Source organism: Rana temporaria, chromosome 4, assembly GCF_905171775.1.
Source record: "Rana temporaria chromosome 4, aRanTem1.1, whole genome shotgun sequence".
NCBI classification, from domain to species: domain Eukaryota; kingdom Metazoa; phylum Chordata; class Amphibia; order Anura; family Ranidae; genus Rana; species Rana temporaria.
In genome coordinates, this window is record NC_053492.1 from 240,764,208 (window position 1) to 240,836,296 (window position 72,089).

At 44.5% G+C, this 72,089-nt stretch overlaps 1 protein-coding gene across 2 annotated transcripts; it reads right to left on the reverse strand.

The window, feature by feature from the left end:
• Window positions 1–9,904: 9,904 nt before the first annotated feature.
• GJB7 (gap junction protein beta 7) lies at window positions 9,905–20,274 on the reverse strand. Of its 2 annotated transcripts, XM_040350072.1 has the most exons (3): window positions 20,059–20,274; window positions 18,175–18,275; window positions 9,905–11,046 (listed from the first exon to the last, which is right to left on the reverse strand). In XM_040350072.1, exon 3 carries the CDS (start codon window positions 11,025–11,027, stop codon window positions 10,278–10,280), a length of 750 nt encoding a protein of 249 aa, XP_040206006.1. In that variant the 5' UTR covers window positions 11,028–11,046; window positions 18,175–18,275; window positions 20,059–20,274; the 3' UTR covers window positions 9,905–10,277. The 2 variants fall into 2 exon arrangements, with proteins under 2 accessions (XP_040206006.1, XP_040206005.1); XM_040350071.1 differs by lacking the exon at window positions 18,175–18,275 and having other exon boundaries at window positions 20,059–20,273.
• Between the last annotated feature and the right edge of the window lie 51,815 nt (window positions 20,275–72,089).

The window sequence follows — 72,089 nt, forward strand, 5'->3', positions numbered from 1 at the left end:
AAAACCGGTCGTGTGTAGGAGGCATTCCTGTCTTTTCATGTCTTCGCTTTTTTTCTCCACTGTATCCATGGGGGCAGCCTTGTTTTCATGCAGGCTGGACTTTAAACATTTCTGCCTGTTGTTTATCTCCAATAAATGGTTACATAATTACATAGTTAAGGTTGGAAAAAAAAGAGGTCCATCCAGTTCAACCTATTTGTGGATGTGTGTGTGTGATTTGTATTCTCTAATAATTCCTTTAGCCACGTACAGTATATTCTGCTTTCTGAGCAAGATATCTAAACATTTTTTTGAGATTGTCAACACTCTCAGCTAGTACCACTTACTGGGAGGGAGTTCTACATTTTTACTGCTTTAACAGTGAAAAATTCTTTCCTCAATCTAAGGTCAACCACTTCAGCCCCGGAAGAATTTACCCCCTTCCTGACTAGAGCACTTTTTGAGATTCGGCACTGCGTTGCTTTAACTGACAATTGTCGTGCAATGTTGCAGCTGAACAAAATTTACGTCCTTTTTTTCCCCACAAATAGAGCTTTCTTAGGTGGTACTTGATCACCTCTGTGGTTTTTATTTTTTGCGCTATAAACAAAAAAAGAGCAACAATTTTGAAAAAAAAAACACTATCTTTTTTACTTTTTGCTATAATAAATATCCAACATTTTTTTTCCTCAGTTTAGACCGATATGTATTCTTATGCCGCGTACACACGATAATTTTTCGGCATGAAAAAAACGTTGTTTTTAAAAAATGTCATTTAAAATGATCGTGTGTGGGCATCACATAATTTTTCGGGTTCTGAAAAACGACAACATTTTTTTTTTCGAACATGCTGCATTTTTTAACAACGTTTTAAACTATGTTGTTTTTCAGGTTGTAAAAAATGATCGTGTGTGGTCTAAAACGACGTTAAAAACCCACGCATGCTCAGGAGCAAGTTATGGGACATGAGCGCTCGTTCTGGTAAAACTACCGTTCATAATGGAGTAAGCACATTCATCACGTTGTAATGGACAGAAAAGCGTGAACCGTCTTTTACAAACAATCAGCTAAAAGCAGCCCCAAGGGTGGCGTCATCCGCATGGAACTTCCCCTTTATAGTGCCGTCGTACGTGTTGTACGTCATCACGCTTTGCTAGAATTTAAAAAAAAAACTATGGTGTGTGAGCAACGTCGTTTTAATGATGAAGTTGGAAAAACCTAGTTTTTTTCTACTTGCCGAAAAACATATTTTTTTGGTAAAAAAAAAAACGCAATACGCGTATATTGATTGGTTTGCACAAAAGTTATAGCATATACAAAATAGGGGATAGTTTTATAGCATTTTTAGAGTTTTCTTTTTACTAGTAATGGCAGCGATCTGCGATTTATATTGGGATTGAATCCGTGTTCTGTAAAGGGGTAGAATTATTAATTTATCTCTTAAACGTATGCACTTAACTCATGACAGTATTTTGCTAGATGTGTTAACTGCTGCTTGACATTGCATACTTTTGTTAAGCCTGTGATCTACAATAACCTTCATGTAGCACACCCCCAAAGAAGCCCCTGGCTTTGATGATCCATTTTTCCCCTAGATTCAGTAGAACACACAGCCAGGCACACATAATTTTCTTAACTCTCACTTCTCTTCTCACAATCCTGGCAGAGAACTTTCACAAAGTCACTACTTGCTAAGCAAATGCTTAGGATTTACTTCCTTGTAAAACTGAGAACTGCGCACAGTTGCTAGGGCACAGGTCGGTACTCACAATGCCACAGGATCATCGGCTACCACCTTCTGATATCCGCCATGCACCTCTCGGTGAGTGAAACCCAGACTTGCGATACCACAAACCATTGGGCTCTTTTATCTCCAGCCTCCATTGGAAATGCTCCAGACAGTAAAAGAGAAATCCCAAACTTTAGGGAATAGCCCCCAATCTAGGCTATAACTGGGACCTTGATGATCTCCAAGCAGCGTCTCCAGCAAACTGCCCAAAGGGGCAAAGCCTCTCAGACAGGAGACTTTTCTGGCAAGGCTAAGCCCAGGATCCAAGAACCCCCCCCCCCCCCATCTAGGCTTCAGACCATTTATAGGCTCTCCAGCCACCTTCTGAACACACCTCTCCAGGGATTGGCTGGATCCCCATAAATATTTAAGCTGCTCTCCCCATTCTTCCCCCCACTGTAACTCTAGAATCTTCTAAAATGTAGGGTAAAGAAATCAGACCAGAAGCCTTTGAAACACTGAGCAAACTAGATTAGAACTGATTATAGAGAAGCAAAACTAAATTTACTTAATGTAGCACGGCCCCCTTGGGGACTGCTGAGGATTACCTGCACGCCCATGACCAAGTGAACCTTCCAACCCTCCTAACACTCTGGTCCCATACACACTATCAGTTTTCCTGCAGGTTTTTCTCTTCAGGTTTACCAAAACCATCTAATATGAGGTCAAACCTTAAGGCCTCGTACACACGCAGGCCCTTGTACTGCATGTTTTTGGTAAACCTGAAGAGAAAAACCTGCAGGAAAACTGATAGTGTGTATGGGGCTTCTGGGTTCAGACATCCTGTTAATACTATAAAGCAAGAATCGGGCAACTCAGTAGTATAAGGTTCTGAAATGTTTTACTTTAACCAAATTGGAAAAGTTATTTCACAAAAAGAGGCCAACTCAGCAAACAGACTCCTCCCGAAGACACAACAATTAATAATTCTATATACACACAAGGATGCACTACATTCAGATCCGAAGTCCCCTCCTAGTGGATGTTTCAGTTAACTACATGAGTGGCCACACGAGATAGATGTAATCTAGACAGCCTATGCTATTTTAATGGAAGAGCTAATCTCCTGCTGATTTTATATATATATATATATATATATATATATATATATATATATATATAGTATATATGCATATATATATATATATATATATACATACATACATACTTCCTATGAGTAATGGCAGTAGAGTTCCATGTGGCAGATCTGTTGTTCTTCGCTAGCTAGTTGGAGCCTGTTAACTGTAATCTGTTTGGTTGCAGATGAAACAATAGATTCCAAGTGGTGAAGGCCTAAGGCATCTGAGTACAGTGTTCCAGCAATGCAGTAAAGTGTTCTTGTGTAGAGATGTGTGCGCACTGTGTTCTGTAATGGTGGTAGTGAATAGATAAAGATTGAGCAGCTTTCTCGCTCACCAACAACCCAAATCGATCTGCAGTCTTCTAGACAGGAACACGGACGGCAGCACTCCAGCAGTGAATCCTCTGCCTCAGCCTTCTGTAGTGACTTTTCCACACATCCACGTCGATGGGTAGGCACTGTAAATGATGCTTGCATCAGACCCAGGAGGAAGAGAGCGTGTGCGGGCTTCTAAGCTCCTTTTACCATCCCTCCCAGCAACCTTCAGGCCACTGCAAGGGTCCCTGGGATTTGTAGTCTTAGGGTACATGGATGCATAGCAGCAGATTCAAAGAGGACAATATGCCCCATAACTCCCCCCTGTTGGAACACAGGTATGAAGTCACTGGCTGCAAGAATAATTATGGGGACAAACAATGTTTAGAACACTGGAAGGTACAAATCTTTCTGATAACAGTCCATATCGCTACATCAACAACGTACACTAACTAATCAGGGCCATATGTGACCACAGGAGGCATACAAGGGTAAAAAATGTGTACTACCAAAAGGAGCCATGTAGGCTGGATCATGCTGCAGACTGAACGGTTTTCAGCCTAGTGACATTGTACCCTTCTATGAGTATCCTATGCCCCCATGTGGCTGCTTTTGGTAGTACATATTTTAAACCATTGTATGCCTCCTGTGGTCACATATGGTGCTGATTTGGCTGACGGCTTTGGGAACACCTTTTGAATAGCTCAGATTAGATATTCTAGTCACATGGTAGAAAGTATGGGTGCCAACCAGGATTCCTTTACTTTGGAGGGATTTCCTCTCATGTCCTCTTTTAGCTATGGGACAGGAAGTTGAGGGAAATCTCCCCAATGAGTCACAGATGCCAAAAAAAACAAAAACAAAAAAAAAAAAGACTGCTCTGTATTTGTCCAAACATGTACATGAACATTTACAACATGTCATATGTGTTGTACTTTTACTTTCTTTAAAAATAGTTTTTTAATTAATCTAAGGAGCAGGCGTTTTAGCAGCTAAGGAGCAGGCATTTTAGCTAATCTAAGGAGCAGGCGTTTTAGCAGCTGGGTACCCAGCATGCACCTCTTGATCTTGCGCCTTGCGCAATAATGCCTCTGCGCGGCTCTTCTTCCTGACAGTTTGCCAGCGCGAGATTTCGGCAGTAGGCAATTTGCAAGAGCTCCTGGGATACATGATGCCGCTATATCCCAGGAACCCTTGCCAATCGCCTAGACGGGGAATGCAGGAAGTGAAGGAGAAAAAAATATTCTAAAATGTTTTTACATTTAGAAGAAAAAAAAGGATTTGCATTGGTAAAAGGATGCGCAAGGGGGATTCCATAAAGAGAAAGTCCATTAATTTGGTGGAATTCTGCTTTATTAAAAGAGCTAAAGCATTTAAAAAATACAGTTAACATAAGATACACCTTTGAAACAATATAAACTTGAATTGACAAAATAGTACAAAAACAACACATAAAAAGAACATTCAAAAAACAGATTTTATCATTACATTTAAAAACATGAATTTTTCCGAGGGCAAATCTCCAAATCCTGGGACTGCATTTGCAAATTAGGAACAGTGCCACTAATAAGTTCCAATTGGCAAGCAGTATGTTGTTCTATAGTGATGCATTTAATGTGGCAACTAGAAGTACAGGTAGGCTTTCATTGCTTCCCATTCTTCATGGCTTTCTTTGTACTTTCTCCCAGCTATTCAAGGAGTTTTGGCCAGAATAGAAGGAGGGACAGTGTCTTCAGGATGACTAACTTAGTATTGGTCTGTCAGAAATGAAAGCAACAAAACCATCTGGTAGATGATATGCAGATGTGAAAAGGGCTAACTTTAGGCTTTAGATATTAGACAACATCAAATTAAATATGTATGTATACATGCAACAGTCAGTAAACAGTCAGTAAAATATATATTTTCTATTTACTTACATATTCTCTGTCTTTAAAATAACACAGTTAGTTCTGATCTTCTTTAAGGTGAAACTCCAGCCAAAACCTTTTAAACAAACCATGGCAGGGTTAGAATCTCTGTCATGTTTTTGTTGTTGGCTGAGTTGCCATAGGAAGATTTTATTTCACTTCCTCCTGCAGTCACTGTGGTAAAAAGTGAACACAATTTCCCAAATGTGTCATGGTTTCTGTCATGTTTTTTTTATTTCCGTCACTTGTGTCAATGATGGAGAGATTTTTCCTCTCTTGCTGATTCATGGGGAACAGACAGCATTCAAAACCACAGAGAGGTTCTAATCATTCCCTATTCTATCCAAATCTAACCAAAACATTAACAAAAAGTCGTGGCTGGAGTTCCAGTTTAATAAGATAACATTTACTAAATAAATATCTAATTTTAATAGTATATTTATATATTTACAAGTAAAACAAATCCCATGTAAGGCCTAGGGCAGTTTTTAATTGGCCCTCTCCCAGTGATGTGATCACGTCCTGTATGAATCACTCGATGTGAAGGACAAAATAATGTCTGCAAATAGTAGCTGTATGGGCAAAGTGCCCGTGTGATTCCTACTACAAATCTCGGTATACTTCTTAACTAGCAGGGATCGCTAAATGTATCTACAGCTGTGATGTTCAGACAATAAAGGCTCCTGTATGACAGTGTAAACAAGAACTAAATCAGGGGTGCCCAACCAGTGGCATGGGGGTCACAAGTGGCTCGCGGAGCCCTCTGATGTGGCCTGCGACCTCCTGCTCTGGAATGGTGGGTTGGCAAGCCCAGATTGTCGACCCGCCTTCCCAGAGCATCAGTGTTGTTAATGAAGCCGGTGATAAAGAAAGCAAGCAGCTACAGAGCCGCATAAGCCGATGCTTTCTGTATAGCACCGCCTCCTGTCACAGGCAGAATGATACCAAATGCACTCTGCCTGGGACAGCAACAGCCGGCGATACCTGAATGGAAGACTGTTACTAAAGGTACGTTTATTGCTAAAATCACAGTGTATATATGGGCATATATGTTCTGCAGTGATTACTGGGCTGCTTTCAAACTGATCCGCAGGTGCAGCGCAGAAGACCTGCGAGTTACCTGCACTGAGCCATAGACATCTGTTATTACCTGCAAGTGTGGTGAGCTTTCAGAAAGTGCACCACACCTACAGGATATAATAGAAGTCTAATGCCACGTACACACGAACATTTTTCGGCATGAAAAAAACATAGTTTTTCAAAAACGTAATTTAAAATGATCGTGTGTGGGCTTCACATAATTTTTCGGGTTCTGAAAAACGACAACATTTTTGTTCGAACATGCTGCATTTTTTAACAACGTTTTAAACTATGTAGTTTTTCAGGTTGTAAAAAATGATCGTGTGTGGGCTAAAATGACGTTAAAAACCCGCGCATGCTCAGGAGCAAGTTATGAGATGGGAGCGCTCGTTCTGGTAAAACTACCATTCATAATGGAGTAAGCACATTCATCACCTTGTAATGGTTCTGAAAAACGACAAAAAAAAATTCGAACATGCTGCATTTTTTAACTTCGTTTTAAACAATGTCGTTTTTCAAGTTGTAAAAAATTATCGTGTGTGGGCTAAAACGACAAAAAAAAACCTGTGCATGCTCAGAAGCAAGTTATGAGATGGGAGCGCTCGTTCTGGTAAAACTACCATTCATAATGGAGTAAGCACATTCATCACCTTGTAATGGTTCTGAAAAACGACAAAAAAAAAATTCGAACATGCTGCATTTTTTTAACTTCGTTTTAAACAATGTCGTTTTTCAAGTTGTAAAAAATGATTGTGTGTGGGCTAAAACGACAAAAAAAACCTGTGCATGCTCAGAAGCAAGTTATGAGACGGGAGCGCTCGTTCTGGTAAAACTACCGTTCATAATGGAGTAAGCACATTCATCACGCTGTAACAGACAAAATAGCGTGAATCGTCTTTTACTAACACGGAATCAGCTAAAGCTGATTCGAATGGAACTTCCCCTTTAAAGTGCCTTTGTACGTGTTTTACGTCACCGCGCTTTGCTAGATCATTTTTTCAAAACGATGGTGTGTAGGCAACATCATTTTAATGATGAAGTTGGGAAAACGTAGTTTTTTAGACATGCTGAAAAACTATGTTTTTTTTTCATGCTGAAAAATGATTGTGTGTACGCGGCATCAGGCTAGATTCACACCTATGCAGTTATAGTGCATTTTGCAGATTTGCACTACAGTCCATTTTACATGGTTTCCTATGGAACACAGTCTGTAGTGCAAATCTGCAAAATGCAAAAAGCAGCAAAAATGCATAGGTGTGAATCCAGCCTTAGGCAAAGTGCAGCTAACCCACAGGAAAGCCACAAGTGTACTGCGCTGCACCTTCAGTGCAGGTAAACCACAACACGTCAGTGTGAATGCAGCCTTAGGCCCCTTTGGCATGATCGGTCTGACCTAATCTGACCCTCCGTTCACCTCTATTGAGCAACAGATGTAAATGGACTTGTGGCCGTATACACCCACCTACCTCCAATCCGATCCACAAAAAAAAAAGGGGGGGGGGATCTGTCCTATTCCATCTGGGCCCATAGAGTAGAGTGAGCCATGTCTGTGTCTGCTCTGCATATGCAGGTTGGACATGGACCTGTCATTCGCCCGCTCCACTCATTGTGGTCAGCAACTGGTTACTAAGTCGCTTAAGTGGCCCTCGCTCTTTAAAAGGCACCCCTGTACTAAATCTAATTACTATGAAATACAAAGTCTTGTCAAGTAAACAAAAACCTTCCTTTAACATCCCTTAGTGAGCCAAATCTTCCTTCATTAGAGTGGAAGTAAACCCTTTTTTTTTATCTTGTACCTACAGGTAAGCCTATGGTAAGGCACCAGCGCATGTACTCTGAAGGGATGGCACCCATGCCATCCCTTTAGACGGCTGGAGGATGCGAACCAGGAGAGAAGACCGGGTGAAGATGGAAGCCTCTTCAGCAGTGACAGCACGCCACTGGAGGACTTTTTTCTAAGGTAAATTTTTCATTGCAATGCATACAAGCACATTATGCCATTGTCTTACAGAGTTAAAAAAAAATGCATTTTACTACCACTTTAATGTCTTAGACACACCCCTTCCCAGACACTGCTGCTCACAGTGGGAGAATGTTAGCAACAGAGTCAGTGCTGTCAATACAGAAAACAGCAGGCAGGAGTAGGACAGGTCAGGTTCTGATTAACAAACTGCTGGCTTGTCAATAAGCAGTAACATTGTCTAAAGCCACGCCCCCTGCAACATGTATCCATCCCACTATAGTGCAAGCCGGAACTGCCTACATGTGAGTGGCAGCTCTGCCCTGAACGCAGGAGCAGTTCAGCATTGTTTTCACGTCATCACAGGAAGCTGCATTAGGTGGACTTCACTGGAAGGCTCAACAGGTATTTGTGGGAATGACTAAAGCTGTGTACACACTGCAAGATTTTTTTTGTTCAACCCAGCGGGTTAAACTATAAAAAAAACTGACAACTCGCTGTACCAACACAAGCAATGTTGGTGCTGCAATTTCCCCCAGTGTGCTAATGTATTCTGACAAGAGGACCCCCCCCCCACCAGAATACACTGATCAGCTCTTGCAGCCATTAGCTACAAGCACTGACCAGATGCTGGCGTTTCCTGCATGTCCATGTGACAAAAGACGGTCGCTAGATTGGCCAGATAGACTGCTATACACACTAACCGAAATGGTGTACCCAGCTTTAGAGAAAACTATAAGTGTAGGTGCACATAAAGTTAGGTGTTCTACATTAATTGCCTTCATTGCGGAGTCTCCTTCCAGCCCTTTGAGCTTTATTGCAACTTACCAACCCCCCCCCCCCCAAGATCTGCCCATCTATTTTCCATTGTTCTATTGAAATGTACATATACTGGAAAAAAATTCAGCTCTTCTCTGGATGTATAAGTGCTACAATAAAAAATTGCATACATTTTATTAAAACTAACTTGTGGCAAAAAATTTATTAGGACATTAGCTATAGCTAGGTATCTGTAATGATGTGTGGCTGCTGCTTATTTCCTGCAAATTTTTACTTTTGGTGGTGATGTAGCCACTGAAGTTCTGGAGGTGAAATTGACAGCTGGAGCATAGTGATCAAAGCAGGTCACTCGCCTTGTATTCTTTTAAAAGAATACAAAGGGGTAGATTCAGGAAGCTATTACGGCGGCGTATCTCCAGATACGCCGCCGTAATTTCAAATCTGCGTCGGCGTATCGTTACGCAGATTCTCAAAGGCAGATACGCTCCAAAAATAGGCTTCCTCCGCTGACGTAACTTGAATGCGGCGGCGTAGAATTGTGTGCAATATTACGTTGGCCACTAGGGGGCGCTTCCGTTGTTTTCGGCGTAGAATATGCAAATTACATAGTTATGTCGATTCACAAACGTACGTGCGCCCGGCGGTAGTTTTTTACGTCGTTTGCGTAAGGCGTTTTTGGCGTAACATTGCTCCTGCTATTAGGTGGCGCAGCCAATGTTAAGTATAGACGTAGTTCCCGCTTCGAAATTTGAATTGTTCGCGAATAGGGCTGGACGTAATTTACGTTCACGTTGAAACCAATACGTCGTTGCGGCGTACTTGGGAGCAATGCACACTGGGATATGTACACGGATGGCGCATGCGCCGTTCGTAAAACACGTCAATCACGTCATGTCATCACACATTAGCATAAAACACGCTTACGCCGGCCCCATTTACGCTACGCCGCCGCAACTTACGGAGCAAGTGCTTTGTGAATACTGCACTTGCTCCTGTAAGTTGCGGCTGTGTAGCGTAAATACGATACACTGCGCCGCCGTAACATCAAGCGCAGCTACCTGAATCTAGCCCAAAGCGTTTTGTGATAGGTCAATGTGAGATTGTTCATGCTCCCCTTGTCCGATCATAGAAAGCCTTGTATCCTTTGCAAAGAATACAAGATGTTATCTGAATGGAGGAGCTGCACAGTAAGCAAACCGTGTGATCGCTGTGCTCAAGCCCTGACTGTCAGTTTCAGTGCCAGAACTTGATAACGTTTTTGCCTACGCTTCAGTTTTAAGCTTGTTCCTAATAAAACAAGTTATGTTTGAAAAAGCTTGTAGAAATTCTGAGTGACCTTGGTATAGTCTATATCGGCTTACATATATTTAATGTGATTGTAGGCTATTGCTCAGAATCATTAGATGTTGGCTGTAAGTGAGATGTACTTTCCTGATCATTTATATGGTGATGATTCTTACAGTCACACTGTGACGTAGTCAGTCTTTGCGCATATTTTTTCAAACAGCATTTTGAAAAATATTTAAAGATGAGGTACATCAGCTCGCTGATATTAAGTATAATACAGAGTCCTGAAGTAACTACTACAAAATAGAGGAAAATCTTTTTCTCTGTAGGTTTGGAGATGTAACAGTCAACGAGATTAGGGCAAGGTTCCATATCACACTTCACCATCCGTGGAACACTAAACCCCCCATATAACATGTAGAAAAGTATCAGGAAACCAAACTCAAACACTGTTTTAAATAGAAGACTGATGACATATGTACACCATAAGCCACCATCCATGCTTCCTGGGTTCACATAGAGCTTTTTGTTGTGCCTCTTCTCTCTACTTTCCCGATATGCCACATGGAGAACCACAAGAAGTGAGGGTGTAGACACCATTATTAGCTGAAGAGCCCACAGTCTGACTTGTGAAATGGGGTAGAAGTAATCAAAGCAGACATTTTCACACCCTGGCTGTCGGATGTTGCATTCAAACTCTTTTTGCTCATCTTTCCAAACATTTTCTGCAGCAACCACATACACCAGAAGTCGAAATATGAAGACAACTGACAGCCAGACCCTTCCAATACTAGTTGAGTATTTGTTGACGCCGCTTAAAATGTCTCTTAAAAAAGTCCAGCTCATGTCTTTGCACGGACGATGTCTGTGAAATTAAAGAGAAATATGCTTAACAGAAATTCTCAAAATGTAGCTTTCTTTATTCTGAGTTTTTTTTTTAAAGGATAGTTGTACTTTTAGCATAGTTATCATTTAAATTACCTTTCTTCCCATTAACCCCTCAGAATGTAATACTTACCTCCAAGATCATTGGTGATCCATTGGGTGCAGTCCAGTCACTGCATTTGTTCCAATCCAAGAAGTCCTCAACTTGGAGAAGACTCTCCATTTATACCTATAAACAGGCCATCTACCAATGGAATATATGATAGACACCCTCTCCATAGGAATGAATAGAGATTCTCAAAAAAAAACAGACTTCTGCAGTAGGATCTCAATGAGCCTCACAGTGAAGATCTTTGAGTAGTGTGAATACAGCGGGTAAAGTAAGTATTGAACACGGCCCCCTTTTTCTAGGTAAATATATTTCTAAAGGTGCTATTGACATAAAATTTTCACCACATGTCGGTAACAACTTATGCAATCCAAACATACAAAGAAACAAATAGATAAGATGACACTGCACATCACCCTAAAAACACCATGCCAAGAGTGAAGTTTGGAGGTCGGAATATCATGGTGTGGGGTTATTTTTCAGCATACGGTACTGGCAAACTTCATGCAATTGAAGGATAAAGGATAAAAATTAAACAATGGTGGAAATTTCAGCAAGACAATGATTCCAAACACAAAACCGAGGAAACTCTCAATTGGTTTCAAAGAAAACAAAGGTGCTAGAATGGCAGAAATCACCTGACTTTAAGCCAATAGAAAATCTATGGAAAGAACCGAACATCAGAGTTCATAGAAGATTTGAAGGCTGTTTGTGTGGAAAATGGACCAAAATCACACCTGAGCAATGCATGTGACTAGCTTCTCTATACAGGTGGCATCTTGAAGCTGTCATTACCCACAAAGGATTTTGTACAAAGTATTTTTTTTTTAACAGTAAACATTTTATCAAAGGTGTATCAAGGTAAATACAACAAGTAATTTTATTAAAAAAATCAAGTATTACATCTATAACAGCATATATACTAATGACACTTCACATATTCTTTACAGGGTTAGTCCAACTAAGTCCTTTGATCACTATTCATAAGCATTCCACCATGATAGGTACAGAACATCTATAGTGTTAACCTACAGTTTAAGGGAAGGATAAGTCAAGGAGTACAGACCCAGGGTGGGGATGAGGGGAAGAAAAGAAAAGAAAAAGGGGATGAGGGGTGGAGGTGAGAGGATGACGATACAGAGACATAAGACACCTTGATCATAATACCCTGAGCTTACTCACTTCTTTTAATCATGAGAACCATATGCATCTATCCGGGTTGACCACACCTTATCAAATTTGGGTGGACAGTTCCTGCTCTCGTAAGTTAATAAAGAGAAAGTACTGAGTTAATGGTTGTTATCCAAGCATCTAGCGTAGGGGAGGAGGGCAGGAGATTTCCACCTCAGTAGTATCTCTCTTCTGGCATAAAAGAGGGAAAACGTGAGGAAGAGTTTAGTGTACCTATCTGCCTCTATATCCTCCAGATGACTTGATAAATTAAAACTGCTGCCGGTTGAATTGGGATATTACACAGCTGACTCAGGGCCCTGGTCACCAACTCCCAGAAAATCTCAATTTGAGGGCAGGACCATACTATATGTATAAAGGTACCGGAGGGTACTCCATATCTCGTACACTTCATTTACGCCTGTGTTTATATATTGGCTAATCGCTGTGGGGTGTAGTAGACCCTATGCAGGAACTTTATCTGAATAAACCGGTCTTTTGCCAATATCACAGAGGAGATATATGTGGACACACATTCCTCCCAGCTCTCCTCCGTCAGCTCTGGTATTTCCATTCTCCAAAACTGATATAGGCGGTTAGACCTTGTTTCATAAGCTATGGATAGATGGTGATGGGTTAGCCGCTGTCTTCCCTCTAATTCTCTCGAGGTGAGGAGTTCAATCGTGTCAGACTCCAATATGACAGGTTCGGGAAACTGCTCTATATATGCTTCTAGCCCGTATACACACTAGCAGGGGTACCCTCGTTGGTCCTGTTGTCGAAGCTGTTTGCTCAGAGCAGCATAAGATCCCAAAAGCGCTGCCTCCAGGATAAACCTCCCCGCGACATTGGCAGCTGTACAGTGAATCTGGCCAGTCGGGGGGTCCGACCAGCCCAAATGAAGGACACCACCAGCCCCTCCAGTCTCCAAAAGAATGACTCCGGAATAGCTAGGGGAGTGTTCCAAAACAATAAAAATAACTTCAGGCAGGAACACCATTTTTAGTAAATTCACCCGACCCACCAGTGTCAACGTAAGGGACCTCCAGGCCCCCTATTCGCAAACAGTGCAAGAAGGGGCGTGCTATTACACTCCAAGTACATATCATTAGTGGTACCTATACGCGCACACCCCCAAAAAGTGGCTGAAACGGTCAATGATCTCAAGAGCTGCCTAGAGTGACGATGTGGCATCCGCCAAAAAAAAGGAGAGCGTCGTCTGCGTACAGGGAGATTTTTTTCGACTATAGGTCCCACTGAGATTCCTCGAACTCCCCAGGTCTGCACTAAGGAGAATAGCCAGGGGTTCTATCGCCAAAGCGAACAACCCCGGGGACAAAGGGCATCCCTGATGCGTCCCCCTACCAAAGGGGAATGAGTCGGACAGAGTGGTATTCGTTCTGACCCTGGTCTTGGGATGTGCATAGACTAGTTGGATCCAGGTTATAAAACGAGGGCCAAAGCTAGTCAGAACCTTGCAGAGAGAGACCCGCTCAACCGAGTTGAAGACCTTCTCTGTATCGAGAGCGGCCACCACCCCAGTGCGATCCCGACCAGCCAGGACCATGTGTGTGTGTGTGTGTGTGTAATCGGCTGATGTTAATGTCCATGCCCCTGCCAGGCATAAACGCGGACTGATCCGGGTGCACCAATGCCGTAATTATTTACATTATTTAACCGATTGGCCAAATTCTTTGCTAAAAGTTTTGCATCTGTGTTCAATAATGAGATAGGGCGAAAGGAGGAACACAGATTAGGGTCATTACCCGGTTTCAGTATCACAATGATCACCGCAACACCCATAGAATCGGCAAGTGGGACTGCCTCATCCACCTCTAGAAACAAATTCTGCAAGCTTGGAAGAAGTTCTTCAGCATAAGACTTATAAAATTCCACGGGGATCCCGGCAGGACCTGGAGTCTTACCCGACTGAAGGGTGTTTAGAATCTTTTTTCCCTCTATCAGGGTGATAAGCGAGTCCAGGCCCTGATGGTAGACTGAGGTTAGAACCAGGAAATCTATGTCAGCAAGGTACCTGTGCAGATGATCAGTATAATAAGTCACTCGGGATGGGTAGAGAGTTCGGTAGTATGCTGCAAAGCACTCATTAATCTGTTGACGGTCAGTTAGGACAGTGCCCTGAGGGTCGCAGATCTGAGGAATACTAACAGTAGCCATCTGTTCCCTGGCTAACCATGTCAGCAGTCTCCCATTCTTTTCCCTTGCTCAAAAATCCTCTGTGTCTGGTGGAGAAGTCTCTTTTTAGTCAAGGTTGTACGAATCAATAGTACAGATCTAGTAAGGCACTGCAGCTCCTGATAGTCTCTGGATATCTGGTCTGTATGTACTGACACGCCTATTCCGCAGTGGCAGCCTCAGCCCATACTAACTCCTCCCGCCTATTCCCTCTGGTCTTACGTATGAGCAAGGTGTGGTCGCCTTAAAGAAGTCCCATACAATGGGACCCGGTGCAGTTCCAGGATTAGAGGTCCAGAAGTCTGCCAGGTGTCCCCTATACTCGGCATCAATAGCAGTGTCAGATATCCAAAACCTGCATATACCAAGTGAGAAACGCCCCGACACCCAGAGCTGCACCAACAGGGGGCATAATCAGAACTTCCCCTTGGTAGGATAGAGAACTCCCTGATCCTGGATAGTCAGGACAGTCCCCCTGCATAGGCCAGATCAAAAGCAAAAGCGTCTTATAGGTTGCCGAGTGGCAGGTGTAGGCTCGAACACCCGGGTGCCTCCAGCTACACACATCGGTCAGCCCATACGTCTCTGCCCATGACCTTAATTCCATGGATAAGTGGCCCCCGGGAGACCATATTAAGGTCTCCCAGAATAATGATATTATCATTTGCAAAGTCGGCCACTTGTGCCACAATTTTATGTAACAGCCTGACAGATGCTGGTAGAGGTAGGTAAACCCCCACTAAAGTAACATTAAGACATTAAATTAGAGCATGTACGATAACATAACGTGCATCTGGGTCCAATACAAGGTGCCGCAGTCTAAATGGCAGGGACTTTTTAACCAAGATACTAACTCCCCTAGCAAAGTTGGAGTACGTGGAGTGGTAGTGATGTCCCACCCACTGCTTTTTTTAGGGTCAGGGTCATGCTGCTAATCCGATTGGTTTCCTGTAGAATACAGACATGCGGAGCCTGAACGTTCAAAAACTGGAACACTAGTGAGCGTTTAATTGGGGAATTAATACCCCTCATATTCCACGAGACTATATTATAGTGGGTCATAGTCAACTGCATTGCATAGATTGAGGAGGATTCTAACCTAATAGTGCCGCCCCATCAGACCGGATAGAACTTTGTAAAGTACCATAGATACGAGATAGACCCAAAACTTAACTTTTCTAATAGGAAAGACGACATGTAATTGACACACCTTAAAGCATCCTTATATAAACATTGCTGTATCAAAAAATAGGCCCCCAATGCTCCCTGGGCCGCCGGCATGCGATGTGCCGTCTTCACCAAGAAGTGTATTGTAAGCTTGGCCTGTGGCAGAAGTGAGCGCAGCAGGGTTTCAGTGAAGACGGTCATATCAGACCCCTTGGATCCCTCAGGGAGGCCAATAACTCGCAGATTATTGCACCGGTTACGGTTTTCAGCGTCTTCCGCTCTGGTCTCAAGATATTTTACCTTTACCTTCAAGGTGTGTAAATCAGCATTGTGTTCCCTCTGTCCACCCTCTAGGGAAGACACCCGGTGCTCAGCCTCCGTGACCTGCTCCCGGCAACGATCCATGTCTTTACGAATTAGACCTATCTCGGTCTGCACAATTTTTGACATTACTGATGTCCAGGAGTCAGTAATTGCCTGTGTGAGAGAGTCCAGCTTGTTAGGCGGCCTGATCTGTCTGGGTCGCCATGTGGCAGGCTGGCAATGCTAACTGGGCCTCCGAAGCTGCTGTTCTCACAGTGTCGATCGAGCGGTGCTTAGACTTGGCGTTCCCACCCTTGGTCATCACCCATTGGGTCAGCAAAAGTTAGGGAGATAGGATCACGCTTGTCCAGGCAGTCTGCACCAGGATATTAGGCAGGATTATGGTCGAAATCGAGGGCACAGGAATCACACGTCTGCTTTTGACACCATCTTGGATACGCCCCCTTGTATGAAGTTTTAAATCAATTTCAGTTAGCGTATTCAATACTTTTTTCCCTGTGTTATTCCATTTTATTACACACAACCTTATTTCTGAACTTATTTGTTTTGGGTTCTTTGTATGTATAAATTGCATGGATTGTTATCAACATGTGGTGAAAATTTCATGTCAATAGCATCTTCAGAAATATATTTACCTAGAAAAGTGTAGGTAACCTATAGCAGCCAATTAAATGTCAGTTTGCTGGAGTATGATCAGCTAAAATGTCTTTGATTTCTGGTTTCTATGAGTTACTACATTATGTACATTTACCAATATGTGATGAAAAAAAACGAAATTTTTAAAAACTTCATTTAAAATGACCGTGTGTGGGGAAAATTTTGTTTTATGTCTTCTGAAAAACGACAAAAAAAAAAATTCGAGCATGCTTCAATTTTTTATGTCGTTTTTCTAAACGTCGTTTTTTTTCATGAGAAAAAATTACGTTTTTATTCATCACAAAAAACGACCGTGTGTACGCGGCATTATCTTTACTAGAGGCAGACGTCTGGAAGGCTTATATCGCTAACTGGGATTGTGAGCCTGATATTTCTTTATTTAAAGCGTTTGTTACCCCAACACATCATATTTCTGATATGTACCCACTGTACCATGTACTTCTATGAAAAAGTATCCTGTTCTATTTGTATTGCTTCCTTTATGTTAAATCCCTGGTGTTCCTGTCAGTCCTCTTGCTTTCGTAATAAATACTGACCACACCAAGCAGGAGAGCACAATGTGGTCAGTTTTCTAGGTATGCTGGGAGCTCAGCCTTCTCTTCTCCAATGACCAAACTTGTCCTGACAAGCCCCCGCTGCACAGCCATTCACTGGCAAGCTCAGTATGCTGCTGCTGCTTCTCCTCCCCCCAGCTCTTATGCAGCTGAGAACCGGGTGAATGTGATCACTTATAAAAAGGGAAAAAAGGGATTTATAATCTTTTTTTTTTTTTATATCTATACAAAAATGTTTTGCCTTTCATTTCTATTTTAAACTGAATGGGTTGTTTTACAAGGTTATTGTTTACAATCACGTTAAGGGACCTTAAAGTTTACAATCACTTTATGGGAGTGCAGTGGTGTATGCAGGGGCACAACTGAGTTGCAATAGGCTTACTAGGGAAACTACTACTGAGTTAAGAATGGGTGATATCTTCAGATTTAAGGTCCTGTTAAACATGCATTTGCAAAGGCACTAAATAAGGGATGGAGATCCGGACATTCCCAGGAAAAAGGACATATTTTAAATGTTGTGGTGCTTAAGATTACAAGTATAGGATATATATTCTATATTATCTATTTCAGAACTATGTTTCCGTAATTAACTTTTTGCTAAAACAGCATAAAAATTTTGATTTTTAGTTTTGCCAGTTTGGAGAAATGCTTTGGAGTCAATAAGGAAGGTGACATTTCAGTGAGTTTTCAAATTAAAGAACAAAAAAATGAATATAAAAAAAAAAAACTATCCACACCTGCTGAATAAATTTAAATAAAATAAAAAAAGGGTAGATTTTTTTTTTCAAGCAAATATCAGAGCTTCTTTAAAATTTTGCAGATGGTGGAATCTGTCGTTTTTTTTTTTTGCGAAATCTGTTTCTCCCATATCTGCTAACAGCTGCTAACAGTAAAATACAAAAGAATAAGGCTCAAACATTTATTTAGTTACCTTCCGTCTCTGCAGTTTTTAAATATTTCTCTTTCTGTGTTATCAGGTCAGGAAAATCAGCTATTTTGTACTACTTCAGAAGCTACATTTAAAAATATGAGCTGTTAAAGAGAAACTGAAAATGACTGGAAAGAATTGATTAAATTACTCAGACTTTTCTTTTGCAATATTTCTTTGGCAATAATGCATTCCTTAGCACATACGGTAAATATAACAGGAAACTGATCTGCAGATTATTATAGAGTTTGCTGACCTACTGCTGGTATTTTACGTTCGGGATTCACATGGCTGATATCTTTACTGTTCCATAGTTGCCCCTACCCACTCCGCATGGAATGTAGATTAACATTTTTTTTACACTGTCATGTATGTAAAGGTTAGGTTCACATTATTGCAACTTGTGTTGTGCATATAGGCAGCCTATTCATTTTAATGGGCAATATGCAATATAAGCCCTACCCCGAAAATAAGCCCTAGTTTAGAATGCTTGTAAAATCCTATTATTCACTCTATTACAGTAGTATATAATGTACAGTGTGTGTCTTTCTGTAATATAATTGTGGGTAAGAGAGCTCCAGTGGGTCACAGAAGCGCAGAGCGGCCCTATAACAAAGGTATTTGGCACAATTATATTACAGAAACACACACATTGTACATTATATACTACTGTAATAGGGTGGATTATAGGATTTTACAAGCATTTTAACTCAGTTCACACTGGGGATTCCTGTCTGGCGGGCAGAGAAGAGAGCACCACTCCATGGTAAGACCTACCCCGAAAATAAGCCCTACTGTGTCTTTTGTTGCCAAAATTAATATAAGACCCGAGCTAATTTTTGGGGGAAACACGGTATGAGTCTCTGCATTTGCCTTTTGAAATTACCTCATAAGTAACCAGTGCATACATAAACATGAATATATTTAATAATAGTCCGTACACAAGATCTGAAAACGGACGAAAAATACTGCTTTCGAAGCGATCATACGATAAGCAGATTGTTAGTACACAGCTTTCAAGAGCTGATTACGACAGTTCACCCGATATTATTCGATCAGACAAACACGAAAATCTTTCTTGTATAATACCAGTTAGTACAATTTTCATTTAATCAGTACAGTTGTCGTCCGAAAATACAATAGAAATACACTACAACACGTGACATCACTTCCATTTTTTTATTTTGTTGTACGAGAATTTTCGTCACTTTAGTAACCTCTCTATTTTACATATGTGACTACCATGCAAAAGATCCGTCAACCGATTTTCGGATCGTGTGAACAGGGGGGGACAATGTAAAATGAGCAAATATAAGTCATCTGATTAGAATTCATCTTTTACTGATCATCTTTGCTCTTCCTGCTACTTCTGTATAACCCCAGTAATACTTCAACACTGTCAGGCTTCATTTGGATGTACACTGAGGAACCCAGAGGCAATAAAAATGTATACTTAATGCTCAAATTGCTGGAAAAAAAAACATAGTGTCATTTAAGAACGTACAGCAAATGAAAAGACTCACAATACAAAAACTGATTCTGATGGTCTGGAAATTGTTATCCAGTTTTCAACTTTGATAAGGTATAGATAGAAAAAATCCAGCGCTACTCATTCATCTAAGTGAATAAGCCTGATAATGCCACACTATAATGACTCATCCGTAAAAAAAATAAAAAATTGCTCATCATTCCTCATTCCTTATTCAGTAAAATCTGGATAATGCAAGTAATATACAACGGCATCACTTACAGAAAAAATGAACATGCCAGTGGGTATGGCTCACTGCATGGAGACCTACATATTTATGTACATTCTGTATCCTATCATATTCAGCTACATAAAAAATGTCTACAAAAAGCCAATTTAGGCTCAGTAATTGCACCTACCTGTAGTGCGACTGAAGACGTAAAGCCTAGAGCATCTAGATGCTGCATTAAATATTCATTCTGATGCCAGTTCCTCTGCGCAGCTTTCCTTGTGTGTGTTACAGAGCAACCAGTATCTAAGGCGAGTTGAACAAGTGTAACCTGATCATTTGTTTTGTGTATTAGTCAGAGAGAGAAACACCTCTGTTTAGTATGAAAGCATAGAAGAAAGGAGGCTGGATCATCATCAACAATATCCTAGCTTGCATGTGTATTGTATAAATAAGAGCTCTGCACACAATAAACTTAGTTCATGTGTATAGCAATATACACATACACTCACCTGCCACTTTATTAGGTACACCTGTTCAATTGCTTGGTAACATAATTTGCTAAATTAGCCAATCACATGGCAGCAACTCAGTGCATTTAGGCATCTAAACGTGGTGAAGATGACATGCTGAAGTTCAAACTGAGCATCAAAATGGGGAAGAAAGGGGATATAAGTGACTTTAAACGTGGCATGGTTAATGGTGCCAAACGGGCTGGTCTGAGTATTTCAAAAACTGCTGATCTACTGGCATTTTTATGCACAACCATCTCCAGCCGATTGCCGCCCGCCCACCATCAATTGACAGAGGGACAGTGCAGCTCTCTTTCTGGGAGGATGTCATATGAAGGCACCCCAAAACAGCTGCTATCGCTTGGGGGCGCGCAGTGTGACGATTGTGGCAGTGCCGTGTTGCTAGGACATGGTGCGACCCCAATCAGAGCTGTCACAGCCGGTCACGTGTAAATACAGAAGTGCCGTGAATCGGCTCTCCTCACCTCACACTGACAGTGTGTGGCAAGGAGTGCCGATCAGCGGCATCTCCTGGTAGAGGAGACCTGGGCAGGTAATCAGGGCATTGATCGTCAGTGCACTGATTACAGGAAAGCCCCAGCAGTGCCCATCATGCCACCAATCAGTGCCCATAAGTGATGCCAGTCAGTGCTGCCCATCAGTGCTGCCTATCCATGCCGCCTATCAGTGCCCACCAGTGCTGCTCATCAGTGCCGCCTATCAGTGCCCACCACTGCCACCTATCAGTGCGGTCTGATGAGTCTCGATTACAGCTGTGACATTAAGATGGTAGGGTCAGAATTTGGCATAAACAACATGAAAGCATGGATCCAGTCTGTCTTGTATTAGCGGTTCAGACTGGTGGTGATGTAATGGTGTGGGGGATATTTTCTTGGCACATTTTGGGCCCTTTAGTACCAATTGAGCATCGTTTAAATGCTACAGCCTACCTGAGTATTGTTGCTGACCATGTCCATCCATTTATGACTACAGTGTACCCATCCTCTGATGGCTACTTCCAGCAGGATAATGCACCATGTCACAAAGCTCAAATCACCTCACTACTGGTTTCCTGAACATGGCAATGAGTTCACTGTACTCTAATGGTCTCCACAGTCATCAGATCTCAATCCAATAGAGCACCTTTGGGATGTGGTGTAATGGGAAATTTGCAAGGTGTACCTAATAAAGTGGCCGGTGAGTGTGTGTGTGGATATATACTGTATTTATTGGCATATAACACTCACTTTTTTACCCTGAAAATAGAGGGTAAACTGTGCCTGCGTGTTATACGCAGGGGGCTATGGAAAGTTTTTCTCCTGAAACTTCCCTCTTAAAGTTAGGGTGCGTGTTATACGCCGATAAATACGGTGTATATATATATTCATATATATATATATCATCAACATTCGCAAAACATACTGGCCTAGATTCACGTAGGGCGGCTTTACGTTGTGCGGGCGTCGCTACTTAGAGAGGCAAGTGCTGTATTCACAAAGCACTTGCGTCCTAAGTTACGGCGGCGTAGCGTAAATCGGCCGGCGTAAGCGCGCGTAATTCAAAGTAGGCAGGTCGTGGGCGTGTTGTATTTAAATTAAGCGTGACCCCGTGTAGATGCATGGCCGAACAAACGGCGCATGAGCGCGCATGCTCAGTATGACGTCGTATTTATGCCCAAAGATACGCCGGCTCAATGCCTTTGACGTGGACGTAATCTACATACAGCCCCATTCACGTACGACTTACGTAAACGACGTAAAAAGATACGCTTGTTCCGACGTCCATACCTTGCATGGGCTGCGCCACCTAGAGACCAGCTTTATCTTTACGCCGGCGTATGTCTTACGTAAACGGCATAACTAATTGTGAGGGGCGTACGTACGTTCGTGAATCGGCGTATCTTGCTCATTTACATATTCAACGCGGAAATCAACGGAAGCGCCACCTAGCAGCCAGCGTAAATATGCGACCCAAGATACGACGGCGTAGGAGACTTACGCCGCTCGTATCTTGGCCAAATCTATGCGTAACTGATTCTATGAATCAGGCGCATAGATACGACGGCGGCCATTCGGACTTACGATGGCGTATCTGGAGATACGCCGTCGTAAGTCTTTGAGAATCTGGGCCACTGATTATATCAAAGGCTGAGTGTGATTTAAACACCTTAGGAGGTAGGTCATTTACTTTAAAGTAAGAATAATCGCAATTTGTTTTGTTTTTTTAAATTTGGAGGGAATGGAGAGAAATTAGAACCCCTGTGTGTTTCTCATTGTTGTCTGTGTCCCAGTTAGGGAGATTCACCCTCTCTATTTGTCTTGGTGACCAACGTTTTGAGTTGTGACCAGAACAGAAATAGAGGGTGAATCTTCCAATAGGGACACTAGTTCCCTTAGGAGGGATTTACTCTCATTTCATGTTGTGACTATGGGGTGGGAAGAGAAGAAAATTCTCCAAGATGGGATACGGACGGCAAAAAAAAAAAACAAAAAAAAACTGACAGGGGTTAATATCCTTCCTTACTCTAAAATTACAGATAAAAAATGTTTTATCCCTAGTTCTACTTTAAGCCATGTAGTAGTTGCAATTTACTCAGAAACTGAAATCCCCAAGTGTGTACAATGTCTAAGAAGCCATCTGGTGATTCGTTTTCCCTCATTACCGAAAGATCACTCTGCAGGCTGAACCTGTTTAAACATAAATGATATAAAATAGTCTAAAACAAAAGCTGTGGAGTTCTGTTATATATTTATAGTCATAGGCGTGCACACAGGGTGTGCCGGGTTTGCCTGGGCACACTTTAATCACCCCCTGCCAACCAGCACTCTTTTCTGGTGAAACTGCCTGCTCCACCAATGGACACTCACTGGCAGTGACAAAGCTACAAGTGGGACTATTTTGGTAATTGTATTACAATTTTTTAAAATATAGATTGACCTATGAGAAGGACTTTTCCGATGCTGCCTCTATTGTTCCCCTTACTATAGGCTCGGAGTGATACAGCTGCACTCCGCCTGCCTCTTCTGCTTTTACCGGTGCCGAGGTCAGCGGCACCTAACGGGGAGTAAGGCAAAATCTAGGAGGGAGAATTTTACATGTGCCCCTTCTGGCAACCTCCCTCCTGCAGGGTTTGCCAACCATCCATATCTGGAGAAGCTAGAGCTGCTGTCTGCACCTGTGTCAAAGCATCTAAAACAGTGCAGAGCAATCAAAATGCCCCTTCTTCCCTTCCACGAACAGAAGAGGAGAAAGGGCTCGATCCGGTCCGCCCCCTCCCACCCCTATCCCTAGTGTCTATCCCGCCCACACTGCAATTCTAGTGTGCAGACTTTACCTGAGAAAAGGGATGTGTGTGTGGGGGGGGGGGATTTAAGGTGCAACAGATGGAAGATCTGTGGTGGCTGCAAGATACCAGCCTCTGGTAAGTAAGCAGTCCCCCATCTCCCTCCCCCTCTCCCTCATCTGTCCCCTTCTATCCCTCTTCCAGGAGATGCCCAGTTGATTTCCTGTCCAGCTAGCACTTAGGGACAACTTGGCTTCTGGTGAAAGTGGGGACTCTGCCAGGGCTTCTGGTGTAAGGTTGGGACTCTGCCAGGGCTTCTGGTGTAAGGGGGGACTCTGCCATGGCATCTGGTGTAAGGGGGGACTCCGCCAGGGCTTCCGGTGTAAGGGGGGACTCCGCCAGGGCTTCTGGTGTAATGAATCCTGCTGATTTCGTTCAACCTTTTTTTGCCCATACACAATTGCGCGATCATGCAACTCTGTAAACAAATTATATTTATATAAATAGATCTTTCTTTTGGTGGAATTTGATCACCTCTGTTTTTTTTTTTATAAAATAAATATGATATGAAATATTTTATAAAATATGAAAAAAGACCAAAACATTTGAAAAAAAAATCCCATAAATTTCTTCATAGACTTTGACAAACTGCATTTTGCTACATGTCTTTGGTAAAACAAATCCTGATAGGTATATTTTTAATTGGTTTGTGTGAAATGTATAGTATCTACAAACTGTGGTATATATATATATATATTGGAATGTATGCAGCTATGACACTATACTGGTAATGGCAGTGACCTGTGAATTATAATGGGACTGTGTTAGGGTAGCAGCCAATTTGGTGCTGACACTGAATGGGAGGGTCATGAACTGACACTGACACCATTAGTGACACCAATACAGTGAATGGTGATAATACTGTACACCATACTAATGACACTGGCTGGAAAAAGGTTTAGAGACCATTCACACAGGGTCAACACGACTTCCAGCACGACTTTGGGAGGCAACTTGGACACAACTTGAGTATGAATCATCAGGCAACTTACAAGGCAACTTCAAGTCGCCTCCAGGACAGGAGGCTTTCCAGTGGCCAATCAAACAACAATCAGCTCTGTGGGAGGGAGGGGGAGGGAGAGGTTTGCCTCTCCCCCCCCCCCCCCTCCCTGTACTGTTGCTTCAGTTAAGACAGTGATCCGACTTCTGAGGGGCGACTTCCATTGAAATCAATGGGTACAAGTTGCCTAGAAGTCGGATTGAAGTAGTAAAGGAACCTTTTCTGAAGTCGGAGCGACTTCAGTAGTGTACATTAAGACGGCTCCCATTCACTTCCATTCATTTTCTCTACCGCGTGACTTGGGGCGACTTAAAGTCGGATCCCAGGTCGCCCCAGTGTGAACCGGCTCTAACTGTTTGCCTAACAATGTGTAATGTGTGCTGCTTTTACTTACTACTCTGGCTATTTTTTATAGATTTTCAGGGAGAAGAGCCAGATCACTGTTCCTATCTTCACAAAGCTCTGTGTGTGTGTTTGTGTGTATGTATATGTATATATATATATATATATATATATATATATATATATATATATACAGCCCTCAAAATTTCCACTCGCCTACTAGCATTTGGCGAGTGGATTTAAGCTGGGGGCGAGTGATGACAGGGCTACATGACCAATCTCCCTCCAATCTGTGCCTACACTTAGAGTCCCGATGAGATTGGCGGCCGAAGAGGAAAGGTGCATGCTCGGGAAAAGTAGTCTGGTGAGCCGCGCACAGGCAGAGCAGTACACAGGTGCTCTCCTTAGAATTCTCATTAAGCCATGGGACCTGACAGTATGACCTCTCTGAGCCTGCCCCCCCTCCCCCGAATAATGTAGCTGGAGAGGAGAAAGTAATGAGTGAGGTGGAGGATTGCGAAAATTACCACTCCGGTGCAGCGCTCACTGAAAGTTGCCCTGACATGAGAGCGGCAGCCTTCCAGTTTGTACAGTTTTCTTCTCCTTGTGCTCTATGTAAGTGTCCAGCAGTTCAGCCTGAGCACTGAACAGACTGGTCTCAATGCATGTTGTGCGCTGTCAGTGTGCGCTGTGCTATGGTGTCAATGGCTGTGCAGTTGTGTGGATCTCAGCGCTGGATTGTACTCCCTCCCGCTGTGCTGCACCTCCTCTCCTCACTGCCAGCCTGAATAAAAGGGGAAGTGGGGACATGCAAGTGTGGAGCCGCACACACAGGCTCCTGATGAGGAGATGAATGGGAGAGAGAGAGGATGGATGGGAGTTGCAGAGGAGACAGCAAGAGAATGGGGAAGAGACCCAGTTCTAGTGCCCTGTCCCTCTGGCATGTCCCTCTGGTCTGCCCCCAGTGCCCTGTCCCTCTGGTCTGACCCCAGTGCCTTGTCCCTCTGGTCTGACCCCAGTGCCCTGTCCCATTTTGTTAAAGTTGTTGTTGGTAATATTTAATTTTGTAACTTGATTCTGCATAAAACATTTAACAGTGTCATTCCATGAGATAATCTACGAGGGCGTGTTTATGGGTGCAATTAGGCGCAGGGCAGTGTATGAATTAGGTGGGGCAACTGGTGACGAGTAACTCTTGAGGCCTGGCTAGTAGCTCAGGACTTGAAATTTTGAGCCCTGTGTATATATATATATATATATATATATATATATATATATATATATATAATATATATACATACATGAGGTTCTGTTTGGGGTGCACACCCTAATGCAATAGGCTGCGCACACCTATGTTTTTATTTTTAGTGCATGCTGTAGTTTACAGTATGACAGAATCAGATCACAGTGTTAGTATCGGAATAATATTACCTATATAGATTATAGGTGCTAAGCCTTTGTATGTTTTGGCCCCAAGTATCCCCCACCATTTAATTTTTTTTGGGAACTCCAAATTGTAATTGTCAATACAACCCTAATAAAGTCTATGTAAACCCAAAATCCAGGCCTCACTTTATATAGTTTTCTTACAAAACATATTTTTAATCTGCTGCTAATTTTTTTACCTGGAGATCCTGATGACATCCTTTCAACGAAGTGCGTTGAGCCGAGCTACCAGTTTTATAATATCCAGTTGGTGGAATGCAGGAGCGTTCCAGGGAGTGTACATGCCTGACTGCTTTTATTTTACAAGCCTATATATTGTGTAAGTGGAATTTTAAAGCTTTTTAAAGAACACAATAAATGATATTACACTAGCTTCTGCTGCCTTCTCAGTTTTCTTGCATATGTGACAGTGAGGAGAAGTTACTGCGTCCGCTACACTGCTGATCAGGTTTATATTATCTGCACACCCATGAAGTCATCGCTGGATTCCTGGGACTTACAAGTTACCGTCGGGCACCATACAGCTTGCAGCAGACATTGAAGAACCTGTGTAAGGACATCCTGTTTCATTGGACCAATGTATCGGCCCAATTGGTGAACAGGCAGAAGCCCATCTAATCTCTGACACTTTACCTAAAGATACTGCATGCAGATACCGTTACACCTGACCAGTTAGAGGGTCTTTTCTGGGGAAAGTACAACATCTATCACATTCAGCCTCGATGGGTTGCTACTACACAGTAACATCTCTGGGCCCCATCATAGCTAGTTTAGGATCAAGGATACCCATACTTCAAGGACCTCATTTCATCAAAGAGACTCTGCTCATGAACCTGTGGCAGATTACAACCACCTTATAGATATATGACCATTTATTAAAGGGAAACTCCTACACAAACCCTGAAAATTGTTTACTTCATACTTCCTGTTGCATCAGGGCCCAGAGGGAGTGAACTGACTAAGGGCCATATCCACAAAAGAGATACTCCGGCGTAAGCCGTCGTATCTCTGGTTCTAACTTTGGAACTGATCCTCAGAAGCAGTTTTCCTAAGTTAGGCAGAAGATCCGACATCTGTAAGGGACTTACACTGCCGGATCTTAGGATGCAGTACCGCATCCGCCACTGGGGACATTTCGAGTCGAAATGCCTCTTCTGGTATGCAAATTCTCAAAGCTTTTGTGCTTAGTTTTTTCGCCGTAAGTGTTAGTTTGCCTGGTGTAAAACTAGGGCTGCTTTTACAAAGTGTAAAGTTAGTCACACCTTGTAAAGGCCCATTCAAGCGACGGCATTTGGTATGCATTCCCGAGGGAGAACTCCACGGCAATTTTTAAAATCAAAACCGGCATGGGTTCCCCCCCAGGAGCATACCAGGCCCTTAGGTCTGGTATGGGTTGTAAGGAGACCCCCCCACGCCGAAAAATCGACGTAGGGGGTCCCCCTACAATCCATACCAGACCCGTATCCAAAGCACGCTACCCGGCCGGTCAGGAAGGGAGTGGGGACGAGCGAGCGCCCCCCCTCCTGAGCCGTGCCAGGCCGCATGCCCTCAACATGGGGGGGGTTGGTTGCTCTGGGGCAGGGGGGCGCACTGCGGGCCCCCCCACCCCAGAGCACCCTGTCCCCATGTTGATGAGGACAGGACCTCTTCCCGACAACCCTTGCCGTTGGTTGTCGGGGTATGCGGGCTGGGGGCTTATCGGAATCTGGGAGTCCCCTTTAATAAGGGGGTCCCCAGATACTGGCCCCCCACCCTAAGTGAATGGATATGGGGTACATCGTACCCCTATCCATTCAACTGTAGGCAAAAAGTAAAAGTTATAAAACACACAACACAAGGGTTTTTAAAATAATTTATTATTCTGCTCCGGAGGCCCCCCCTGTCTTCTTTATTAGCTCTATTACCAGGGGGGGCTTCTTCTTCCACTCTCCGGGGGTCTTCTTCCACTCTCCGGGGGTCTTCTCCGCTCTCCGGGGGGGGCTTCTTTTTCCGCTCTCCGGGGGGGGGCTTCTCCGCTCTCCGGGGGTCTTCTATCTTCGCCGCTCTCCGCTGTTGACTCGGCGAACCCCGGTTCTTCTGCAGATGTCCGGTGCCGCCTTCTTCAGCGCTGGCTGCCTGCTATCTTTGTGTGTTAGCTCAATTTCTAACAGGCAGCCGGCGCGGTCTTCTGTGACGTCAGGGTCTTCTCTTCTGTTCTTCTCCCCTCTTCCGATGTTGCCTCGTCGCCTCTTGTCGCTGTAATGATGGAAGCGCGCCTTGCATCCCATTTATATAGGCATCACCGTCCCATCATGCTCCGGCAGGTACCCACGTGGTGGGTGCCTACCCACGTGCACCCACCACGTGGGTACCTACCGGAGCATGATGGGACGGTGATGCCTATATAAATGGGATGCAAGGCGCGCTTCCATCATTACATCGACATGAGGCGACGAGGCAACATCCGAAGAGGGGAGAAGAAGGTGACGTCACAGAAGACCGCGCCGGCTGCCTGTTAGAAATTGAGCTAACACACAAAGATAGCAGGCAGCCAGCGCTGAAGAAGAAGGCACCGGACATCTGCAGAAGAACCGGGGTTCGCCGAGTCAACAGTGGAGAGCGGCGAAGATAGAAGAAGACCCCCGGAGAGCGGAGAAGCCCCCCCCGGAGAGCGGAAGAAGAAGCCCCCCCGGAGAGCGGAGAAGACCCCTGGAGAGTGGAAGAAGACCCCCGGAGAGTGGAAGAAGAAGCCCCCCCTGGTAATAGAGCTAATAAAGAAGACAGGGGGGCCTCCGGAGCAGAATAATAAATTATTTTAAAAACCCTTGTGTTGTGTGTTTTATAACTTTTACTTTTTGCCTACAGGTGAATGGATAGGGGTACGATGTACCCCATATCCATTCACTTAGGGTGGGGGGCCGGTATCTGGGGACCCCCTTATTAAAGGGGACTCCCAGATTCCGATAAGCCCCCGCCCGCATACCCCGACAACCAACGGCAAGGGTTGTCGGGAAGAGGTCCTGTCCTCATCAACATGGGGACAGGGTGCTCTGGGGTGGGGGGGCCCGCAGTGCGCCCCCCTGCCCCAGAGCAACCAACCCCCCCATGTTGAGGGCATGCGGCCTGGCACGGCTCAGGAGGGGGGGGGCGCTCGCTCGTCCCCACTCCCTTCCTGACCGGCCGGGTAGCGTGCTTTGGATACGGGTCTGGTATGGATTGTAGGGGGACCCCCTACGTCGATTTTTCTGCGTGGGGGGGTCTCCTTACAACCCATACCAGACCTAAGGGCCTGGTATGCTCCTGGGGGGGGAACCCATGCCGTTTTTTTCTTTGAAAATTGGCATGGAGTTCTCCCTCTCAGGAATGCATGCTGAGCGACGCTGTCATTTTTTATTATAATTATTTGTTTTCCCGGCACGTATATTTTTTTTCACCCGTCGCAACTTTAGTGTCCCGTGGCAATCCACAAAGCCGCCCGGCGTCAATTACGTTCGCGCGCTGCACGTCGGTAAAATTACGTCACACGCATGCGCAGTACGGCCGGCGCGGGAGCGCGCCTCATTTAAATTGTAAACGCCCCCCGGAGAGGAGGACCGCCTAACTTAAGTTACACGGCTTGAAATTTTTACGTAAGTGCTTTGTGGATCAGGCACTTAGGTAGAAACTTTAAGTCAGTGTAACTTAACTGCTGAAAGTTAAGTTACGCCGCCTGGCTGAGGATTTGGCCCTAAAAGTCTCCTTTTCCCCCTCTTTTTTCTGGGATCATAAATCTGTTACAGCCTGTTTAGTATAGCCATGTGACTTATTGCTATTTCATTGTGTGTTCTGGTATTCTCATTTTACTGAAATATCACTTAAAGGAGTTGTAAAGGTTTGTTTTTATTTTCTAAATAGGTTCCTTTAAGTTAGTGCATTGTTGGTTCACTTACCCTTTCCTTCGATTTCCCTTCAAATTTATTTTTTCTTTGTCTGAATTTCCCACTTCCTGTTTCTCCTCAGTAAGCTTGCCCCCATGTTCTGGCTAGGGGTTAGTCAGCCATAACAGCTTACTGTTCAAAATTCAAATAAGGTATATTGAAGTTAATGATATGTTTAAGTAAGAGGGTGTTGAATTATAGTACATATATTGTTTTTGCTTTATGATTTTGTAAGAGCATTTGGGAAAGGTGCACTGTAGCGCCATACCATAAACAAGGTTTTCTTTAAAAGTGTTTTAGTTCCTCATAGCTTTCCAGAGTTTTATATTGGTAACATGTAAGTTTGTTCACTTAAGGACATTTTAAAAAGGAACGATGTTCATGTTTGAAGGTAATATAGGAAAATGTACAGTATTCTAACTATGCACTTTCCTGAATAGTCTATACTGTGATTTTTTGCCTGGAGCGTCCAAGGTTGCATGTGAAGGACCAAGCTTTGTCTTGCAACTTCACCTAAACAGTGTTTATCTCTAAGGGGTTTTCTAGCATGCTATGCTTGTATTAGACTATAACTAAAGCCAAAACCTATTTCTCTTCATTTCTGCTAGGAAATGGAGTAGGAACAGGTTAAAATCACTGTAATTTTTGTTCTGGTTAAGAGATCTCTCTTCACTTCTGTTGTGTAGACAGAACAGGAAGTGAGAGATTTTTTTCAATGTGAGGGAAATCCCCTCTAATGCAAGGCCATACCGGTTTTGAATTCCAAAACAGTTTCTTTCTAAAATTTGGTGCATTGTGTGATCTGATGATGTCACCACTGATTTTGAAATTCGACCAACCAAGCCTTCAATTTCACCTAATGTTGCTATAGAAAAGAAATGTTGTGGCCGGGAATCTTCTTTTCTTTCCAGGTCACAGCTCTTTCAATTATATTTCTTGCTCGATTGTCTAATCATTGATTAGAAATTAATTTGTTTTTACCAACATGCCCAATCACTCAAATTTGATGTCTGTAAAAAATCGTTCATTGCTGCGGCCCACTAATGCTGCAAAATTCAAATGAAAATTTTTAATTACTATTTTCAAAAGAAAATTTGTTCAGAATTCGACCCATGTGTGGTTGGCATTAGCTAATTCTCAAAGGATGTGTCCCTATTGAAAGATTACCATTTATTCCTGTTCTGGTGGCAACTAAAAAATGTGGACTTACCTACACTTTCAGTCCTGATGATATTGGTGACCAGAACGATTATTAAAGAGCTAATCTCCCTGACCGAAACACTTACACCACTTACAGTGTTTTTAACTCCTCACCACTCTCTTCAAATTTAAAAAAAGTTTTGCCTTTAGTTATGCTTTAAACTTAGAAATGCTTAGGACACAACACAGTGTGATTGCTGGGACACGTGGTGTACAACAACCCATTCAAAATGCACCTCAACACAAAAGTATGTCCTACATCATTTTTTAAGTGCAGCACAATACCCAGAGCAGATATATACAGTATCTGTGCCTTGTGGTATGCTATAGGGGAGTGCATTGCAGCACATACAGGCGTGGTCTTGATTTCAGGTTGACTTCAGCTAAGCCAAGGCTGGTAAAGGGTGTGAGGCTTCCATTTGCTCCTTTTCTCTTCCTCCCTCTCTCTCCCCTGGCATTCCATCTGTCCAAGGGCAGAGCCCCCCAGCACAGGGGTCCTCGCCAGACAGCTGGACCCTAAACTCTGCTCTCCTGACTGCCAGGCTTCTGAGTATTTATGGGTGGTTCCCCCCACCTACTGAGCCTTGCCTCCTCAGGGATTGGTGGGAACTCCATAAATGTTCGGGCTGCAGTCTCTGCTCCTCCACCCACTAGATTCTAGAACTATCCAAAGAGTTAAAGAAAACAGAGGGAGGTAACAACACCACAGCCCTTAAAGCCCTGCACAGTCAAAACCACAAATTAACCCCTGCTCCTCTGCCTATAGAGCAGCCAAACCAAATTGAGTTACACTGAGGGTGTTACAATTGTAAAGGGCTTTAAAAAAAACTATCATGGACTCAATTTATCTCAGCTTTTATATGTAACACACTCCTAGTTAGGTTGCTAGGATGTTAGGTAAATGTAGTCTTTTTTGGGTCTTCTGTAATCATTGGAGCAGTTGTTGATTTCTTTAGGCTCTCCCCTGACTTCTAGAAAGTTCTGAAACATAGAAGTGGAGTAAGGCAAATGAGCAGCATGAATATTTATGGTGCTGTGGCCAATCCCTAGGGAGGTGTGCCCAGAAGGTGGCTGAGAAGCAGATAAATAGTCTGAGCTGTAGAACAGCAGTGTCTTCCTCTTAAAGGGATTCCACCTGTTTAGTTAGGGGGTGGCTACCTTCTGCCTCCCGTCTTTCCGCTGTTTCAAGTTTCTGTTCATAGAAGTCCAGGCTGGGCAGAGCAGGGGGCCTACATCTGAATATATCCACATAGGCACCTGGGGGAAGCTGTATGGGAACAGCTGCTCCCCTAACGTATGAGTACTAGCTTTCATATGAGCGTATTTAAAGTTGAATTAAATTAAAGTGGTTAAAAATCCTCTGATAGGCAGACTTTCTATAACAGAAGAGGTCTCTTCTGTCATAAATGTCCCCCTGCTTGGGTAATGTGATCTAAGCTGCACACGCAGCTCAGACCGCATTTATGGGAGTGTCGTCACCTCGGTCCAGCCAATTAAGCGACTGAAAACACAAAACCCGGAAGGAAGACAGGGTCAAGATGGAAGCGTCGGGGACCAGGGAGAGCCCTGACAGTGCATCGTGGAAAAGGCTCTGTTAGTAGGGAAGTGTTATAATGTTCTAGCATGCAGTGGGAACTTTTATTTTGCTCTGGAGGCTTTATTACCATTTTAACTGTTTATTTTAAAGGTATGAACACTCCCTGTTCACTGAAATCTGTCCAGGTCACGTGAAGACAATAGGACAGTATTATACTGTATACTGAAATACATGGAATTTATGAGAAAAGAATGTTAGTGTATAGCAACTGTTCATTCTCTTTATTGTTTTACAGTTAGTGAAATGAAGGAAATTTGCCAGGTTTTTAGAAATGTCTTTCTAGTTCAAGAAAATGTTGGGTTGTTTTTAGTAAAGAAATTATACAAGAATTACTATTCTAAAGCATCAAAGCCACTATTTTTTTATCTACTTGTATCGAGGATTTTTTAGCTATATTCATTTTGTAGTTATATCCAATTTCCTAAGGGTCCATTTGGTACAAAAAACTACCGTTGCTAAACTTCTAGAGTCAGGAAGTAATCATTTTTGCCACCTTTGATCATAATTATATTATTTTTTGGCTTCTTTATACATAGTTCTTTAGCTGTACTAAGTTAAAGTGTGAACAATGACATATCCCTGGTGACACACAAACAACAGTTTGCAGTCGCAAGACAATATTAGTGCTTTACAAGTTTGTCAGGTGAGTACTTTGTTGCCAGCAAAACAAATGATTTTCACAGAGATGTTCTAGATACATGAAATATGCACTTAAAGGCTAAAGTTTAACTATGACAGATGCAACTAAAGACTCTGTAATGGCATCAACTAACTAACAAAAGGTAAAATGGTCCTTGTGCACACGCTATGCCTGTTACCCCATATGGCATGGGAATGTTTGCGTCTCTAGTGAAGGGGAATCCCTGAACGTGGTTGAAAGCACCTGGACCATGATATTCAATGTTGGCTGGCTCAGGTGCAGGTCCGTTCCCGCTCCCTAAAGGGGGTACAGGCACAGCAACAGGTCCTCTTAGCTCCTCTCTAATGGCTCTAGTCCCACAAGTCTGTACTCATTGTTGTCTTCCCTGGACTGCAGGGATCAAGCTCAGTTTGCCTGGAAAAACAGCAAAGCTACTTCTCCAGGTGCAAAGATTTGTGGGAATTTAGGTTCACAACCTGTTAGCCTCCATTAACAAGTATCGCAAATGCAGTGTACCTTTAAGAACTACAATTCCCATAGTCCATATTGCCTACACAGTGAGTCCTCTCTGATACTCTCATTGGCCCTCTTTCTCCTGTCCTGTGATAGGATCCGATCCAACTGCCAGGGATGGGGGAGAGCAGAGGAGTTAGCAGGAAATTACCAAAGCCTGCTCTACACAGATCCCTGGGGTGGAAGATGAGTGAGGGATCAGCACAAGGGATGGTACTTACATTAAATTAGAATTGTCCTGGCTTCTCCCCTGTGTTTCCCTGTGTACGGCTTGGTCAGCGCAATGTTTCACACAAGGTGGACATGCCCAAAAGTAAAACATTTTTGGATTCGCATTTATAACTTTATATATTCCCAGGTGAATCTCGCTAAATCTCCCCAGAATGCATTGCTGAGAGGCACTGGGACATTTGAGGAAACTTAAATAAAGTATATTCACGGGTGGCTAGGTTAGTAATTGCTGGAAGTCACCTGCGATCTCCCTTGACCTGGTAAAAAACGAGTTCAACAAACGCCTTTTGGCCATATTACTTGACAAACAGGCTTATTTTGATAAAGTATGGAAGCCCTGGATTGATTATCGGATGTCTTATGAAGTATTCTAAGTTATCCATACTTTGATATGATAGGGTGCACACTTTTTCTTTCATTTTATTCTTCCCCCCTTCCCTTTCTCTTCTTATCTTTCTTCTTTCCGGGTCTTCCCCTTTTCCCTCCTTTTTTGGTTTTTCTTACTGCATACTCTTCCCCTTATATGTTCTTTTTCATCTGCCAGTGAGCTACACAATAAAAGACCCTATGCTATAAGTGATGTTTGGGAGAGAATGTCACCGAGTTGTGACGGTCGTTATGGTCTTCGGTTACGCACTCTCAGCCCCATTGGGTTCAGTACTCATGGGGACCTTTGTGATGAATTGCTGGTTTTCTCATCACATTTTCCCTCTCACTCTACAATTTGCATTTACAGGAGCGATAGGGAATGTGGGTACAGGTATACTTCTTTGCCTTTTTACCCTATTGTTGAATATTCTTGATAGCTCATTGAGCGAAGTTGTAAAAGATGTGTGCTCATCTAAATATATTCATAGGCTACATCTATACTATCTATACAATTTTTTTATACTTAGATGTATTGTTATTATATGTTGGCATATTTCCTTTTCTATGTTTGACAATGTTCAAAACATGTAATCCTTTTCAAATTTGCAATAAAAATAATTGGAAAATAATTAGAATTGGCCCTTTTGCTGGTGGCTGCTCATTTCATTTAAATTTTCAGTCCTCTGCCCCCTTGCATCCCACATACCCCTGCAGCTGTAATCTTCCAAAGTAGCAGGGGTTATTATGAGCTGCTGGACTTGTCATAGGCACTTGTCAAGAGTGACATATGCCGGTCCTTTCCTTTCCCCCCTTCCTCCATTCATAAAAGATGTGCTATAGCTTCCCACAATGAAAAGCACCCTTATTGGGAGGTGGACCTGTTTAGTCATCTGCCCCTCCTCCATTCATGAAGTGCTTTTCATTGCTTGAAGCTATAGCACAGCTTCTATACATGGAGGAGGGAGAGGGTGGAAAGTAGGGCATAGTCTGCGCTCTTGATGAATGGCTGTGACAGCTCCAGTAGCTCTTTTTACCCTTACAATACCAGAAGATTACCACTCTGGGGATATGGGGAAAGGGCAGTGGATTGAAAATTTGAATGAAGAGAGCAGCCACCAGCAGGAAGGACACTTCTCATTTAATTGTAAGTACCATGTATTGATTTATGTTCTTGCTGTTGGCTTGACTTATGCTTTAAAACTAACAAAATCCACTGTAAGTTCACTTTCCTCATCAACTCCAAAGAATTTTGCCAAAATGGCCAAATTTCTTTAAAGTCCTAATATTTTACAAACTAGTGAAATATGCCTATCCCTGCTGTTTTAGTAAAATGTTCATTAGGGAGGCAAGTAAATCAAAATTAATTAACCGTAAGCTTTTTCAATTCAGTATTTTTTTTATTGATTTTCCTTTCACTAATAAAAATTTCACATTTATATTTTTCCAGATACAGTTATCATACACATATTGCATCCTACAGTAACCCCACATTAAAAACAAAGCAAAAAAAAACACCCTCAAATTAATATACAATAAAGCAATATACGGTAATATATAACCGTAAGCTTTAACTTTGAAGTAGAACTCGGGATATAGGACCAATCTTCTCTTAGACTCGCCACACTCCAACACTTTCCCAAACTTCCTACTCGGTCCAGTGCTGGAAGTCCATTGCAGGTCAGAGAGACACTGTCATTCTGGTCATTTCCTATGAGTCCAGCCTACAGGGCTGTCTTAATGAGAGGGCACCAGGGGCCCCAGCTGCATGGGCGCCCCTGCCCTTTCCTCAAAGCAGCTGGTCCTTGAGCCCGGGCTGCCACTCTACATCCCAGATATCCAGAGGCGGCTCTAGGCTCTGTGAGGCCTTAGGCAAAACTTGACATGGGGCCCCCCTCACGCCCATGATGGGAAAAATAATTCAAGGACAAGAGCCTCTTTCCCACAACCCTGGCCACGGGTTGTGGTGGTCTGCGGACAGGGGGCTTATCGGAATCTGCAAGCCCCCTTTAACAAGGCGACCCCCAGATCCTGCTTTTTAATAACTAAGGGGGCGGGTGACATCACCTGGTGAACCCGCCACCTTGTGACATAATTGACTGAGGGCATGCTGGGTCATTGATGTCACAAGGGGTGGTGTCACCGATATTCACTGGTTGTTAAGGGCGCTGGCGGGCCCTCTTCTGAGTCAGGGCTCTTAACGCTGCCTGAGCAAAGCAGCGTTAAGGTCCCCTGTCCCTCAAAACTGGGGTAATGCATTGGGTAAGTTAGGTGGCCGTGAGGCCCCTGTGAGTGTGAGGCCTTAGGTGCCTAATTTGTGTAAAGGAGAGTAGAAGGGAAAATCCCGCTGCTGCCAACCAGTTGTGATGGTATTACAATGATATCCCCGTCAACGTTCCCTTCTTCCCATAACGAAAATCACCCCAATATTCCACGAGGAGGAATATTCCTGGAATCGCCCAGAAAGCCACACATGAGACAAGCTTACTGCTGGAACAACACAGACTTTAATGGTTTTCTTCTCAGCTTTTTATACAGTCCAAGACATTCAAGCAACAATGAAATCTCCACCCCCCCCAATCACACACTAAGGCTAATTACTAAAACATTCTAGACAGGTCGGCACCGACTGATAATCATCATGTCTAATCACTGCACATTCCTTAAACAGCATAACAACAAACCACCTTCACACACTGAGTTTCCTAAGCAGACGTTTTGTCTGCATCCAGTTTGACACCTATTAACACCTCTGAGTATCACTAGGTTGTAGACAGGGTTATCACACAATTAAAGGCCTTTCAAAAGCTAGCCTTATTTAACATATGAACAGTCTTTACAGAGAGAGATGAATCACACATGAACACCTGTTACCTCTAACCCACAGCATTAAATTAGCAGGGAGAATTAAACTGGAGCATATATAGGCAATTGCATCACAACATGGTATTAAGAACTGGGGTAAACTTTTGAACAGATTCATTTGGGTAGTTTCTGTTGCCATTATGATTTTAAACAAAAGTAAACACAGTTGATTGATAATAAATGGCTTCAGGCAAACACAAACCACTTTTGTGTTATTCATATTCTCTGAAAAATGGCCAAGAAATCATAAATTCTGCCAGAGTACCGCATCCGCCGCTGGGGGCATTTCGCGTCGAAATGCCGCCTCGGGTATGCAAAACTGTTTACACCTTGTAAAAACAGACCTTTCTTGCTCGCAACGCGATATCTTTTAAATTTAAATTTGGAGAAGAGGAACGCCTTGCGCTGGCCCGATTTAAGTTACACCGCTCAAAATTTCTAGGTAAGTGCTTTGTGTATCGGGCACTTAGTTAGAGATTTTGCGGCGGTGTAACTTAAATGGAAAAAGTTACGTTGTGCCGGGTTTTTGAGGATTAGGCCCAAGGGGAATGTGAGGGAATGTATTTATAGTGTGTGTGTGTGTGTGTGTTTATATACAGTATATACAGCCCTCAAAATTTCCACTCGCCTACTAGCATTTGGCGAGTGGATTTAAGCTGGGGGCGAGTGATGACAGGGCTGCATGACCAATTTCCCTCCAATCTGTGCCTACACTTAGAGTCCTGATGAGATTGGCGGCCGAAGAGGAAAGGTGTATTCTCGGGAAAAGTAGTCTGTTGAGCTGCGCACAGGCAGAGCAGTACACAGGTGCTCTCCTTAGAAATTCTCATTAAGCCATGGGACCTAACAGTATGACCTCTCTGAGCCTGCCCCCCTCCCCCGGGCCCTGACCAATGTAGCTGGAGAGCAGAAAGTAATGAGTGAGGTGGAGGATTGCAAAAATTACCACTCCGGTGCAGCGCTCACTGAAAGTTGCCCTGACATGAGAGCGGCAGCCTTCTAGTTTGTGCAGTTTTCTTCTCCTTGTGCTCTATGTAAAGCCCCGTACACACGACCAGTTTCCTCGGCAGAATTCAGCTTCCGACCAAGTTTCTGGCTGAATTCTGCCGAGAAACCTGGCCGTGTGGACAATTTCACAGAGGAAGCCGACGAGGAGCTCGACGAGGAAATAGAGAACATGTTCTCTATTTCCTCGTTGTTCTATGGGAGCTCTCGGCCCGCCGAGCTCCTCGGCGGCTTCAGGGCTGAACTGGCCGAGGAACTCGATGTGTTTGGCACGTCGAGTTCCTTGGCCATGTGTACGGGGCCTAAGAGTCTAACAGTTTAGCCTGAGCACTGTGAACAGACTGGTCTCAATGTGTGCTGTGCGCTGTCAGTGTGCGCTGTGCTATGGTGTTAATGGCTGTGCAGTTGTGTGGATCTCAGCGCTGGATTGTACTCCCTCCTGCTGTGCTGCAGCTCCTGTCCTCTCTGCCAGCCAGAATAAAAGGGGGAAGTGGGGACATGCAAGCGTGGAGCCGCACACACAGGCTCCTGATGATGAGATGAATGGGAGGGAGAGAGAGGATGGATGGGAGTTGCAGAGGAGACAGCAAGAGAATGGGGAAGAGACCCAGTTCTAGTGCCCTGTCCCTCTGGTCTGCCCCCAGTGCCCTGTCCCTCTGGTCTGCCCCCAGTGCCCTGTCCCTCTGGTCTGCCCCCAGTGCCCTGCCCCCAGTGCCCTGCCCCCAGTGCCCTGTCCCTCTGGTCTGCCCCCAGTGCCCTGTCCCTCTGGTCTGCCCCCAGTGCCCTGTCCCATTTTGTTAAAGTTGTTGTTGGTAATATTTAATTTTGTAACTTGATTCTGCATAAAACATTGTCATTCCATGAGATAATCTACGAGGGCGTGTTTACGGGTGCAATTAGGCGCAGGGCAGTGTATGAATTAGGTGGGGCAACTGGTGGCGAGTAACTCTTGAGGCCTGGCTAGTAGCTCAAGACTTGAAATTTTGAGCCCTGGTATATATATATATATATACACACATCTTTCATTTCTATTTTAAACTGAGTGGGTAGTTTTTTGACAAGGTGATTGTTTACAATCACTTTAAAGTTATGGATATACATGGAGTAATTGGTATACCTAAGATATTCAAGATGAGTTTTATCTCTGTTGAATACTTTATTAACCATGCACACCCAAAATAGGTGAGGTTTTGATCATCCTAAATCTGCCAGGTAAATATTACTTAACCGCTTCCTGCTGTTGAACAAAACATGCTTTATGTATGTATTTCACAATCCCCCTTTACTATGCAAGTATTGTTTTCAATATACTATTGAGGTTTCTTTGTCAGGTTAGTACATCATGAATGAGAACAGAAAGTGCCCAAGGAGCCAACTAACATAATTCATAATAAAATATTTATAAAGCCATGCAATTTGCAGTATGACTTGATACTGTAAAAGCTTCTTTAATTAACAAAAAGGTGTAGTCAACCTAAAATAGAAACACCCCAGGCAAGCAACATATAGTATTTTTTTTTATAATAATGTGAATCATATGCAGGAAAAGAAACATTTTAACACTACTACACAATAATTATCAGGTTTTTTAGGTGTCTCTACATTTGCAGCTTTTTGAAAAGGTTTCAATCAGATCTTTTTGTCAGTTATTCATATATACAGATGTCTGTACAGAGCAACATTACTGTTTTTATGATGTTTTCTTGGTAGACAACAGGGGTCTCCAAAGTACAGCCTGCGAATCACATCTGGGTTACTAAGACATTTTTACTAGCCGGTGTTGTGACGAGAAATGCACCGCGTCGAATAATGCCCGCCCAGTACTGCGCAGGCGCAGCACTTGCGCAGTACGGAGCTGCCGAAAGTGTCCGAACATCGTAATTTAGGATCAGCTGTAAACGGCACCTACGCACAATAGCCAACATTGTGCCACACGCTCCCGATGCTCATACAAGTCTGCAAGGGGCGGACTTGGTCATGATGGGCGCGTGTGAGGGGCGGATGGCAACAGAAGGGGGCGTATTTTGTAATGATGGGCAGTGCTGTTAAGATGGGGGCGGAATTTGTCACGAAACTCAAACACATCTCCTAAACAAATATATCTCTTCTTTTGTTCCTACACGTGTTAAGGGCAATATATTTGATATATCCGCCCCTTGCAGACTTGCACGAGCATCGGGAACATATTCCAATGTTTGGTGGCTTTCGGTGGCTCCATACTACACAAGTGCTGCGTATGCACAGTACAGGGCGGGCATTATTCGACAGGGGACATTTCTCGTCAGAACACCGGCAGCTTAAGTCCTCAGCCTCATTAAATTGACATTCTCTGCTTAAGCTCTGCCAGGTTGCGGTACCTGTGTAGGGAGAGGGGGACTTTGAGGGGGGCACAAATAGGCAGGGGGCCTTGTGTGGTACTTGTAGATGAGCCTTCATATTGATTTTAACTAGGGCTGTGGAAATTAAAGATTAATTCCTGGTGCAACGCATCATAAATGATCCGTGATCCGAACGGGTCACCATATGCGGATCGGCACACCACGTGATCCGCGGAGCTCTGCTGCTGCCTCGGCCATAGGAAAGACCACGGCTTCAGCCTAGCTCCTGGAGCGGCGGCCATCTTGGTCCACCCGGCGGCAGCCTAGGTGAGCCTAGAGCGGCGCGCTGACGTCATCACCCGGCCTCAACTGCTCGTTTTCGGCCGGCTTCTCTGGTAAGACTAAGCAATCACTAAGCTTCCTATACAGTGGGGGAGATGTGGACCATATTACAGTGAGGGGATGTCTGTGGATTACAGTGGGGAGATGTCTGTGGATATTACAGTTGGGGAGATTGTGAAATTTACAGTGGGGGTGATTGTGGATATTACAGTGGTTGAGGTGTATGTGGCTATTACAGTGGGGGAGATGTCTGTGGATATTACAGTGGGGGAGATGTCTGTGGATATTACAGTGGGGGAGATGTCTGTGGATATTACAATGGGGGAGATGTTTGTGGACATTACAGTGGGGACTATATATGGTGGTGATCCGAAAAATATATGTGTGTTATAATTACCATATATACTCGAGTATAAGCCGACCCGAGTATGAGTGAGTGAGTGAGTGAATTACTTATATAGTGCTACAAATGCGAACTGAATCGCCTCAAGGCGCTTAGCATCCATTTTCCTTCAGTTTAACCCTCAGAATAGATGGGTCTTTAGTTTTTTTCTGAAGGCCAGGTGATCAATTTCCATTTAGATATTAGTTGGTAAAGCGTTCCATAGTCGAGGCCCTTGAACTGAAAAACTACGTTCTCCTTTGGTCTTATATCGGGCTTTGAAAATTTGTAATAATTTTTGATTAGTTGATCTAAGAACTCGATTTGGGTTTTGTTGTTTTATTTTCTCACTTCAATATAGGGGCGCGCTTCCGTGTACACATTTGTGCGTTATGCATAAGGCCTTGAAAGTGACTCGGTCCTTTATGGGCAGCCAATGGAGGGATCTCAGGGACGGGGTGATTGGTTCCCAGGGTTTTAAGCCGAGGCACCTACTTTTACCACAAAAAAAATGGGAAAAAGTATTGACTCGAGTATAAGCCTAGGGTGAGAATGCAGCAGCTACTGCAAGTGGAAATGAGGGTCAACAATGCCCATTTGCAGCCTCACGGTGTCCATCTGCATACCTCAGCCTCCCTCACTGTGTCCATATGCATGCCTCAGCCTCCCTTACTGTGTCCATCTGCATGCCTCAGCCTCCCTCACTGCCCTCACTGTGTCCATCTGCATGCCTCAGCCTCCCTCTCAAGTACCTGATCGGCATCTGCGTTGTGCCTGTGTTGTCCCCATCTGTGGCCTTATTATCTCCCGGCGTTGTCCCCATGTATTATCTACAGCGCTGTGATATACTCTGTCTACTCAGCGGCCATGCAAAGTACCAAAGCCTAGCCTCCTGCTCGTCCGTGACAGAACACTGACTCGGTTTCCAGCAGTGAGTCAGTGTTCAGCCTATCACGGATGAGGAGGAGGCGGGGCTTTGGTACACTGCACGGCTGCCAAGTAGACTGAATATATCACAGTGCTGTAGATAAGAAGGCCGCAGATGGGGACAGCGCAGCGATGACTCGAGTATAAGCCGAGGTGGGTATTTTCAGCACAAATTTTTTTGAAAATCTCGGCTTATACTCGAGTATATAAGGTAATCAAAATTAGTCGATTAATCGATTAAAAAAAATCTATTAATCAAACACGAAAATGTTTTTAATCAGTAACAGCCCTAATTTTAACATATATTCATATTCAATAAATAAATATAAATTTACTGTTAGATTTTGTTGAGATGGTAACAAACAATAGCAATATAGCTGAACAGTAGACAAAATATATCTCAAATACGTCAACGGTATAATAATAACTGGGGATCAAAAGCAATAGAACTCTATGGTACTATCTGGCTGCTTTTAGAGGACTCCTCAAGATGAGTAACCCCGAGAGCAGAGGCAAACACTCTAACAATCGATATATTACAAAAAAGCTATGTGGGATCTCTGGTGGCAGTGTGGGGTCTCTGGTGGCTATGTGGGGTCTCTAGTGGACTGTGGGGTAGTAACATACAGCCTCTGGTATTAATAGTAGACACTGTAATGGATTGGCCACCCCTTTATTTGAATTGAGCTCTATGAGCCCAGGCAGGAGGAGAGCAGAGGAATGATCCTCTCTTATGTCAGACCTCTCGCTTTTGTCCCCTGACACCACATGCCCACAAAACCATAAACACTGCACCTAGTTCAGTGATCAATAGCGTAACTCCCTAGTCAGACTACCCCACTCAGTAGCAGTCGTGGTGGGGACACTTATCAACTCCAGACTTGACTATGCAAATGCCCTCTATCTTGGACTCCCAAAATACCAAATCACTTGTCTGCAAGTCGTTCAAAATACGGCCGCTCGACTTGTGACTGGGAAAAAAACATGGGAATCAATCTCACCTTTGTTGAGATCCCTTCATTGGTTGCCCGTAAAAGACAGAATCACTTTCAAAGCTCTCTGTCTAACGCAGGGGTTGGGAACCTTTTTTCTGCCAAGGGCCATTTGGATTTTTTAACATCATTCCAGGGCCGTACAAAATGATCAATGACAGTAACCCCCACAATAGTGCAGACCTCAGACAGTAACCCCCACAGTAGTGCAGACCTCAGACAGTAACCCCCACAGTAGTGCATACCTCAGAAAGTAACCCCCACAGTAGTGCAGACCTCAGACAGTAACCCCCCCCAATAGTGCAGACCTCAGACAGTAACCCCCACAGTAGTGCAGACCTCAGACAGTAACCCCCACAGTAGTGCAGACCTCAGACAGTAACTGTCACGTACCTTAAGGATGAGCCCGACGTGCAGGAAGTGGCTGCTGTTGCTCCTCTGATCCCGGACCCCTGGTAGAGTAGACAGGGGGAGCGGGAATGCAGAGTCGCACAAGCGCCAGGGATGACGCTGGTGCAGGGGCCGGATGGAGCTTCTGCGGAGTCCGAGGAAGTCTCTGAGAGGCAGGTGCAGGCCGGTAAGTAGCAGCCTGGATGCAGGAGCACTGGAACAGCAGGTAAGCCGGAAAGGAAGGTATTCTGAAAGTCTGGCCGCAGCAGGTCCCAGAAGACTGGACAGGGTCCCAGAAGACTGGATAGGCAGGAGCAGCCGGACTGGTAACAGGAGAGGCCCAGGTAACAGAGAGGTCGACTAGCCGGGTCGGCAACAGACGGTCAGCGGAGTACCAGGGGTCAGGCAGAAGGATGGTCAGAGCAAGCCGAGGTCAGGGCAGGCGGAAGACAGGAACAACGAAGACAAGCCGGGTATCAGGATCTGGATCAAGCAGGAGTAGTTGGTACAGGTACAGGTACAGGTGGTCTCAGGAAACGCTGCAGACCGGACAGCAAGGGGCCAGGCTCCCAGGACACTTTAAGTAGGTTGTTTTGGCGCCAAATGGACGCCTGCACGTGCCCGCGCGCCGTTACCGCCGATGCGCGCTCCCGTGCGCCGTTACCGCCGGTGCGCGCGTGCACGGGCGCGATGCCGTGGTTGCGCGCGCATTGCGCGTGCCGATGCGCCGCTAGCGCCCTCTGGTGGCCGAGGTAATTCATGACATTGCCCCCCCCCAAGGGGCAGCCTCCGGATGCCCAACTGAGTCATCTTCAGCGGGTGAGAGTCTTTAAACAACTGAATTAGTCTTTCGGCGTGTATGTTGTCCTCCGGTTCCCATGAATTTTCCTCTGGCCCATACCCCTTCCATTTAACGAGGAACTGAATTTGGTTGCGTCTCTTCCTGCAATCCAGGATAGATTCCACCTCAAATTCCTCCTCACCGTCGACTAATACTGGTTCTGGGGGATCGGTATCCCGTCCAGGGAAGGAGTTGGGGACGTCCGGTTTGAGCAGGGCCACGTGAAACACCGGGTGGATTCGAAAGGACTCTGGTAAGTCAAGTTCGTAGGCCACCTCGTTTATCCTTCTCTTGACAGCAAAGGGACCCACGAATTTAGGACCCAGTTTCTTCGTAGGGCATGCAAGCCTTAAGTTCAAAGTGGACAAGTAAACTTTAGTTCCGGGTACTAAGTTGAGTTCCCCCCTTCTTCTCCTGTCAAAGATTTCCTTATTACGTTCCTGTGTTTGGGTCATGGTTTCCTGCAGGATCCTGTTATTTGAGTTAAAGAAATCCAAGGTGTCTTGAACGGCGGGTACCGTACTTTCTGGAACAGAATTAGAGAGGAACAGTGGGTGGAACCCATAGTTGGCAAAAAAAGGAGACTGTTTGGTGGCCGAATGGATAGAATTATTATAGGCGAACTCCGCCAAGGGCAGCAGAGAAACCCAGTCTTCTTGCGAAAAGGACGAGAAGCAGCGGAGATACTGTTCAAGGGTCTGATTCGTCCTCTCCGTCTGCCCATTTGACTGTGGGTGGTATGCTGAGGAAAACGATAGGCCGATCTCGAGACTACTGCAAAGTGCCCTCCAAAACCTAGATGTGAACTGTACTCCACGGTCGGACACAATATCCGCAGGAACGCCGTGGAGTCTGACAATTTCTCTGATGAAGGCTTTAGCCGTCTCTGGAGCCGAGGGTGTGCCCTTTAAGGGGACAAAGTGTGCCATCTTAGACAGCCTGTCCACTACCACAAAGATAGTGGTGAAGCCCTCTGATGGGGGAAGTTCCACGATGAAGTCCATGGAGATCCTTCTCCAAGGTCTTTCCGGTACGGGTAATGGTTTAAGGAGCCCCCAGGCTCTGAGTTTACTACCTTTGTTTCGAATGCACGTAGTGCACGATTCCACATAATCTTTGCAGTCCTTTAGAAGTTGGGGCCACCAAAAGGTGCGTTGCAGAAGTTCAGCGGTCTTTTGTATCCCAAAGTGCCCAGCCAGCTTGTGGTCATGACAGGAGCCCAGAACATTAACTCGCAGCCCCTCGGGTACGAAGATCTTATCCCGGTACCATAGCAGACCGTCCCTGGATTGTAGCTCCGGATCAGGTGGAGAAGAAATGCCAGCGGATGCCTGCCTGATCTGGGGTACCAAGTCTCTTTGTAGTAGCAAAAAGTTCCCTGATGACAGAATAGTATCCGGAGGATTGGGAGGCTCCGAACTGGCGTACATGCGGGAAAGAGCATCCGGTTTGACATTTTTCGACCCTGGCCTGTACGTGATGTGGAATGAAAACCTTGTAAAAAAAAGTGCCCACCTGGCCTGGCGTGGTCTAAGTCTCTTGGCTACCTTTAGGTACTCCAGGTTTTTGTGATCTGTAAAAATCAAAATCGGGTGCGCTGCTCCTTCCAGGAGGTACCGCCACTCCTCCAAGGCGGCTTTTATCGCCAACAGCTCTCGGTCTCCAACATCGTAATTTTTTTCTGCTTCAGATAGTTTACGGGAAAAGTAAGCGACGGGATATAGCAATGCCTTGGGACCCTGCCTCTGAGAGAGGACTGCTCCAACCGCGGTTTCAGATGCATCCACTTCAAGAATGTAGGGCAGGCTTGCGTCGGGATGTCTCAGAATGGATGCCGAGGTGAACAAGCCTTTCAGGGTTTCGAAGGCTGCTTGGGCCTCTGGTGTCCAGCGAAACCGAGCAGACAGTTTAGTCAAGTCCGTTATAGGAGAAATGATGTTGGAAAAGGCTTTGATGAACTTCCTATAAAAATTTGCAAACCCGACGAATCGCTGAACACTTTTTCTGTCAGTCGGAGCTGGGCAGTCAAGTATTGCGGAAACTTTCTGAGGATCCATCTCAACGCCCCTTACAGAGATGATAAGTCCCAGAAACTGTATACTGGGGCGCTCGAACTCGCATTTGCTGGGTTTTGCGTACAGTCCGTGGATACGGAGACGTTCAAGCACCTTCCTCACATGTACACGGTGTTTCTCTAGGGAAGGGGAGAAGATTAGGATATCATCCAGATAGACAATCACAAAGAGGTCCAGATAATCTCTAAAAATGTCATTGACAAAATGTTGGAATGTTGCCGGAGCATTACAGAGCCCAAAGGGCATGACTAGATATTCAAAGTGCCCGAAACGGGTACGGAAGGCGGTCTTCCACTCATCGCCTTCGCGTATGCGGACAAGGTTGTAGGCCCCTCGGAGGTCCAATTTAGTAAAAATGACCGCGGACCCCAGACGCTGAAATAGTTCGGGTACCAAGGGAAGAGGGTATCTGTTTTTAATAGTTATTTTGTTGAGTTCCCGGTAGTCCACACAGGGGCGAAGGGAATGGTCTTTCTTTTCAACAAAAAAGATGCCTGCACCCGCGGGTGACGTGGAGGCACGGATGAACCCCCTCCTCAAGCTGTCATCGATATAGGTTTTCAGGGTCTCAAGTTCAAGTCCGGTTAAGAGGAAGATCCTTCCGAAGGGGACTTCGGCACCAGGGAGGAGTTCGATGGGGCAGTCATAGGCCCTGTGGGGTGGGAGGGTCTCGGCCCCCTTTTTGCTGAAAACATCCAGATAGTCATGATAAATTTCTGGGACGGATTGACGAGTCTCAATGTCAGAGTCCGAACAGAGTAATGGCAGGGGTGGAGACGGTAGTTGCAGGCAATGCTGTCGGCAGAATGGAGAGTTGAAGTCAATTTTACCAGTGGCCCAGTCAATCTGGGGGTTGTGGACTTGGAGCCATGGTACTCCCAGTATGACAGGGAACAGAGGGGAGTTGATCACATCCAAGCATAAGAGTTCGTGGTGGTTATCGGCAATGGTGGTGGCAAGAGGCTGGGTCTCCTGGGTGACGGGACCAGATTTTAACACCGAGCCGTCTGCTAAGTACACAGAAAGTCCAGTAGACCTGGGGCGGAGAGGAATCTGATATCTGAAGGCAAATGATTGATCCAAAAAGCAGCTACAGGCTCCTGAATCAATAATGGCGCTGGTTTGTATAGTTCTTCCTGGAAGCTGGAATAAAACAAGGATAGCCAGATGAGTGGAATTGCTTGGAGGGACAGGTAGGGATACAGACGACAAGGATTGACACTTACGCAGCTTGGCAGGACAGGTCCTCACGTAGTGTCCGGACTCCCCGCAATACAGGCACAGGTTGTTGGCCCTACGGCGTTGTCGTTCCTCCGGAGTAAGTGAAGGGCGAAGGAGGCCTAGCTGCATAGGCTCTGAATTATCAGGGGTAGAAGAGGCTGTGGGCGCTGGTAGAGGTGGATTGAACGTGGAAGGTACCCGTGGCATCATCCAGACCGGACGGGATGGGGCAGTGGTCCTTTCAGTCCTGCGCTCCCTCAGGCGCCGATCGATCTGGATGGTCAAGTTGATTAAAGCGTCCAGGGTCCCAGGAACTCCTACCCGGGCCAGCTCATCCTTTAGCGGTTCGGACAGGCCAAGGCGAAACTGGTAGCAGAGAGCCGAGTCGTTCCAGGTTGTGTCAGAACACCATTTGCGGAATTCGGACACATAGTCTTCGGCGGGTCTGCGACCCTGTTGTAGAGCATGTAATGCGGCTTCTGCAGTGGCGGTCTGATGCGGGTCCTCATAAAGCAGAGACATAGCCTGGAAAAAGGCGGTTAAGTTGTCAAGTGATTCATCCTTGATCTCCATGAGGCGATGAGCCCAGGTTTGCGGTTCGCCAGACAGTAGCGAAACGACGAAGCCCACCTTAGTAGCTTCCAGAGAGAAAGTCCGGGGTTGGAGGGCGAAGTATAATTCGCAAGCGTTGCGGAAGGCTCGGAATTTGTTACGTTCTCCCGCAAACCTCTCGGGCATGGGAACTTTAGGTTCAGGTGGCAGCATTATTACTGGTGGCGAAGCGGATGCTCCTGAAGTCGCAGAGGCTGTGGCAGGAGTGGACAAGGCTTGGACCCGATTTTCCAGACGTGTGTAACCTTCTTGCAGGGTTCGGACGGCCTGGGTTAGTCCTTCCAAATGGCGGCAGAGTTCCTGCATCGGATCCACTCCCTGCGCGGGCTCGGACATGGCTGTCCGGTACTGTCACGTACCTTAAGGATGAGCCCGACGTGCAGGAAGTGGCTGCTGTTGCTCCTCTGATCCCGGACCCCTGGTAGAGTAGACAGGGGGAGCGGGAATGCAGAGTCGCACAAGCGCCAGGGATGACGCTGGTGCAGGGGCCGGATGGAGCTTCTGCGGAGTCCGAGGAAGTCTCTGAGAGGCAGGTGCAGGCCGGTAAGTAGCAGCCTGGATGCAGGAGCACTGGAACAGCAGGTAAGCCGGAAAGGAAGGTATTCTGAAAGTCTGGCCGCAGCAGGTCCCAGAAGACTGGACAGGGTCCCAGAAGACTGGATAGGCAGGAGCAGCCGGACTGGTAACAGGAGAGGCCCAGGTAACAGAGAGGTCGACTAGCCGGGTCGGCAACAGACGGTCAGCGGAGTACCAGGGGTCAGGCAGAAGGATGGTCAGAGCAAGCCGAGGTCAGGGCAGGCGGAAGACAGGAACAACGAAGACAAGCCGGGTATCAGGATCTGGATCAAGCAGGAGTAGTTGGTACAGGTACAGGTACAGGTACAGGTGGTCTCAGGAAACGCTGCAGACCGGACAGCAAGGGGCCAGGCTCCCAGGACACTTTAAGTAGGTTGTTTTGGCGCCAAATGGACGCCTGCACGTGCCCGCGCGCCGTTACCGCCGATGCGCGCTCCCGTGCGCCGTTACCGCCGGTGCGCGCGTGCACGAGCGCGATGCCGTGGTTGCGCGCGCATTGCGCGTGCCGATGCGCCGCTAGCGCCCTCTGGTGGCCGAGGTAATTCATGACAGTAACCCCCACAGAAGTGCAGACCTCAGACAGTAACCCCCACAGTAGTTCAGACCTCAGACAGTAACCCCCACAGTAGTGCAAACCTCAGAAAGTAACCCTCACAGTAGTGCAGACCTCAGACAGTAACCCCCCCCCCCAATAGTGCAGACCTCAGACAGTAACCCCCACAGTGGTGCAGACCTCAGACAGTAACCCCCACAGTAGTGCAGACCTCAGACAGTAACCCCCCCAGTAGTGCAGACCTCAGAGAGTAACCCCCACAGTAGTGCAGACCTCAGACAGTAACCCCCACAGTAGTGCAGACCTCAGACAGCGGCGTGTGTTTCCCTCGAGCTCCTCCTCCTCTGTGGGTGTGAACAGAGAGGAGGGCCGTTGCTGGGTGTACCAAGAGGGCCGCCGCTCCAGAGCTAGGCCGAAGCCGGGGACTTTCCTAGGCCGAGGCTCCGGAGCGCTCCGCAGATCGCGGGGTGTGCCGATTCAAACGGGGTGACCCGTTCGGATCACGGATCGGTGATGATCCGTTGCACCCCTAGTCAGAAGGACCCGGAACTACAAGGTAAACATCGGCTCCTTCTGACAGCTCCGCAGACACACACTCAGCGGCACGGGGGGGGGGGGGGGGGCGGATGGAATTATTTTGCGGGCCGCAGGTTCCCCAACCCTGGTCTAACGCATAAGTGTATTCTGGGAAATGCCCCCCAATATCTATGCGAGAAACTAAAAGCTCACAACACCAATCGCATTCTGCGATCCACCAGCCACAATCTACTCCAGATACCCAAAGCCAGATACAAGTCCAAAGGAGAACGACGATTTGCGGTTCAAGGACCCAGACTATGGAACGCTTTACCAACCAGCATCCGATTGGAGGTAAACCACCTGGCCTTCAGGAGAAAGATCAAGACCCATCTCTTCTGAGGGCCCAGGGAATGGATACCAAGCGCCCAGAGGCGATTCAGTTCGCATATGTTGCGCTATATAAGTTTCTCACTCACTCATTCATTGAAGCTCAGTATAAAGACACCAGGGCCGCCATCAGAGGGAGGGGGGGCGAGTACAGATATATGGGGCCCGGGCCCTAACGGGTAAGCAGGAAGGCCAATGATACTCTCCCCCCCTCCAGTGTAGTGTCCTCCTGTGTTCCCCCCTAAAGTGTCCCCATTGTGCTCTCCCTCCCCCCTGTGCCCCTGTGTGCTCCCCCAGTGTCCCCCTGTGTGCTCTCCCTACCCCAGTGTCCCCATGTGTGCTCTCCCCCCAGTGTCCCCCTGTGTGCTCTCCCCAGTGTCCCCCTGTTAGTTCTCCCCCAGTGTCCCCCCTGTGTGCTCCACTGTGATGGAAGTTACTAAAATGAATATTTTTGTGCTATGTTACTTTCCTCCTGAGCTACTCAAATGTTGCCTTTCTTTCATTATATTCTTTTATTTATTGATATATATATATATATATATATATATATATATATATATATATATATATAATACATATGTATGTATGGGTATATGTTACAATACTGTTATTATCCTTAAAAGAAGCTATGACAGATTATAATGTTTTAAGGTTACAAGTACGTCTCAGCTTGAAGTGAAGACAAGGAGAACTATTAATAACAAACAGCTGTCATCCTCCCCCTTCTTCCACCAAAGAACCAAATATGGCTCTGAGTGAAGAAAGCCCCTGTGAACTTGGGTGTAAGGACCCTGTGTGACACGAGGATATTTGTGCCAAAAATGGACTTGCAAGGAGAAACCACCCTTATATGGACTGACCAATCAATTGTGCTCATGTGTGTGATGTAATTTTGTCTATAAAGCTATGGAAATAAATGGGTTCGGTCTGTTGGACGCTGGAACACCGAAAGAAGCAGGGCTCCCTCTCAGCTTTCTGCATGCTTTCATGATTTGGGTCAGAGGTAGAATGGGTTTTGCCCTGAAGTTGAGTCAGGGGTTAATCAATCTATTTCACCCCCAGTGTCCCCCTGTGTGCTCTCCCTCCCCCAGTGTCCCCCTGTGTGCTCTCCCTCCCCCAGTGTCCCCCTGTGCTCTCCCCACACAGTGTCACCCTGTGTGCTTCCCCCTCACAGTGTCACCCTGTGTGCTTCCCCCCCTACAGTGTCACCCTGTGTGCTTTCCCCTTCCCCACAGTGTCACTCTGTGTGCTTCCCCCCACAGTGTCACCCTGTGTGCTTCCCCCCCCCACAGTGTCACCCTGTGTGCTCCCCCCACAGTGTAACCCTGTGTGCTCCCCCCCACAGTGTCCATCTGTGTGACCCCCCACAGTGTCCCCCTGTGTGCTCCCCCCCACAGTGTCTACCTGTGTGCTCCCCCCCCACAGTGTCCCCCTGTGTGCTCCCCCCACAGTGTCCCCCTGTGTGTTTCCCCCCCACAGTGTCCCCCTGTGTGCTAAGTTTCCCCCTGTGTGCTCCCCCGTGTCTCCCTGTGCAGGTGTGGCTTGAGTGTGGGCAGGGACACAGGGAACCCAATGAACTTCTATTGCCCAGGGGGCCCATGAGTTGTCAGTCCGCCCTTGGCTACATTAGTAAATTAATTACTATTTGATTTCAAATTGAATTTGTAGAATTGCATGCAGAAGAGATTTGAGTGTGAGGCCTCGTACACACGACAGAGTTTCTCGGCAGAATTCGTCGAGAATCTCGGTGAAGAGCCGGATTCTGTCGAGAAACTCGGTCGTGTGTACATTTTTGGCCCGATGGAGCCGCCGAGGAACTCGTCGAGCAAATAGAGAGCAGGTTCTCTATTTTCTCGATGGCAGTGGATTTTGGCTCGACGAGTTCTTCATCGGGCTGTTTTTTAAACGAGAAACTTGGTCGTGTGTATGCTAAGAAACTTGTCAAAAACTTAGACACTGGAGACCAACATAGGTAAAACTAGCGTTTGGATTGGAGATAGCACATTCGTGTCGCTTCCAACATTATTTAATCGTTTATTTGCAGCGCTTTACACAATTTTTCCTAAGGGCACAAAACAGCAATATACTAATTTTTTTTTTACGATATTCACACAGAGTTCCTTAAAATTAGGTGGAACCTTTTTCTTACTGGACTCAATATTTTTTTTTTTTTTTATTGTCACCTTATTTTGGTCGTGTGTTTTAAATCCTGCTTTTAATCACCTTATTTTTAAATTTTTAAAAAATGCTAATCCTTTTATTTTTTGTAATGTCAAGTTCCCCCCATAGAAACCTTATTGCTTTGTCTTATCTCATGTGTCCCTTTCAAATTACACCTTATATCCAATTTTTACAAAATAAGAACCTGCCTTCTCACTTGCAAAATTGAAATGTAAAAAAATACAAGGACAAGTATGAACTGTAAAAAAAAAATGTACCATTTATTTTGGTAATAAACAAAAATTTGATATGCAAAAGTCAGCACTGGAGAGCTTGCTGCCATTTGTGCACAGCCAGGTGTGGCCTGATGTGACTGGTGATCAGTTGGAGGCCAAAATGGGGACTTGAGAGGTTCATTCAGGAAGTCACGCATCAAGGTCTTGGACTCCCCGAGGTCAGAAACTGGAGCAGGGCAGGCAGATGTCACCAGGTTGTGGTACTACAGCAGCCTGAACTCTGGTACACCACATGGAAGTAAGGGAGTCACTTTCTTGATTTCTTCAAGGCCTTCCTTGGTGGCTTCCCTGCAGCCTGCTCTTTCACCTTCTCTGCAGCCTTCTCAGCAGCCTTCCTCTTATGCCTGGCTGGAGGTGGTGCCACAGGGGTAGTACTCATGCCAGGAGGAGGAGTAGACGAAGGTGGTGGAGGATGAGTAGCCGACGGTGGTGGAGGAGGAGGTGGAGGAGGAGGAGGAGCAGTAGAAGGAGGAGTAGAAGGAGGAGGAGCAGTAGAAGGAGGAGGAGTAGAAGGAGGAGGAGCAGTAGAAGGAGGAGTAGAAGGAGGAGGAGCAGTAGAAGGAGGAGGAGTAGAAGGAGGAGGAGCAGTAGAAGGAGGAGGAGTAGAAGGAGGAGGAGTAGAAGGAGGAGGAGCAGTAGAAGGAGGAGGAGCAGTAGAAGGAGGAGGAGCAGTAGAAGGAGGAGGAGCAGTAGAAGGAGGAGGAGTAGTAGAAGAAGAAGAGGAAGCAGAATGTTCAGATGGAGCAGGAGAAGAAGAGGAAGAAGAATGTTCAGATGGAGCAGGAGAAGAAGAGGAAGAAGAATGTTCAGATGGAGCAGGAGAAGAAGAGGAAGAAGAATGTTCAGAAGGAGCAGGAGAAGAAGAAGAAGAAGGTGGGGGAGCTTGAGAAGGAGCAGGAGAAGAAGAAGAAGAAGGTGGGGGAGCTTGAGAAGGAGCATGAGAAGAAGAAGAAGGTGGGGGAGCTTGAGAAGGAGCATGAGAAAAAGAAGAAGAAGAAGAAGAAGGTGGGGGAGCTTGAGAAGGAGCATGAGAAGAAGAAGAAGGTGGGGGAGCTTGGGAGTTATGTGGTGTGTGAGGATGGGGATGGCGGCAAATCACAGTGTCCTCTGTGAGAAGACCCCTCACCCCCTGATTTGCCAGGGTGATGAGGAGGCCCTCAAAGAGGAGGCGTTGGTCTAATGTCATTTCTGACATTTTGGCCAAAACCACTGTGACAAATCCCTCCTGAGCAGTGGGAGGCTGTTGCAGGGTTGCATGGGCATCCCGAATGAGGGCTAGTGAGGCGTCACGCACCCTTGTATCCCTCACCTGCCTTCTCGGACGCAGACGAAGAGGAGACACCTGGCATCTCGTGCTTGGCCCAGCAACCTCGTGCAACCCACTTGGGCCTGCCACCTCATCCGCTCCACTTGGGCCTGCCACCACGTTACTGATACTTGGGCCTGCCAACACGTCCAAGATACTTGGGCCTGCAGCCTCCTCCAAGCCACTCACCCTGTCCTCCTCCTGCCTGGCATTTTCCTGATCCTCCTGCTGCCTGGTCTCGTCCTGTGTATGGAAAAAAAGTAAAGTTTTACTATTTTTTAAAATTTTTGGTTTATTTATTTAAGCTCCTGACTGTTGCATTTTTTTTGGTCACGACTTAGCTAAGCCAATCATTCTGACCCATGTTTTATGGTCAATCACACCACAAAAATTCATGGCCAATACTGACAAATTTTAGGAATAACACTTTTAGATCTAATTTTTATTTACCTTTAATATCTTAATTTACATCTCTTTAACAACATTTGAACACCACATATTTGCACATTGAAAGTACTATATACCTGGCTCCAGCTGGGCAAATCTGGATCTTCATCCAGGATGGAAGGCTGCTGAGAGGGTTCTTCTGCAGAGGGAGCAGCAGGTTGGCTGGAGGGAAGGCTGGAGCTTCTGTGGCTTCTGGGGCGAAGGCTAGAAAGTGACTCCCTAACCTCCAGGTGTTCATCCAGGAAGCTCAGTTTGCTGTAGTACCACAACTTGGGTTTAAATACCCGCCCTGCTCCAGCTCCAGACCTCATCGAAGCCAAGACCTTGTTGCGTGCCTTCCTGTAGGTGCCTCTCAAGGTCCCAATTTTGACCTCCAACTGGTCAGTTGTCACATCAAACCCCACCTGTCTCCGCACAAGTGGGAGCAGGCTCTCCAGTGCAGTTTTGCGCAATTCTCTATTTCGAGAGATGGGGTCTTTGGTGGCCCACAGAACAGGAAGTTCTTGCCACCTATCAATGAAGATCTCCAAGAAGTCGGGTCGGTTAAAGAGATTCATCTTTTCCTGTCCAAAACCAAGGATAAAAAAATAATGTCACTACACAATCTAGAAAGTCAATTACTCTTTCTCACAAGCTAGCCCTTAAAGGGTCACTAATGGATAACTATATTTTTGGAGGAAATTACTGTTTACAGTGTCTAGAGACATACAAGTGCATACATATAATGTGCCTCTAGTTTCACTTTTGGTTTTAAATTTAGTTATTGTTTCTGTGAAGTAAAGAGACACACAGAACCCAAAAAAAATAAAAGCAGGGCATATTTTAATTTCAAAAATTATTAGCATTGTTTTGGTTGATTTTTAGACACACAGCTTAGACCACAGTGACAAGCTCCCCTGATAAATTTGAGAGGGAGCAGAACCAGGAAGTGATGATTTATGCAAATGATTACAGCTGCTTAAAAGCAAAAAGGGACAATGAGGACATGAAATCAAGACTGATATAATGTAAAGTTAGTTATTTCTGCCCCAAACAATTTTGGCTTAGTGCTCCTTTAAATGTCTGTCTTTCCTGAATATGCCACTGCTGTCCCAAGTTCGAAGCATACCTACACGCTTGTCGTTCAAACGTCTTTCTTACGCAACCCGGTCGTATGGACGCTACATGTGTTCGAGCCTTATATACACTCCGCACACGACATCCGCCCATGCTTAAAAAAAATTGATGTTTCCCCCCCGCCCCTTATCTTCCGTCGCAAAAACGACAAGGTGGAATTGGCAGCAGATCATGTTGGGTCAGTTCCTAGGAAACAGATGACCAGTTGTGTCGAACTAATAAGCCAGATCTCATCCTCATTTGTGTATGAAACGTTAGTTAGATAAAAGCACTCCGATATAGTTTGGTCAAGACATAAAAGCGACCATTTGCATCATGTTTAAACCGACTTGTTTTTAGAAGACATCCTGATGAGAACCGAGATTGCCCACACAACAGTAGTTGGATCAAAATGCATAATCAAAGCGTTGTTTACGTACGACGGCACTATAGCGGACCATTACCTTCAAATTTCAAACTGGCTATGTTGTAATTTCTGAACCTAAGATGTAGGCCACAAAATCATTCAATCAAGAAAAACATGTAAAATGTAGTTACATACCGGTCTTTGACCCGATCGTTATCTCCGCCGTCTTCCACAAACTGTGAACGCCCCTTTTACTCACGTGGTAGCCCTTTATACACGCGCATGTGGGACTTTACGCACGTCTCCCCGCCCCTGACGTTCATGGTATCGTATTTTCCCCGCCCCTTTTCCATCTTTTTTTTGTTGGAAGCACATGTTGGAGAATATGGCAGCACGGCGAATCAGTTGTAAGGCCTCCAACATGACCTTTGAGGAAATGGTGGAGATGGTCCTCATCCTCAAAGCAGAGGACTACGATGGGAGGCATGGGCCATATAAGTACCCGAACAAGGTCAAGGCCGCAATAATGGAGAAGGTGAGGAGGAGTCTCCATCGCAAATTTGGAGTGAAAAGGTCCAAGGAGCAGATCCGGAAAAGGTGGTGTGACCTTAAGAAACGTGAGCCGGAACAAATGAAGAGGATCAGGAGAGTGATTAGAAGAAGTAAGTTTGTTATATATTTTGTAAGATTTGTTCCGCGCCATGTGTTTTTTATTTCAGGTTGTACTGTAATATTTTTTTAGGCACAATAATTTGTCGTCAAACTGGACGTCCATTCGGAACGACTAAATATTGTGTTTTAAATCCTACAAATTATGACATTTTTTGAAAATTGTGGTGAGATCAATCGTGAAAATTATGTAGATGTGCTATTAAAACCACAAATCTTTTTTTAATAATTAAATATACAGTAAAAGGAGAGTCTGCTCAGCAGTCGGTGACACATGTGGACTCATTTGCATAATTGTTGTCCCCTTTAATAACCCATTTTGGGCTTCACACAGAGCTGAGGTGATCCAGTGTATACTTTGTTGGCTTACATGTTTAAAAGTAGACCAAAGCTACAAGATTTGTCAGGATCTTTGTGAATGCCTTCAATCCTGTGTTTTGCCCTGAGGGGTTTTTCTAAACATCAATAGTCCCAGAAATTTTATAAAGTGAATCATATTCCTCTTTCAGGCCTATAAGCTCTAAAAATCCTGTTTCCATTTTCTTCATTCTCGTAGGGCGTCATGAAGCTTCAACACGGGAGCAAGAAGTCCAGCAAGCCACACCCCCGAGGGATGGTGATGATGCGCAGCCTGCCACCACATCAGGTAAAGTAACATATAACTAACCCAGCTTCAGGTAATGTAGATGTAGGCCTGCCTAATTTAAAAAAATTGTTTTGTCCCACATTTCAGGATCAGGTGGTGGCTTGGACAGGCATACAAAACAGATGCTGATCTCGGAAATATGGGCCTGCAGAGAAGAGGTGGAGGAGATACATTTGGACAACAGAAAAAATAATGAAAGAGCAAGGAGGGTGGAAACTAAATTAAAAAATTTATTGGATGTTTTGGGGAGAGTCTGAATCTGAAAAAAATACCAAAAAAAAATTTAAATAGCAGATTTTGAAGTTTATTTAATAAAAAAAAAACCAAAAAAATACTAAAACCAGATTTTATACTTTATTTAATAAAAAAAAAAAAAAAAAATAATAAAACAAGATTTTATACTTTATTTAATAAAAAAAAAACCAAAAAAATAATAAAACAAGATTTTAGACTTTATTTAATAAAAAAAAAAACAAAAAAATAATAAAACCAGATTTTATACTTTATTTAATAAAAAAAAAAAAAAAATAATATAACCAGATTTTAATGTTTATTAAGAAAAAAAAACCAAAAAAATTACAAAAATGATTGTATATTGTATGAGAAAAATCACCAAAAAAAATAAAAAAATGATTGTATATTGTATGAGAAAAATCACCCACAAAAATACAAAAATGATTGTATATTGTATGAGAAAAATGACCAAAAAAAATACAAAAATGATTGTATATTGTATGAGAAAAATCACCCACAAAAATACAAAAATGATTGTATATTGTATGAGAAAAATGACCAAAAAAAATACAAAAATGATTGTATATTGTATGAGAAAAATCACCCACAAAAATACAAAAATGATTGTATATTGTATGAGAAAAATGACCAAAAAAAATACAAAAATGATTGTATATTGTATGAGAAAAATCACCCACAAAAATACAAAAATGATTGTATATTGTATGAGAAAAATGACCAAAAAAAATACAAAAATGATTGTATATTGTATGAGAAAAATCACCCACAAAAATACAAAAATGATTGTATATTGTATGAGAAAAATGACCAAAAAAAATACAAAAATGATTGTATATTGTATGAGAAAAATCACCCACAAAAATACAAAAATGATTGTATATTGTATGAGAAAAATGACCAAAAAAAATACAAAAATGATTGTATATTGTATGAGAAAAATGACCAAAAAAAATACAAAAATGATTGTATATTGTATGAGAAAATATACCAAAAATTTTTGTAGGGTATTTATGAAAAAATAAAAATAAATAAATTAAGAAAATAAAGAGCTTTTGAACCTCAAAAAAGTGTGTGGTGTTTTTCATAAAATACGTAAAATTTTCTATGTGTTTGGTTTGGGGGTCACCTGGGAAATGTTTGCTAGTTGATAATGAAAATACACTTAGTTACACTTAGTAAAGAACTCCAAACAACACAAGCAAGACATAACAAGTTTAGAAAAAAGATTATGATTTATTTTTTTGAAAGCTACAATTATGGCAAATTTGATTGAGATGGTATTGCCCCCCTACCCATGAAATAGTCCATGTATTTGTCCCGGACTTCACGGGCACTCTGGGGGGGCAGTCCTGTGTGGCCAGCTTCAAGGCCCGCCAAAGTTTCTGATGGAGCCAAAAGTTGTGCCTCAGGCCCAACCAGGGCCATATAATTTGGAGATTGTCTCCGCAAAAAATTGTGGAGAATGCAGCAGGCAAAAATAATAGTATTCCACTTATATTCCGCCATGTGGAGAGAGGTGAGGAAAAGGCGGAACCGGCTGGCCATGATGCCGAAAGCGTTCTCAACCACTCTACGTGCTCGGCCCAGCCGGAAATTAAAGACACTCCTCTCTGGGGTGAGGGTGCGCTGAGGGAATGGCCTCATAAGATGGGGTCCCAGGGCAAACGCTTCATCAGCCAGGAAAACAAATGGCAGGCCTTCTACATTCTGGTCATCCGGTGGCAATGACAGATCATCATCCTGAAGGCGAAGCGCGAACTCCGTCTGCCTGAAGGCTCCCCCATCCGATACCCGTCCATTCATCCCGACATCCACAAAAAGGAATTCATACTGTGCTGACACCACCGCCATCAGCACAATACTGTTGAACCCCTTATAATTAAAGAACTGGGATCCTGAACGGGGTGGAGGCACGATGCGGACGTGCTTCCCGTCGATGGCTCCCCCGCAGTTGGGGAAGTTCCATCGGGTCTGGAAGTCCAAAGCCACAGACTGCCACTCCTGTGGTGTGGACGGAAGCTGGGGAAGAAAAAAAGAAAAAATTAGCCACATAACCTTGCAAGCAGATTATACAAAGACATTATAAGCATTATAACATTTCTGGGAACTAGCATATTATATCTAAATATATTTAGCCAATTAACACATTAAACACCCCCTCTGATGGGCCAATGCCCAAGTTTGGGGGAGGGCTAGATGAGTTTGGGAGTACTAAAAAAAATTAATTTTGATTATTGGTGAACATAGACTTTACAACACATTTTGGAGGGGAGGGCTAGATGAGTTTGGGAGTCCTAAAATTTAAATAAAAAAAAAAAAAATATTGGTGAACATAGACTTTACAACACATTTTGGAGGGGAGGGCTAGATGAGTTTGGGAGTCCTAAAATTTAAATAAAAAAAAAAAAAATATTGGTGAACATAGACTTTACAACACATTTTGGAGGGGAGGGCTAGATGAGTTTGGGAGTCCTAAAATTTAAATAAAAAAAAAAAAAATATTGGTGAACATAGACTTTACAACACATTTTGGAGGGGAGGGGGGGGACATTACAATGGATATAACACAATACATTGGGAAGTGACTAGACTAGGTAGGTTGGGGCCCAGGATAGCATGCTGGGGAGGTAAGTGATGGAAAATATGCATGTAGGCCAAAAAAGGGGCATCAAAGTTTACATCATGCATGGGGGCAAAGGGGACATTCACAGCATATTCCAGACATGGTAATTAGGGAAGGAGGAGATAACTACAAGACATTAGCATACATTATAGACATAAAATGTGATATTAAAGGAGAAAACTTACCCTCATATATTCCTCCTGCAGAACCTGGATGATGGCAGAGCAGGTGTCAGGAATGATGAGGCCCAGAGCCTGGGGGGAGATGCCCGTGGAGAACTTTAAGTCCTGAAGGCTTCTCCCAGTTGCCAGATAACGGAGGGTGGCAACTAGCCTCTGCTCAGCACTGATGGCTTCCCGCATAACGGTGTCCTGCCTGGTAATATAGGGGGACACCAAAGCCAACAGGTGCTGAAAGACGGGATCAGACATCCTCAGGAAATTCCTGTAATCAACAGGATTATTTTCCTGAAGCTCCCGCAGCAAAGGCATGTGAGAGAATTGGTTCCTACGGAGCAACCAATTCTTGGTCCATGAACGTGTCCTCCTCCTGTTCATGAACTCCTCATTGTCTAGGTCATAAACAAACAGACCTATAGACAGAAGATGCTTAGCACGAAGTCGGCGACGACTAGGTGCCTGCAACATGGCTACAAGGCTAGTTACGAACGACAAATCAGAATTGCACTAAACAGACCGCAGTGAAGAACAGCAAGACCTATGAAGAACGACCCTGACAATGAAAAACGCGGGGACAGGACCGCAATGTAAAACAATACGACCTGACCGCACGTCTCGATTGCCTAGATACGACCCACACAAGTACAAACTGAACGGCAGAGATCAATCTGAAAGCACAAAGACTGAAAAGCACGAATCGTCACTCACCAAACTTTTACTAACACGCGTAAACACGGAATCAGCAAAAGGAGCCCCAAGGGTGGCGCCAACAAAATCAAACCTCCCCTTTATAGTCGCGTCATACGTCGTGAGCGTCATCGCGCCGGAGAACGACCAGATTTTGGTATGTTACGTGTGTACGCAAAGCAAGCCTGCCGAGCTTCTCGACAAGTTCAACAAGGAACTCGTCGAGGAACTCGACGGGCTTGGCACGTCGAGTTTCTCTGTCGTGTGTACGAGGCCTAAGAGGGGAAGGCCCACTTTATCTCCTTCTCACCGACAGTGAGCAAATATGTGTCCTCTCAGCAGGTGGGCCTTGACGCCAAGCGGCTGCATATTCGTGTGCCAGATTGTGAATACAGTTGTGCCGAAAGTGCTCTCTCCTCTACTTACGATCAGGAGTTTTCTGATCATGTGACTGCTGTGACAGTCAATCACGGCGGTCACATGATCATAAACCCCACCCCTGGGCATCTGAAATCCCTTAAAGGGCCAGGAGACACCGTTGCCAAGGGGTTTAATGAGTATCCTCCAGTTTACCAGTTATTGCAAACAGTATTGGCATAGGTTTTCTAAACTTGTTAGAAAATGAGACGTTTCCATGTCACTACACAGAGTAGTCAGTAGCAAATTGTGGGTTTACATGTATCTGGAAATCCCCTATGAATCTGACCTTCCAGTCAGACAATAATGGGGGACAACATAATCTGCTGCTCATATCTAACATTTACATTAAAGTGATTGTAAAGTCTCATTTTCTTTTCATCAAAAATACCAAACATGTCATACTTATCTGCTCTGTGTAATGGTTTTGCCTGAATCCTCCTCTTCTCGGGTCACTCTTCGGTGCTCCTGGCCCCTTCCTCCTACTGAGTGTCCCCACAGCAAGCAGCTTGCTATGGGGGCACCCAAGCCTCTGCTCAGACTTCGAACGGGTACCTGCCCCGCCCCTTTCTCTCCTCATTGGCTGATTGACTTTGACAGCAACGGGAGCCAATGGCGCCACGCTGCTGTCTCAGCCAATGAGGAGGTTGAATCCCAAGACACTCCTGCAACATCGCTGGATCTAGATGGACCTCAAGTTAGTGTTAGGCCCGTACACACGACCAAACATGTATGCTGAAACTGGTCCGTGGGCCAGTTTCAGCATACATGTTCGGTCGTGTGTGGGCGCGAGCGGGCCGAATTCCAGCAAACATTTGCCCGCCGGGCCTTTTCCCAGCGGACAAATATTCGTGGACATGTTTTAAAACCGTCCGCTGGAATCCTGCCCACTCGGACATGTACGGTCGTCAGTACAGACCTACCGTACATGTCCGAGCGCCCGCCGTCCCTCGCATGCGTCGAATGACTTCGACGCATGCGTGGAAGCCTTTAAATGGCAGGCCCGCCCATGTCTCCGCGTCATCGCCGCGTCATCGTCGCGGCGACAACGCGGACACGCCCCGCGTATTGTTTACGCGCGGACTTCTGTACGATGGTTAGTACAACCATCGTACAGAAGCCCTCTGGCAGGCATGTACGGTGAAAACGGTCCGACGGACCGGTTTCACCGTACATGTTTGCTCGTGTGTACCGGGCCTTAGGGGGCTTTGAGGGGGCTGCTGCACGCAGAAGGCTTTTTATCTTTGAAACCTTCTGCCGTTACAACTCCTTTAAGCCAAGCAGAAAATTATATTCTAGCAATAAACCTACTTTTAGTGTTATAAAATGTAAGACTTTTTATGACTTTAGAATCATTCCTTTTAGCATAAGCATAGACTCCATAAGCTAAACAAGACAAATATATAAATAGAACAGCTGTTTAAACATGCATTTACTTTTCAAAGGCATGAACAGGTGTGTAATACTCAACCATGGCAACGGAACCATCCCATGATATTCTTCTATGCAAATTGTGAAAGGCAGAAGCTGACAAATCCATATGGCTTTCATACAGGATCCTTTTTTAGCACTGTTATTTCTGCCTGTAAAACTAAGGCAAATTATATGTAAACTGAACTACGCCACAAATAACATGTAAATGAATATCCTTGTGTGCAGATCTCACTTTTTTTTATACATACAGTAGCTCAGAAAAATACAAGGGATCAGGGCAGTATTCAGTCATCGTGCAGAAAAGATACTAAAGGTCCTGCAGTCACTGCTGTTATTTCAGAATGTGTATTAACTACAGCACTATACAGTGAATATAAAAAGTGTACACACCCACAGTAAAATGTCAGGTTTTTGTAAAAAAAAAAAATTATACAAAGATAAATCTTTTCAGAACTTTTTTCACCTTTAATGTGACCTATAAACTGTACAACTCAATTGAACAACAAACTGAAATCTTTTAGGTGGAGGGAAGTAAAATTAATAAAAAATAATAATGTGGTTGCATAAGTGTGCACACCCTTAGGCCTCTTTCACATGTACAGATCCCGTGAGGATCCGTACATGTCTTATCCGCTTGCTCAGCTGGGTTTGCTCCGTTGATCCCCGCTGAGCCGACAGATGACAGGGCGGTCCCCGCACACTGTGCAGGGACCGCCCTGTCAGATCTCCGCTCTCCCCTATAGGGGGATCGGATGAACGCGGACCATCTGTCCGTGTTCACCCGATCCGCTCTGCAGACAGATGGAAAAATAGGATTTCCTCCATCTGCAGGATGTTCATCCGCTGACACCCGCTATCTCATAGGGATTAATGTATGTCCCCTTTTCATCCGTAAACGGATGGATGAAAAAGCGGACATACAGTCCGCATGTGTGAAAGGGGCCTAAAACGAATACTTTGTTGAAGCACCTTTTGATTATATTACAGCACTCAGTCTTTTTGGGTATGAGTCTATCAGCATGGCACATTTTGACTTGGCAATATTTGCCCACTCTTCTTTGCAAAAATACTCCAAATCTGTCAGAGTACGAGGGCATCTTCTGTGCATAGCCCTCTTCAGATCACCCCACACATTTTGTAGTTCATCTTCATGTTCAGCTTTCTAGCAGAAGCCTGAAGGTTTTGTGCCATTATTGGCTGGTATTTGGAACTGTTCATAATTCCCTCCACCTTGAGTAACACCCGTTCCAGCTGAAGAATAACAGCCCCAAAGCATTATGCTGTCACCACCATGCTTCATGGTGGGTATTGTGTTCTTTTGTTGATGTGCAGTGTTGTTTTTGCACCAAACATATCTTTTGGAATTATGGCCAAAATGTTCAACCTTGGTTTCCTCAGATCATAACACGTTTCCCACATGCTTTTGGGAGACTTCAGATGTGTTTTTGCAAAATTTAGCTGGGCCTGGATGTTTTTCTTGGTAAGAAAAGGCTTCTGTCACCCCATAGCCCAGAATTGTGAAGAATACGGGAGATTGTTGTCACATGTACCACACAGCCAGTACTTGCCAGATATCCCTGAAGCGCCTTTAATGTTGCTGTAGGCCTCTTGGCAACCCCCCTGACAAGTTTCCTTCTTGTCTTTTCATCAATTTCGAAGGGCCGTCCAGTTCTTGTTAATGTCGCTGTTGTGCCATATTTTCTCCACTTGATGACTGTCTTCACTGTGCTCCATGGTATATGTAATTCCTTGGAAATTCTTTTTACCCTTCTCCTGACTGATACCTTTTAACAATGAGATCCCTCTGATGCTTTGGAAGCTCTCTGCAAACCATGGCTTTTGCTGTAGGATGCGACTAAGAAAATGTCAGGAAAGACCTACTGTGATTGTTTAATTCTGAACACAGCTACATCCCTAGTTATAAGAGGGTGTGCACACTTATGCAACCACATTATTTTATTTTTTTTCTTCCTCCCCCACTAAAAGATTGCAGTTTGTTTTTCAATTAAGTTGTATAGTTTATAGGTCACATTAAAGGTGGAAAAAAAATCCAAAACGTTTTATCATTGTCTCCTTTTTTACATCACATAAACGTGACAATTTAACAGGGGTGTGTAGAATTTTATACCCACTGTATATATACTGTCTTCTTTTGCCCACTAAAACATAAAAATAAATAAAACATTTAAAGTGGTTGTAAAGGTTATTTTCTTTTTATTAAAATGCCAAGCATGGTATACTTACCTGCTCTGTACAATAGTTTTGCACAAAGCAGCCTGTAACCTCCCTTACTGGGGTACCCCGCTGGGACTGTCTGCATCTCCGGTTCTCTGTCTTCCCCCAAAGCAAGACGCTTGCTGGGGGGGGGGATCTGTGGCCTCGCTCCACCCACCCGGGCTGTGTGCATCCATAAACACACACTCTTAGGCCCCATACACACGATAGAATTTATCCGCAGATACGGTTCAGCGGACCGTATCCGCGGATAAATCCTCTCTAAGATTTCAGAGGATTTCAATGCGATGGCGTGTACACACCATCGCATTGAAATCCGCGCTGAAATCCTCTGCCGATGACGTGTCGCGCCGTCGCCGCTATTATGACGCGGCGACGGGCGCGACGCTGTCATATAAGGAATTCCACGCATGCGTCTATTCATTACGGCGCGTGCGGGGAATCCCTTTGGACGGATGGATCCGGTAAGTCTGTACAGACGAGCGGATCCATCCGTTGGAATGGATTCCAGCAGATAGATATTCTGTGCATGTCGACAAATATTTATCTGCTGGAAATCCATTCCAGGGGAGATTTATCTGCGGATAAATATCCGTTGGCGTGTACACACCATAGGATCTATCCGCAGAAACCCATTTGATGGGATTTATCTGCGGATAGATTCTATGGTGTGTATGGGGCCTAAAAGTGTATGTCAGGTCAAAATAAAAACAAAAGCCCAACATCCCTCTTCTGTTTTGGCGGAAGGGAGGTTATAGAAAATTACTCTACCTAAACAGAATATTACACTAGACCTGTGGGTAAAGAGAACCAGAACTGTTGCCAAGTTGAAGAGTGGGTATGATAATAATGTTGGCAGTGTATCCACGCAGGACAGGGAAGTTGTGAGCATAGGTGACTCCCTTTCTAGGAAATGGAGCAGTTATATAATCAAAGTAACGACTACAGTTAGCATATACTGTAACATTAACCATAAGTATATAGATGCACACCAGTATGGAAATAGTACGAGTTTTATATAATAGTACATTCATCCAAAGTACAAACAGGTAATATCAACAAATTGTCCTGCAGGAGTCCTGGTGGAATTGTGCACGTATACCCAGGTATATTTAGTCAATAATAAAGATACCCCCAGATGAATGTTGTAGCAAAGTCCAGTTGCAGGGGCCTCTGAGGATGATCACAGTGTGGCATCCATCTTGGTGACGAAGACCTAAAGACAGAATCAGTGATGATGGGAAGATCCTCCAACTGCTGTCAAACCAGTCTGGAATGTAGCTTCTCACCAGCAGAGGTCGTGGTTGGAGATTGGAATTCAGTGTCTGCCTATCTACTCTAGTAGCTTCTAATCTGCCATGCAACTGGACCTCTAACCACCTGTGGGCCATCAGATGCCTAACCTGGCTCTAAGCTATACTGAACTCTAAGCTAACACTAGCTATAAAATCCCAGTCCAGAAGGGAGAGGGGTAACTAGAATACAGAAGCTGCATATAAACTCTAGATTTGCTTGCTAACATACAGCAAGGTAACCACTATACAAGCACACTGTGTCACAGACCAAACTATCTGGTATAGTGCATGTGAGATAACAAGAATGCCATTAGTCTTTAACCACCTCCTATGACTAAGGCTACACACCAAAATGCGCAAGCCCTGTATTATTTTGTACCACACCTGGATTAATAAATTAATTAATTGTGGAAGATCGAGCTGCTGGCTTTCCTTTATTTACATGTTTAACCTCCTCCCGCCCACCGTATAGACCAATGATAATGGCGGGGTGGCTCTCTCGTTCTGGGACAATGTCATATGGTGTCTCCCCAGTCTCATCTTGCTTGCTTGCCTGCGGGGGCACGCAGCGCAGCAATCGGCAGAACGCTGTGTCCCTGGGACACGGGGCAACCTTAATCTCGGTAAAAAGCTGATGACAAGACACTTTACCCATGTAATCAGCTGTGTCCAATCACAGCTGATCACATGTAAACAAGGAAATGTCGGTTAACGGCTCCCCTCACCTCACACTGACAGCATGTGAGGAGACTTTTATTAGCTCTCTTAAATTTATTTTTATTGGGTTGCACTGGCTAATGCCCTTATTTAATATGCTCTTAAAGCATACCCATTTTTCCTCCGTGTTCATTGTTAATAAGATTGTATCCCAATTAGTATCTTCTAGCAAGGGTCGTAGTTTAGGGAAGTTGGCTATTTTGAAATTCAGTGTGTTTGTATTGCCCTTATCTTTCCTATTTGTGCGATTTATACTGAAACAAATGGACCTGTGATCACTGTTTCCTAAATTGACTCGTTTTTCCACATCCATGACCAGGTCTGTGTGGTTGGTAATCAATAGGTCTAGTAATGCTTTGTTTCTAGTTAGTGCGTTTACCATCTGACCCATGAAATTGTCCTACAAGACATTTAGGAACTGGTGAGCCCTAGGCCTCATGTACACTGCTGCTGGTATACGGACGTTTAGGAGTAGTTGGGATTTTTTTTCAACTGCCCCTGAACTCTCCTCTATGTTATCTTATCTGTCAATGTACACAGGGTCGTTTACAGTCATTTCTAGGCAGTTGAGTTTAGAGGCAATTTTTGGAACACATAAAAATGCGTTCAGAAGCTGAGTTTTCAGGCATTTCAAGTGCCAAACGTGGTAACTCGCGTTTAGCAGCGTTTTGTTTACAGACATTTTTAATTTTTGGCAAATGTTTATTTTTTAAGAGCTTCTAAACGCAAACGTGGCAAAACGCTGCTAAACGCATATGTTAACGTGGCACAATGGACGTTTTAAACCATCTGTCAAGTTTAATCGTTCAGGAGAGGTTGTCAAAATGTCCCGTGTACATGAAGAATTAGATGAATGTGCGGTTCCTTCCACTCAGTCTATGTCTGGATAATTAAAATCCCCCATTATGATGACACTTCCCATCCTTGCCGCTAATCCAAATTGTGATAGGAGGTTCGCCTCCTATCACAATTTCGCACAAATTTAAAAGAAGCCTAAAGGAATTTTTTATTTTTATTGTTGCACTTTAATCATCATTAAAATCACTGCTCCTGAAAAATTTATCAATTTTTGTATTAATACATGTCCCCCAGGGCAGTACCCATAGCCCCATACCCCTTGTATGACCAATTACTTGCATATAAGCCTTCAAAATGGGCACTTTTGATTTTTCCTGTTCGGCTCCCATGGACTCCAATGGGAATCACTGTTTGGGTTAGAAATTTTCCACTGTTCGGGAGTTCTGCTGTCAACCGAACAGGGGGTCGTTCGGCCCATCTCTACCTTTGGGTAATAATAGTAAATTATTACATATAGGAATCCTGCGGCCCAGTCTCTGAAGGGAGGGGGATCATGCTCTGCTTCAGTATGTCACTGTACATGTTGCCATTCATGGTTCCCTCAATGACCTGTAGCTCCCCAGTGCCAGCAGCACTCATGCAGCCCCAGACCATGACACTCCCACCACCATGCTTGACTGTAGACAAGACACACTTGTCTTTATAATCCTTGCCTGGTTGCCGCCACACACGCTTGACACCATCTGAACTTAATACGTTTATCTTGGTCTCATCAGACCACAGGACATGGCTCCAGTAATCCATGTCTTTAGTCTGCTTGTCTTCAGCAAACTGTTTGCAGGCTTTCTTGTGCATCATCTTTAGAAGAGGCGTCCTTCTGGGAAGTCAGCCATGTAGACCAATTTGATGCAGTGTGGGGCACTGAGGATTACCCCCCACCCCTTCAACCTCTACAGCAATGCTGGCAGCACTCATACATCTATTTCCCAAAGACAACCTCTGTATATGATGCTGAGCATGTGCACGCAACTTCTTTGGCCGATCATGGCTAGGCCCGTTCTGAGTGGAACCTGTCCTGTTAAACTGCTGTATGGTCTTGGCCACCGTGCTGCAGCTCAGTTTCAGGGTCTTGGCAATCTTCTTATAGCCTAGGCCAGGGGTGTCCAAACTTTTTTCAAAGAGGGCCTGATTTGATGAAGTGAACATGCGTGAGGGCCGACCATTTTGCCTGACATTCTTTGAACCATTAAAAATAAATGCAAAATCCTAATTGTCAAGAGTCTAAGGATGAGCTCAGGTGTGTTATTTGGATATACCGTATTTATCGGGAAATAAAACACGCACCTTAACTTTAACCACTTAAGACCCAGACCTTTAGGCAGCTAAAGGACCCGGACAGGTTTTGCAATTCGACACTGCGTCGCTTTAACAGACAATTGCGCGGTCGTGCGACGTGGCTCCCAAACAAAATTGGCGTCCTTTTTTTCCCACAAATAGAGCTTTCTTTTGGTGGTATTTGATCACCTCTGCGGTTTTTATTTTTTGCGCTATAAACAAAAATAGAGCGACAATTTTGAAAAAAATGCAATAGTTTTTACTTTTTGCTATAATAAATATCCCCCAAAAATATATAAAAAACATTTTTTTTCCTCACTTTAGGCCCGCGAACCACGACTGCGTACTAGCACAGGACGTACCTGTACGTGCATGTGCCCAGCCGTGCCATTCTGCTGGCATAAATGTGCAGGAGGCGGTCCTTAAGTGGTTAAGAGGGAAGTTTCAGGGGGAAAAAAATGTAATTTTAAATAGAGAATTGTGAAGCAAAATAAGGGTCAGTGCAGATCAATGCAACCTCACCAGTGTCACGAATGCAGCCTCACCAGTGCCACGAATTGCAGCCTCTGAATGCGCGATGCTCAGGGATTTGTTGAGTGCTACAAAAAATAAATATATCCAAGTGGGACCGCATTAAACCGGAAAGCGGGCCACAATTGGCCCCCGAGCCGGACTTTTGACATGCCTGGTTTACACCCAACCATATACATTATACAGTATAATGTATTACAAACAATATACCTATGGTTGTAAATTCAATAACACTAAAAGTCCAGCAGTACATTATTAGCCCAATCTCCAATCTAATATATAAAAACTTGAATGATAACTACCAAACCCCAGAGACAAGTACCAAGATATGCATTCAAGATAGAACAATATATACCTACAGGATGAAACTGTTAAACCCTTATGCCTCGTACACACGCTCGGGATTCCCATCTGGAAAAAGTCAGTCGGGAATCCCTATGGGAAAAAAGAGAGCTGGTTCTCTTTTTTTTTTTTCGGGGGGTTTGGCAGTTTTCCCGTCGGAAAAACTGCGAGGGAGCATATAAACGGCCGGGATTCCCGGCCAAAATCTCGTGTGTACGGGGCATCAGAGTATCAGGAAGACCAGCCCTCCCTTATTATGTCCATGTTTTGCTGTAGTGCACTATGTGTACCTTTAATAATTATTATATAATATAACTGGCTGAATACCCGGCGTTGCCCGGTCTTCCTATGTTAACCTTTTGGGGAGGAAAATCATAGTAATATAAATATACCCATCTTTTATATAAGGGTGTAGGTAAGGGTTAATTTAACTGTCATATATTTTTATTTGGCATATAAGTAATATGTGTACCAGGTATTATTGAAATATCTCCAGGCGAACAGAAGTTATGTGGGAACATACATTTCCCATTGATTTGCATGGGACTTTAAAGAAAAACCCCGACCCTCACAAATGGGGGTAGTTAAGGGATAAATTAACTATCCTATAGTTTAAGTGGACATATAAGTAACATGTGACCAAGTGTTATCGAAATATCTACAGCCGTTTGGAAGTTATGAAGTAACATGTATTTCCCATAGAGTTGAATGGGACTTTAAAGGAAAACCCCGACCATGGCAAATGGGGGTGGGTAAGGGTTAAACCACCTATCCTATGTTTGTTGCTGACATATAAGTAACATGTGTGCCAAGTTTCATGTTAATATCTTTAGCCGTTTGGACGTGATGCTGGAACATGTATTTCCCATAGAGTTGAATGGGACTTTAAAGAAAAACCCCGACCATGGCAGGATTATAGGTGATAGAAGGGGCCAAATTACATAGAACAAGCACTGTGCTGTTATTCATGCTTTAAGGGAACAGGATCCTTTTTTAGGGTGACAAACACTTTAAAGTGGTTGTAAAGGCTGAAGGGTTTTTATCTTCATGCATTCTATGGTGCACTGGCCAAGGGGGAGGAGCCAGGGGCGCTGGCGGGGGACCCAAGAAGAGAAGGATTGAGGCTGCCCTGTGAAAACCATTACACATAACAGGTGAGTATAACATATTTGTTATTTAAAAAAAAAAACATTTTAATATCACTTTAACTGTGCAAGTGCCACTCGCTTCTAAGTTTGGGAGCCCTGACTTAAAGTGGTTGTAAAGTCTCAAGGTTTTTCACTTTAATGCATTCTA

What these genes read in the sequence shown, in the direction of transcription:
- GJB7 (XM_040350072.1), bottom strand. Translation starts at nt 11,027, where the DNA reads ATGAGCTGGACTTTTTTAAGAGACATTTTAAGCGGCGTCAACAAATAC.